The sequence below is a fragment of the Callithrix jacchus genome, chromosome 2 (assembly GCF_049354715.1).
Source record: "Callithrix jacchus isolate 240 chromosome 2, calJac240_pri, whole genome shotgun sequence".
Classification (NCBI taxonomy): Eukaryota; Metazoa; Chordata; class Mammalia; order Primates; family Cebidae; genus Callithrix; species Callithrix jacchus.
Genome location: NC_133503.1, coordinates 204,293,108 through 204,362,598, shown reverse-complemented (window position 1 = coordinate 204,362,598; position 69,491 = coordinate 204,293,108). Strand labels below are relative to the sequence as shown.

Here is a 69,491-nt window from a genome sequence, read left to right as displayed (position 1 = left end):
CTCCTGGAGCTTCTTTTATTTCTGACCGCTTCTAGATGCATTCAGGACAGGACACAGCAGGCAGTGGCAGCTATGAGGAGCCTCTGGGCTCATGAGCTCTCTCCTCCGGGACTGCCCTGAGGGGCAGTGGACACAGCCCAAGGTGATGCCGGGCTTGCTGAGCAGGGAGACTACAGACAGCAGCCTGGCGAGAGTGGGAGCAGGAGCTCCGCTGAGAAGAGCCATGCCCTCTCCATGGAAAGAGCACCTGTACCTCCCGTGTGCGTCCACTACGGTGGATGCCGCCAGCAGAGAGAGCGACACTGTGAACTGAGCCATATCCTCCAAATTCACAGGTGAGGCCCCAGCCCCCATGTGACTGTATCTGAAGCCAGGACCTTGAGGGAGGGAATTAAGGTGAAATGAGGTTGTGAGGAGGGCCCTGACCTGATAGGATGTGTCCTTGTAAGAAGCGGAAGCAACACGAGGGATGCGTGCATGGAAGAGCGGCCACAGGAGGACATGGGAGAAGCCACCACCTGACCCCCACGAAGAGGCCTCAGGAGAAACTGCCTAGCAGCCCCCTGGTCTTGGATTCCCAGCCCCCTGACGGCGAGGGAACAACTTCTGGTGTTGACATCCCGGCCCCTGGTGCTTTGTTACAATTGCCTGAGCCGACAAGGCTGGATGAAGGGGACGGACAGTAGTGTGCACAGTGTGTGGCCCTTGCGCAGCCGGGGGGGCCTGGTGTCAGGACACCCTGTCTCCAGCTGGACTGGGTAGTACTGGTGAGTCAGCTGACATCGGGGCTCTGTGTTCACTGTCTAAATGGTGGGCAGCAGATCAGATGACCCTCCTGCAGAAGCCCCCTGGGCCTCTGGTCACCCACGAGTCAGAACCAGGAGACTCAGACCTGCCATCCACACCTGCTGCCTGGCGAGACTGTGAAGCCAGGCAGAGACCCAGGGGCATCGGCCGTGGCAGCAGGATGCCCATCACGCAGTGTCTCTCAATCCCTGGGAACACTGGCAGAGGCTCAGGGAGCTGAAGCCTGGCATGAAGATGAGGGTTGGTCCAGGCTTTGCTTGTCTGAGCAGCCCCAGGTTTCCTGTGCCCTCTGGCAGAAAGCCGACTGCTTGCTGGGCATCCCAGGCTGCAACAGGCATGATGAGGGCAGCATGGCCAGCACTGGCTGTCCCACGCAGGCCCATTGTCTCAGAGCTCACCAGGTGCGTGTGTGTGCACGTGTCTCTGAGCATGCACCGTGTGTGTGTGTGCACCTGTCTCTGAGCGTGCAGGGTGTGTGTGTGTGCACATGTCTCTGAGCATGCATAGTGGGTATGTGTGCACGTGTCTCTGAGTGTGCACGGTGTGTGTGTGTGTGCATGTGTCTCTGAGCGTGAGGGGTGCGTGTGTGTGCACATGTCTCTGAGCATGTGGGATGCATGTGTGTGCACGTGTCTCTGAGCATGCCAGGTGCGTGTGTGTGCATGTGTCTCTAAATGTGTAGGGTGTATGTGTGTGCATGTGTCTGAGCATGCATGGTGGGTGTGTGTGCACGTGTCTCTGAGCATGTGGGATGCATGTGTGTGCACGTGTCTCTGAGCATGCCAGGTGCGTGTGTGTGCATGTGTCTCTAAATGTGTAGGGTGTGCACGCACGTGTCTCTGAGCTTGCCGGGTACGTGTATGTGCATGTGTCTCTGAGCATGCACGGTGGGTGTGCACGTGTCTCTGAGCGTGCCGGGTGCGTGTGTGTGCACGTGTCTCTAAATATGTAGGGTGTGTGTGTGTGCATGTGTCTCTGAGCATGCAGGGTGTGTGTGTGTGCACATGGGTTATGGGCATCTTCCCAGGAGGAAAGCCACATGCCAACTCCCACCACCCCAATCTGGGGACCAGTTTCTGCGTCTCAGCTTGGTTGGGGTGTGGGCCCCCTTGCCCTAACCCCCTGGAGAGTCCATTTTCCCAGACACAAGGACAAATCAGGCCGGCTCAGCTGGGGACAACCAATTTCCTGCATTTATTTGTTTCTCCGGAAAGAAGGCTTCAGTTTGGTTCCAATGAGTAGCTTTTCCTAAAGAGAAACAATAATAACAGCAAACCGTAAGTGGATTCTGTAAACTTGTAATCATACGTGTCAAACACAGCGTGGTATTTTCCCCCGTAAAATAGAAATGGTGGGAAATCATACAGAGTGCGTGCGGGAAACGGTGTTTTCTCTGACAGAAGTTAATTCTAAACTAAGTATTCCCTGAAAGCAAAGCAGGGAAACATTTTTACATGTCTATCATTTGTCCTTCGAGGACACAAAACAAATATGTTTTTTAACGCTTGACACCAGCATTATTCCGGGTGGCCTCGGGCTATATGCTGTTTTCCAGTTTGTAGAATTGGAGGAGAAGAAAACAGCTCTGCATTAAGAGGAACATATCGCACAGGTTAATCATCAGCACGCAGATATCAGAACGCTGTGGCCGGCAGGGCGGGGGGCCTGGGCGCCAGGAGTGGCGGGAAGGCGAGGAGGCGGGGGCGGCAGCAACCAGGGCCCGGACCAGGATCACCGCCCCAGAGGCAAATGCTTGCAGACCTGCCATGGGCTGGAGCTCTTTTGGGTCCCTCTCTACCAGGAGGCTGCCCTGCTGCCCTTCACAGGTCTCCCCACCATCCTTACAGGCGGAAGCTCCCTGGGAAGCAGAGGTTTATTTTATCAGTCCATTCCCAGGAAGTCCGGCCAAGAAGCCCCTGGGCAGTCAGGTCCTGAGGCGCAGGCATCATGGCCAAGGCCCGGGGCTGTCCCGGATCCTCCTGCAGATGTGGTAGGAATTAAGACTGCCCCCCACAAGTGAGCCCAGCCGCACTCATTGCATAAACATGTAGCAGCCACAGGGACGAGATCCCCGAGGGCACTTGCTGTTTCAGGGTGTGCGTGACCCCCTCGGAGCCTCTTCTCCAGCCTGGTCTGCAGGGACTCCTACCCCAGCCTCTCCCACTGGGAGGCAGGCCCACGTGCGCACTTCCCCCGGGGCAGGGAAGTCTTGCTTTGTGGGAGGCCCCCCTGCCTGGGAGCTCCACTTCCAGGCTCCCTCATCCCAGGGATTACGGGTGCTTCACTGCTCACCCTGGGACCACGCTTCTAAGCCCACAGCTCCCCATGAGAACCCAGCCCATGTGGCTGTTGCTGAGGGGGGATCCCAGAGCAGGGGCTCCTGGGGTCCCTGCCCTATGAGAGTTCAGCAAGAGGTCAAAGTGTGCAGCTACTGGTCCTGGTCCCCACAGCCTGCCAGCCTCCCTCGCACAGCCTGTCCTTCCAGGGGCTGCAGCAGGGCCAGCCAGGCACACACAGGCCTTCCTGGACACCCACAGGGGAGCCCTACCCCGTGCACCTGTCCTGTCCTGTCCTGAGGGCGATGTGAGGCTGAGGGGTCCCCGGCCAGGGGCAGGCTGCCTCCTGCCAGTGTGGCGTCCTGAGCACAGGCCCTCTGCAATCCTTCCAAAATTCTGGCAGCATCTGGAAGGGAGCTGGGATGGCAGCCCAGGGAGCTCCCCACAGAGTGCTCTAGTCCGCTGCCCGCCCCAGCTTCCCTTTTACTCCCAGAGGCATCCGGACACCCTGGCTCCTGTGGGGATGGTGTCTCTCCCTCTGTCTCGCCTCTCCATCCTGTCTCTGTGTCTCTGTCACACATTCATGCTGCACGATGGCCAATTTGGTTCAGCAAGAAGTGGCGCTGTGATCACTCCCCTCCAGAGCACGCCACTGCCACTGCCTGGGGTGGGGCGGGGGGGGGGCGAGGGACGCTCTGTTCTCAGTCCAGGAGGACCACACTGAACCCCAAGCGGGTCTGCAGGTGGCATTAGAGACGCTGTGGAGGGTCTTGGCTGGCAGCCGCTGGCTCAGGGCTCAGCACCCCTCCAGGGGGCTCCTGGGTGTCCTTTGCTGCAGTTTCAGCCTCAACACTTCCCTGAAGCCTTCAACATCCACGGCCTTGGGGGACAAAGCAGTTTCCCTTGATAAAAAAACAACAACAACAAACAAACAAACAAAAAAATCTCCAGCCCAGTTAAACGCAAAGATGTGTAATTGAGCGATGAATGATTGCGAATCGGGCGGCCTTTCCAGCCACAGCAGGCTCCGGCTCCAGCGCAGCCTCGGGTGGAAGAAGATTTAAGGACAGAAAAAGGAAGACGGAAGCGAGGCCCAGACACAGCCGCACCGGTTACAGGTTGGTGTCTGCCTCATTGAACACAGTTCAAACAGCTGGCTAGTGACCAGGCAAAACTCAGCGACGGGCACGGGTGTGTAGGATCCGGCCGTCTACACCTCTACTCATTACGGTGGACGATGGGCAGAAGAACCTTTAGGCCGAACCTGAAACACACAAGGAGGCAGCTTTAGGCTCGAGTTGAGAGCACCGTGCTTTGAAACTCTCGTTGGCGAGAATCACTTTTGTTTACCTTCCCCAAGACGTCTCCCATCTTCCGAGGGCGCCTTGCTGCCCTTCAGGATCTTTCTCCGGGAGCATCAAGCAGGCGACTGAACAGATGCTGCGTCCTCGGCCTCAGCTCAGCCCTTCCCTGTCGGAAGTGGGGAGGAGAGAGACACTGTTTCTGGAAGGTCCTTCTGTATCTGCTCTCCCACCCCCATCTCACCCTCACCCACACCCTGGGACCTGGTTTCATGAGGACCCTGCAGAGCAACCTTGGGACAGACCCCAGGTGCCGGAGAATGGTGCAGCTGCCTCCACCTCACCTCAGCCTCTGCCTCACCCTCAGCCTCCACCTTACCCCCAGCCTCAGCCTCAGCCTCAGCCTCCACCTTACCCCCAGCCTCAGCCTCAGCCTCAGCCTCACCCTCAGCCTCAGCCTCCGATTCACCCTCAGCCTCACCCTCAGCCACAGCCTCCACCTCACCCTCAGCCTCAGCCTCACCCTCAGCCTCAGCCTCACCCTCAGCCTCACCCTCCACCTCACCCTCAGCCTCAGCCTCACCCTCCACCTCACCCTCAGCCTCAGCCTCACCCTCCACCTCACCCTCAGCCTCACCCTCCACCTCACCCTCAGCCTCAGCCTCACCTTCAGCCTCACCCTCCACCTCACCCTCAGCCTCAGCCTCCGCCTCAGCCTCTGCCTCACCCTCAGCCTCAGCCTCCACCTCACCCTCACCCTCAGCCACAGCCTCCACCTCACCCTCAGCCTCAGCCTCTGCCTCACCCTCCATCTTACCCTCAGCCTCAGCCTGTCTCAGCCTCCACCTCACCCTCAGCCTCCACCTCACCCTCCACCTCACCCTCAGCCTCCACCTCACCCTGTGCCTCAGCCTCACCCACAACCTCAGCCTCCATCTCACCCTGCACCTCAGCCTCACCCTCAACCTCAGCCTCCACCTCACCCTGCACCTCAGCCTCACCCTGTGCCTCAGCTTCCACCTCACCCTATGCCTCAGCCTCCACCTCTGCCTCACCCTCAGCCTTGCTGGCTCCCCTCCGTAATACCACCAAGCCCCAGGACAGGGCTGAGTCATGCTCACTCTCCTCTCCTGGACCAGGCTGCAGACAGCACTGCCAAGCCATAATCTCAAACAGCAAAGCCTGCAAATGCTGGTGTGACTTTTTGGTCCCCAAAACTTTCTGGACTCGCACCTGAGAAGGCACTTCTGGTGGAGCAGGACTGCAGCTGCTGAGGCCAGGAGGGAAGCTCCGGGGCCTGGTCGCCCACCTGGTTCCCTGCTGAGGTGGCCTGTCACTGGGGCCATGTAGCTGTGGCGGGGCTGCTGAGCTGGCGTGAGACTGCCGTGGCCAAGTCCCCTGATCTCTGGGGCTGCATGTGGCTGTTCCTGATCCAGCCATCCCCTCCCCACATGTGGGGCCCGGGTGGGAACTGCAGGCACCCCTGCTCAGGAGCCTGGAGGGGGTCTCCATGCAGCTGCGGGTTCGTGCACCCACAGTGCTGTGTCTTAGCAGGAAATAAACTGTCACCCGACGTAGCCCTCAGAAGAACCCCGCATACCTCAGCTGGTCCACCCCCAGACCACACCTAAATAATGTCAGTCTCCTTGGCAAGGGTTCATAAGGCCTCTCACAGAACTTGGGGTGATCGCTTCAGAGCCTTTCAGCCTTGGAGCGATTCTGCCATTGCACCATTGCCCTTGGGTGCTGTGACCCATTTCCCGTGCAAGCACCAGTCTCGTCTCAGGAAACTCACGTTGATCATGGCCCACCGGTTCCGAATCAAATATGCGCTCAACCATAGAAGCAGAAGCCCCAGAAATGCTGCAGCCTTTTTTGTGCTTTCACTGTCCTAAGCATGAGGGATCCTCCAGTGTACATATGTGCACACACACACTCACGAACATGCCACACATGAACACACATGAACTGGATCCTCCAGTGTACATATGTGTGCACACACACACTCACGAACACGTCACACATAAACACACATGAACCGGATCCTCCAATGTACATATGTGTGCACACACACATGAACACACATGAACTGGATCCTCCAGTGTACACATGTGTGCACACACACTCACGAACATGCCACACATGAACACACATGAACAGAATCCTCCAGTGTACACATGTGTACACACATACACTCACGAACACGCCACACATGAACACACATGAACCAGATCCTCCAGTGTACATATGTGTGCACACACACTCATGAACATGCCACACATGAACACACATGAACCGGATCCTCCAGTGTACACATGTGTGCACACTCACACTCACGAACATGCCACACATGAACACACATGAACCAGATCCTCCAGTGTACATATGTGTGCACACACACACTCACGAACATGCCACACATGAACACACATGAACCGGATCCTCCAGTGTACACATGTGTGCACACTCACACGAACACGCCACACATGAACACACATGAACTGGATCCTCCAGTGTACATGTGTGCACACATACACTCATGAACACATCACACATGCAAACACAGAAACACACCAAATGTGAACACACATGAACTGCACACAAATCAACACGCCATGCACGTGTGCACATGCCATACACATGCATACACGTGTGCGCATACACCATCCATGTGTGCATGCTATGCACTCACACACATGCACAGCATGCAAACATGTCACACATGCAAACACTGTAACTCCACTTTAACACATATAAACTGTACATGCATTAACATGCCATGTGTTCACACACCACACACTCACATAAGTGCAAGCACACACCAACCCTGTGTGCACTCTGTGCACTCACACACATGCAAACACACCAGATGCACCACACATCTGAACACATACCACACATGCTCTGCCTTTCCACATGAGATCCACTTGTTCCTTGCAAGCTTTTCCCCTGGAGAGGGCCCTGTACCCAGAGATTCCTAAGAAACAGCCAGGCACGGTTTGTCCAAAACTGGACTCTGGACCCAGAGCTCCGGAGGCGTTCCCCTGCCCTTTGAAAAGGCCACGAGGACTCTCACCAGCTTGCAAGGACTTGTGTGTCCCAGTGTGGGTTTGAAACAAAGACGGGTCCCTCTGGTCTGTCAGCATCGCCCAGGTTGCCCCTCCTCCAGGCCCTGGAAGGGCCAGGCTCGGCAAGGCTGGATTACTTATCCACACGGGAATTTTCGGGCCTTTGAAGTGGCTTTGTCAGTCCGGAGGCTCTGAGTTTGGCCCGGCGCCTGCTCTAGGGGTTGACACACGCACCTATAAATAACGGCGGTGACAGGTCCCCTGTCAGCACCCACTGATGGACGGCCCCTTCTCCCGCCATTACAGCCTTGTGACTGTGGGAAAATTAATTTAAGTGGTAGTTAATTTCTAATGAATTCCACTCAAGCGGCTAATGTGGTCCCTTGGTGTTATGGTAACCTTCACGGATCATTGCATTATGTAAATAAATTCTACTTTATGCTGCTTTATTAAAAAAGAGTGAAGATTGGGAAGCCTGGTGAAATCTCTCAGATGCACACGACTAACAGACAGCGGGGAGACTTTAAGAAAGGGAAGCCACCCAGTGCACCGAGCTTTCCCGGAAGGCTGTGCTTCTCACCTCTACCTTTCCGGATGGACTACACCGCCCAGGTGTAGGGCTCTGCATACATGTGTATCTCCAAACCTCCAAACCCCTTCTTTTCTTTCTGAGATGGAGTCTCACTTTGTCACCTAGGTTGGAGAGCACTGGTGCGATCTTGGCTGACTGCAACCTCCGCCTCCTGGGTCAAGTGACTCTCCTGCCTCAGCCTCTGTTTTCGGGTCCTTCTGTTTTCAGATTAAAGGAGTGCGCCAACATCCCCGGCTGATTTCTTCTGTATTTTTAGTAGAGACGGGTTTTCATCATGTTGGCCAGGCTGGTCTCGAACTCCTGACCTCAGATGATCTGCCTGCCTCAGCCTCCTAAAGTACTGGGATGACAGGCGTGAGCCACCGTGCCTGGTCTCCATCCTTGTGTCATCATTGCATTCCAAATGGAAAGAGGGGCGTTCTGTCTTAAACCACGAGTGGTTCCTAACAGCCCCCAGAGACAAACCTTGGGAGGGTCCTGATCGAAAGCCTCAGTCTGAGGACAAGTGCAGGCCTCAGGGGCTGGGCGCGCTTCGGCTTCCCGGTCCAGCACAGAGAGGGAGGGACACACAGGCTCCCCATAAATTCTTCCATGTGACCGTGGGCAGCCCACCCTGTGGAGGTCCCTCCACGGCCCTCCCTCGCCCACTCCTGGTCACTCCAGGAAGTTGCTGCATCTGAACCCACCCTGCTCAGTCTCCTGGTGGCATTCGCTGAGCCAGGACCCCCTCCACCCTGCAACTCTTTCCAGGCTCGGCCCAAAGCCCTCTGTGCTCCCGATCTTCCTCCAGCACCTGGGCACCCTGCGTTTCCTCTGTTGTGGCGCCATCCTCTTCTACAGGGGAGCCCACAGGGCTGGAGCTGGGACCCCTTCTCTACCCACACATTCTCCTCGGGGACAGCTTCCGGCCCCTGGCTTTCACTTCGTTCCAGTTGTCTAACGCTGCATGCAGCCGCCTCGAGGCAGAGCTTAAAGTAGTTACGGCCTCTCGTGCTGTTCCCAGGTCGGGTTGACTGGGCTCAGCAGTGGCCAGATGGTGGCCGTGGCTGGAGTCGTCCCCTTCATCTCACCTGGCACCGGTCTCCTCCTAGCCCGCACTTGTCCTCAGACTGAGGCTCCCACACCTGGGCTCCTCCGGCACACTTCTGTCTAAATGGCCTCTCCCTGCAGCAGCCTCCGGGTCTGGCAAGGGCCCCAGGAGAAGCCCAGAGAGGCTGCACTTGCGTCCTAAGCTCACTTCTCATTGTATTGATGGAGATGGTTGCAGAAGCCCATCCAGGCAGGAGGCGTGGGGCAGAGACCTCACCCCCTCCTGGGAGAAGGGTCCGAGAATTCTGGGCCCATTGCGGACCTGCTGCCCACTGTTGCTGTGGCCTGGACACCTAGACCTTCACCTCCAGACTCACGTCCAGCCTCTGGTCCTCCTCTGTCTGGGGGGCTCACCTACATGGGCGGTTTGGGGGTGCTTCGCCTTCCCCCCACTCTGTTTCCCGCTCACTGCAGGTTTAGATGGCAGCAGGTGCTAGCAGACCAGAGAGACACTTTGGGAGGCCGAGGCGGAGGGGTCACTTGAAGTCAGAAGTTCAAGACCAGCCTGGCCAACATGATAAAACCCCATCTCTACTAAATATACAAAAATCAGCTGGGTGTGGTGGCACGTGCCTGTAATCCCAGGTACTCTGGAGGCTGAGGCAGAAGAATGGCTTGAAGTTGGGAGGTGGAGGTTGCAGTGAGCTAAGATCGCGCCACTGCACTCCAGCCTGGGCAATAGAGTGAGACTCAGTCTCAAAACAAAACAAAACAAAACAAAACAAACAGAAGCTGGCTGACGCTCACCTGAAACTGCTCAGCTTCCACGTGCCAGCTCTCTCCTGCCGGCCCCGCCCAACGCCATCTCTATATATCACAATGGGACCCAGGCTGAAGGCGCCATTTTTCCTTTCAAAGTCACCTCTTCCCAGTTCCCCACTTAGCAGAGGGAAGCGCCAACCACTCAGTCTCCCAGCCGGAAACGAAGAGGCCAGGTGCAAACTCTCCTGTTTCATCCCCACATGTCCAGTCCACATGCGTACAGTCTATACCCAGCTCTAGCCTGGGATCTACACCATGGTCTACACTGGGATCTACACCTGGCTCTACCCTGGGATCCACACCAGGGTCTACACTGGGGCCTACACCCAGCTCTAGTCTGGGATCCACACCAGGGTCTACACTGGGATCTACACCATGGTCTACACTGGGATCTACTCCCAGCTCTAACCTGGGATCTACACCAGGGTCTACACTGGGATCTACTCCCAGCTCTAGCCTGGGATCTACTCCAGGGTCTACACTGGGGTCTACACTTGGGTCTTGCCTCTGGTCCGGGGATTTCCCTCTCGTCTGCTGCCAGCCACGGCATCTTCTGCTTGGGCCCCCATGGCAACTCTGCCTGACTTCCTGCTGCAACCGTGGTTCCTGCCATCTGTTCCACACATGGGGCCGGATGACTTCTGGAAGCACCTGCAGGGCTTCCCGTCACCCTTGGGCTCACGGCCACCCATGTCCAGCCTCCAGGCCCTGCCCCATCTGACCCCCCAATCACACCCACCTATGCCCAACCTCCAGGCCCTGCCTCACCTGACCCCTCGATCACACCTGCCTATGCCCAGCCTCCAGACCCTGCTCTGCCCGACACCCCCGTCATGCCCACCCATGCCCAGCCTCCAGGCCCTGCCCTGCCCGACCCCCCCCGTCACGCCCACCCATGCCCAGCCTCCAGGCCCTGCTCTGCCCGACCCCCCCGTCACGCCCACCCATGCCCAGCCTCCAGGTCCTGCTCTGCCCGACTCCCCCGTCACACCCACCCATGCCCAGCCTCCAGGCCCTGCTCTGCCCAACTCCCCCGTCATGCCCACCTATGCCCAGCCTCCAGGCCCTGCTCTGCCCGACTCCCCCATCACGCCCACCCATGCCCAGCCTCCAGGCCCTGCTCTGCCCGACGCCCCCATCACGCCCATCCATGCCCAGCCTCCAGGCCCTGCCCTGCCCGACTCCCCCCGTCACGCCCACCAATGCCCAGCCTCCAGGCCCTGCTCTGCCCGACCCCCCCGTCACGCCCACTCATGCCCAGCCTCCAGACCCTGCCCTGCCCGACCCCCCCATCATGCCCACCAATGCTCAGCCTCCAGGCCCTGCCCCACCTGACCCCCCCCCGTTTGGGTGCCTGTCCTGCTCCACCTGCCACCTGGACCCACAAACAGGCCATCCCAGGTGAGCCCCCTGGGAAGGGACCCCTAGGGGAGCTGGGAGGGCGTGTGTAGGGGAGACCTCCCAGGACCAGCACAGAAAGAGGCAAGCCACACACAGGTCGGGCATCGAGAACATTCCAGAGAAGAAGGAAACATAGAAGACGAGGCTGGGGATTTGAAACGACTGTGCATTATATGCAATTAACTCAGTCTAAAAAAAAGGCACAGGAGCAACTCCCCTAAATCTGAAATCAAATCGTCATTTCCAGTGGCTCTTCCTACATGCCACTGACGGCTGTCCATCCTACAAATGACCGGCCGCTTGCCTTTATGCGTCCTGACAGGGCTGAGGGAAGGCAGCACCCCTCATGTGAGACTCTGTGCTGCGTTCTGGAGATTTCTGTGGCGAGTCAGAGGCAGGGGCCTCCAGCCGAGTCCTTGCAGAGGCATGAAGTGGGCAGCTGGGGGCACTGCTGTCTCCGCAGGGGCGTCTGTGTCCACCTGCAGTTCTGGCCTTCGTCCAGTTCTTCTGTCAGCATGGAGAGGTGCTGGCTTCAGGTGGGAGCCGTGGCCGCATGGCCCCATTTTCAGGCCACACCAGTGTCCACGTAGTGGGTCGCTGCATTCGATGGCTCTGCTCAACAGTGGGAGTGAAGAAAACCCACCAGGTCCCCATGGGGAGTGGGACCTGGGCCTGGCTGGTGTGATCAGTGCTCCTGAGGCCCGTGAGTCCCCAGGCTGTGTGAGTCCCAGGCTGTGTGAGTGAGTCCCAGGCTGTCTGAGTCCCAGGCTGTGTGAGTTCCCAGGCTGTGTGAGTTCCCAGGCTGTGTGAGTCCCCAGGCTGTGTGAGTCCCAGGCTGTGTGAGTTCCCAGGCTGTGTGAGTCCCAGGCTGTGTGAGTCCCAGGCTGTGTGAGTTCCCAGGCTGTGTGAGTCCCAGGCTGTGTGAGTGAGTCCCAGGCTGTCTGAGTCCCAGGCTGTGTGAGTCCCCAGGCTGTGTGAGTTCCCAGGCTGTGTGAGTCCCAGGCTGTGTGAGTGCCCAGGCTGTGTGAGTCCCAGGCTGTGTGAGTTCCCAGGCTGTGTGAGTGCCCAGGCTGTGTGAGTGCCCAGGCAGTGTGAGTCCCAGGCTGTGTGAGTCCCCAGGCTGTGTGAGTCCCAGGCTGTGTGAGTGCCCAGGCTGTGTGAGTCCCAGGCTGTGTGAGTTTCCAGGCTGTGTGAGTTCCCAGGCTGTGTGAGTGAGTCCCAGGCTGTGTGAGTCCCAGGCTGTGTGAGTCCCAGGCTGTGTGAGTCCCAGGCTGTGTGAGTTTCCAGGCTGTGTGAGTTCCCAGGCTGTGTGAGTGAGTCCCAGGCTGTGTGAGTGAGTCCCAGGCTGTGTGAGTCCCAGGCTGTGTGAGTTTCCAGGCTGTGTGAGTCCCAGGCTGTGTGAGTCCCAGGCTGTGTGAGTCCCAGGCTGTGTGAGTCCCAGGCTGTGTGAGTCCCAGGCTGTGTGAGTTTCCAGGCTGTGTGAGTTCCCAGGCTGTGTGAGTGAGTCCCAGGCTGTGTGAGTCCCAGGCTGTGTGAGTTCCCAGGCTGTGTGAGTCCCCAGGCTGTGTGAGTTCCCAGGCTGTGTGAGTGAGTCCCAGGCTGTGTGAGTCCCCAGGCTGTGTGAGTCCCCAGGCTGTGTGAGTTCCCAGGCTGTGTGAGTTCCCAGGCTGTGTGAGTTTCCAGGCTGTGTGAGTTCCCAGGCTGTGTGAGTGAATCCCAGGCTGTGTGAGTCCCCAGGCTGTGTGAGTGAGTCCCAGGCTGTGTGAGTCCCCAGGCTGTGTGAGTGAGTCCCAGACTGTGTGAGTCCCAGGCTGTGTGAGTGAGTCCCAGGCTGTGTGAGTGAGTCCCAGGCTGTGTGAGTGAGTCCCAGGCTGTGTGAGTCCCAGGCTGTGTGAGTGAGTCCCAGGCTGTGTGAGTGAGTCCCAGGCTGTGTGAGTCCCAGGCTGTGTGAGTGAGTCCCAGGCTGTGTGAGTCCCAGGCTGTGTGACTCCCCAGGCTGTGTGAGTGGCACGTGCTCCACGGACTCTCCAGGTGGGGCTTTGTCTCCAGCCACATGAGGCTGTCAGGAGTGTGAGCTGGGCCCGGATTTCCTAAGGAGGCCCTGGAGGAGAACATCCATGAAGCTGGAGCCTACAAAAGGTGCCTCCGAGGGGATCCTGCTCTGCAGGGAAGTGGCTCCTGGCAGACCTGGCAGGCCGGTCCTTTGCTTGTCCTTAGGTGAGCTTCCAGCAAGGCTGCAGCGTGGATTTCCAGATGCCTAGGCTGCTGGACAAGCCGGGGCTGGGGAAGGCAGTGCTCCTGGGTGGGTGGGTGAGTGTGAGCCGGGTGGTGCCTCGTGGCCAGGCCTGCTCTGCCTGCACCCCTACGCAGCCCATGGCTTTCCCCAGCTTCGCCATGCACTCTTCCATGGAGACCGCCTCTGGCCTGTCCCCGGCCACCTCCCATCCTCCACGTCCATATCCGGCCCCGTCTGTCCCCAGCATCTCCCCAGGCAGAGCCACCTGCCCTGGACCTCCCTTCCCATCTCCTCCCTCCCCTGCTGCCTGAAAGCTGCTGAGACAGCATCTGCCCTGCCCCCACTGGGCCCTGGGAGGGCAGAGCTGTGTGGGTCCCCCTCCCTCGAGCCGCCCCTGCCCCCTATCTGTCTAGGACTGGGGTGCTGGAGAGGAGAGGAGGGGCTGGAAACCAGTCTTCCCTCTCTCTTGTGGGCTCCTTGATTTTTTGAGACCCCAATTGCTGCAGGGCCCAGACCAGGAGAGGCACCTTCTGGTGGACCAGTGGCCTTTACCCACACGTCCAGATCTGAATCCGTGTCTCCCTGATACCCTGCAGCCCAGGAGCTGTGGCAACCTCGTCCTGTCTTCCCCCGCCCCTCCCGCTCTCTATCTCTTTCTGTCTCCTTTTCTATTTCTCTCTATCTGTTTCTCTGTCTCTAACTCGTTGTCTGTATCTGTATGTCTCTATGTCCATCTCTGTCTCTTTCTCTGCATCTCATCCTCCAGGGGTCCCCATCGGCTTACCAGGGGTGTCTACTCTCCATGCGCCCTGGAATTCGGGGGGGGGGTGCAACACAGTGGATTTGAGATGGCGGGGGCAGAGCCAATCCCTGGCTGGTGGGGGCTCCTCCACTTAGATGCGGGGTGACCTGGGGAAAATCACTTCACCGCCTTCATCTGTAAAGTGGGAGTAATAGTGAGTCACTTCGAGGACTGACTTGAACGCACACCGAGTGACGCCTGGGGAGTGGGCCCTGTGTAAATGCTGCTGTAACCATCACCCAGGCCCTGGAGGGCACCCAGGCATGTGTGGCTCCTGTGTGGTTCCTGTGGCTGAGACGTGGGAGACATAAAATGGTACTGGTAGCAAGACTGCCAGACTGTGAGCCGTTAGCATCTGACCACGACCTTCTCTGTGAGTAGAGCGGAGATTAAATTCTGCAGGAGGCGCAACTTCAGGCTGGCCTGGACGATCCCTGTGAACTCAGCAGCTACAGCAAGTACTAGAGCAAACAGCAAAATTTGCATTTCAAAATAGTAAAAGTTAAAAAAATCAAATTAAATTCTGATAGTGTTGAGAGCTGAAAGCCATTTATTAATAAAAGCCTTCCAGTGAAAAGTACTAGAGAACCTAACAACAACTATTGGAATCTTACCACGTGCAGTTCTTCCTAAGCAAGTTTTACTGAAAGTCCTGTGAGAAGGTTGAAAGGTTCTGGCCACAGAGCACCAGAATCAATGGGTCCAGCCACCGATAGCTAAGGGCGGCCGTTTCCTTTCCTCCAGCCGCCTCTGATGAAAGCAACGTCCAGGTGACCGGGAGAGCTGCATGGAAGGATGAGAAGAGCAGGGGCAGCGGGTGCTTTGTTTTCTTCCAGTGTTCCAGCCCTTCCCTGTCTGACGGCCTGGAGCATCGGAAGTAATCGCGAGAGCACTGGCCATCCTATCATGCCAGGAGTCTGTCATGAGGATGGAAAGCAAACACCAAGGTTGGCTGTGAGGGAGAAGGGAAGAAAGGGACTGGGAAGCCCAAACCCGGAGATGCCGCAGTAGCCCAGAGGGCCTTTGATGGCCTTCCTTGAGGTAGCAGACAACATGCATGTTTGGTTTAAATCATGGCTGAGGCAGGAGAATAGGGTCTGGAGCGGGAAACCTAAGGCTGATTCATGCTGACTTCTTAGAACTAAAGCAGAAGGAAAACCCCAACTTTCCATGCCCAAGTAACCAAAGGACCAGAGGCTGCTACTCCCTTTGCAACCCCTCCCTCTTTTCTGTGTGGCAGATGAAAAATGGAAAGTACCTCTGATTGGTCCCGTCCTGCAACCAATCAGCTCCTTGAGGGTCAAGTCTTCATTTGCATAGGAGTATAACCCTGTAACTTCACTTCAGCCTCTGATTGGTCACTTTCCACAATCAATCAGATGTTTGCATAGGGTGTAAGTTTGCAACTTTGCTTCAGCCTCTGATTGGTCCCCTCCCACAAGCAATCAGACCCACCATGGGCCACTACCTCATTTACATAGGGTGTACACCAAGTAACCAATGGGAAGCCACTAGAGGGTATTTAAACCCCAGAAAATTCTGCAACCGGACTCTTGAGCGTTTGCTCAGACCCCTTCCCACTCTCTGGAGCGCACTTTTCAATTTCAATAAATCTTTGTTTTTGTTGCTTCATTCTTCCCTTGTTTCGTTTGTACATTTTGTGTAATTCTTTAAGACACCAAGAACGTGGACACTCTCCAGCAGGAACGCTGCTATTTTCGTCCCTGCTGTTTTGAAGTGGACACAATTTATAACTAGCTATACATCTTTGGGTGATGAGGCAGGACTCTCCTAATGCGTGAATCTATATACGTGCATTTGGCACAGTGCGTGATTCAAGATAAGAGCTTAAGAAATACTTGGCTGGATAGGTAAATAGAGAATCAGAGTTCGAGTCACTGACCACAGGAAATGCCTTTATCCTGTCTCAAACAGCATTCTAATTAAACTGATAAAAATTATACATAAGGAATTGATGACCGTTTTGGAATAGGTGACTGCATTCTTAACCACTGAAAGAACCATTAGGCTTTCGTCGGAAACCTCAGGAGAATGCACACCTCTGGACCTCCTGAGAGACCGCAGACAGGCCGCCAGCATTTCTGGGTAGCAGTTCACCTTATGTTTCCTATAATAGCATTATTCTGTAAGGAAAAACATGCCTCGCTTTCTGGGAAAAAGACAATGACTTTTTAGTGGTTGCCAACCAGGAGAAGCAATTCTCAGCTCCATCCTGGGAAACTGCTTGGATGGGTCTGGAGACACCGGGGTTGGCTTCCTGACAGCCTGTTTCTGAACACTGACACAGCCAAAGTCAATTTCTCATGCAATGCAAAACAGCTTCCTTTGTTCCATGCATTTCTCATTTCTTCCATGCATTTTAAATAGGAAATGACTAGTGGGAACTGGGAGAAAAAATAATTAGCCTCTAATTGGGAATCACCACCACTAGTTATGAAATAGGGGGAAATGCTTTATAAGTCAAAAAGGGAAGCAAGAAAAGACAAAATTTTGTGCAAGTGCAGAAAAACACCATCAGTCATTATTTATGCTCACAGTCTCCTACACCACCTTGAGAAAATGAAGGGCCCAGTCACCCGGGGAAAGAATGGGGATGCCCGAGTCACCGGCAGGAGCCGCCATCCACATGCAGCCTCCGGTTGCAAGACGGTGCACAAGACAGGAAAGAAACAGCAATTGTAGGCGTTTGTTTAGAGACTCCCAGGATAGGGCCCAGCGGCCCTGCAGGAGCTAATCATCCCGCAGCTTCTAGGGAGGGGGTTATTCACTGTATACTCAAGTGCCTTTTGTATTTTGAACCATGTGAACACATGCTCTAGTAATATTCATTTAAATCAAAATTATTTTCAAAAACATTCTGAACCACTGTAGAGGGTTGAATAGCATCCCACCCAAAATTCCTAAACCCTCAAATCTGATCCTATTTGGAAATAGAGTCTTTGTAGGTGTAATTAAGTTCAGAATTTCCAGATGGAATAATCCTGGATTTGGGCGGACCCTAAAGCAATGACAGGTGTCCTTCTAGGAAGAGGAGAAGGCAAGGTTCACAGAACAGAGGTCTGACGAGGGCAGAGGCAAAGGCCGGAGCTCTGTGGTCAGAGCCCAGAATGGCCTGGGGCCACAGAAGCAGGAAGAGGCGGGAAAGAACCTCCCGTGGAGCCTTTGGAGGAGGCGCTGCCCGGACCACAGCTTGGTGTAGGACATAGGGCCTCCAGAGCTGTGAGAGAATACATTTCTTTTGTCGCAGTTTGTAGTAATTTTGTATGGCAGTCACAGCCAACTAACGAACCACTTCATTCCTTTTTTATTTTTTCTTATTTATTATTTATTTTTAAGTATTATTTTTTTAAAGACGGGGTTTCACCAGGTTGGTCAGGCTGGTCTTGAACTCCCGACCTCAGGTGATCCACCTGCCTTGGCCTCCAAAGTGCTTGGATTACAAGCGTGAGCCACCACGCCTGGCTCACTTCATTCCCTTTTAAATCATCTTACCCTCTAAAGAAGTGTATTTGAAGTGTAATTAACAAAATTAATTTTCTCCCACATTTTTCTCTTTTTTTTGGAGTTAGTTTCACTGTCCCCCAAGCTGGAGGGCACTGGCACAATCACGGCTCACTGCTCCCAGGCTCAGATGATCTTCCCAACTCAGCCTCCCAAGTAGCTAAGACTACAGGTGTGCACCACCATGCCCAGCTTATTTTGGTATTTTTCTAGAGAAAGGGTTTCACCATGTTGCTCAGGCTGGTCTTGAACACCTGGGCTCAAGCAATCCTCGTACCTCAGCCTCCCAAAGTACTGGGATTATAGACGAGCCACTGTGCCTGGCCTCTCCCCACTTTTTAATCTTAAATTTGTCTTCATCTGGGATGAACAAGAGAGGTGTCTTTCTAAAGCTGATAGGCATGTAATGCACACTAATAAAATATTATACAATTTGTTTCTCACCCAGCCACTTACTCAACAAAAGCCAAAGAGATCTGCTATATTTGGTGGAGGGTTTTTTTTTTTTTTAATAAAACAAAACAAAATATCTGTCACAGTTTTTTCCAAAGTACTTTTACATGAAAACGAGTTCATCGAGTTCTTAGGGCTTTACACTTTACATTTAGGGACAGCGCATTATTTCAAGATTTAAATTTTGCAAAAGTCAAAAATAATCTGAGTGATGAAGCAAAGGAGAGTGTCACTCCTGCCTGGGACTGCGTGCGGACAATTGAAGGGACGTGTGAAAGTGCATGCAACCGTGCAAGGTGTGACGCGATGGGAACACGTGAGTGATGCTCCTGGTAGTCAGACCGAGAGGAAAGCACACGCCACAGGGAGGAAGGAGAGACCTTCTCAAGATCTTCTTTATTTATACTTTTTTTTTGAGACCAAGTCTTGCTCTTTGGAACAGGCTGGAGTGCGGTGGTGTGATCTTGGCTCACTGCAACCTCCACCTCCCAGGTTCAGGCAAGTCTCCTACCTCAGCCTCATGAGTAGCTGGGATTACAGGTGCGCACCACAATGCCCAGCTGTTTTTTTGTTCTTTTGTATTTTTAGTAGAGACAGGGTTTCACCATGTTGGCCAGGCTGGTCTCAAACTCCTGACCTCAAGTGAACCACCTGCCTCAGCCTCCCAAAGTGCTGGGATTACAGGCATGTGCCACTGTGCCTAGACTATTTTTACTTTTTGACTTTTAAAAATGAGTAACGGCTGTTCAAAGGTGTTTAGAGCAGAAAGGAAAGTCTCAGGGCTCCCAAAAATCTCTGCCCACACGGCTTTCAGAAGAGAATTACCCTCGTGGGCACACAGCTGCACACACCATAGCGCTGATGGGCAGAAGCTGCACCTGCTGTGGTGAATGTTCTAGAATAGAACGGGTTGGCAAATGTTTTCTGCAAAGAGCCAGAGAGCAAAGCCTTTCTGTGCTCTGAGGCAACTACTCAACTCTCCTGTGGCCATGGAAACATGCACAGACCCTGGGATGCGTAAGTGAGCGAGGGGCCCTGTGCCAATAAAACTTTATCAACAAACGCAGGCAGTGGCCCCGCCACAAACTTCTGGAGGACACCATCACTGGATGCAGTTGGCCACGCTAAAGCTCGGACATGTACCACCACCGTACCGAGGCAGAGCCTAGAATGCATGTATCTTCTCCACTCCACCCTTTAAAAGACATGCTTAACCACAGGTGATACGAGTTCAGGTATTTACTGGGTTACGTGGCGGGTGATCTGGTAACCCTGCAGCCCTCAAAAGGGAAAAAAAGAGAATGAAAGCAGCAGGCAGCTGTGGAAGAAATGACCACGCAGTCACCTCAGGTGGGGAGAAATGACCACACACTCACCTCAGGTGGGGAGAAATGACCACGCACTCACCTCAGGTGGGGAGAAATGACCACGCACTCACCTCAGGTGGGGAGAAATGACCACGCAGTCACCTCAGGTGGGGAGAAATGACCACGCACTCACTCAGGTGGGGAGAAATGACCACGCAGTCACCTCAGGTGGGGAGAAATGACCATGCACTCATCTCAGGTGGGGAGAAATAACCACATGGTCACCTCAGGTGGGGCCGGAGGTTTCCCAGAGGAGCTGCCTCCTGGCAGCAAGAGCTGGAATCCAGCTCATGGAATTCCCGTGAACTCTGTAACACCAGGAAGGGGTGAGATGGAGGCAGCTGCAGCCCCAGGCGGACAGCAGGGCCCTGAGGCTAGGCTCTTCCTGGGACCTGCCCCTGCCCCTGCCCCTGCCCAGTGTTTCCCCCTGCAGGGCCCTCAGCTCTTCTCCAAGGCCTGGAAACAAGCCCCAGGGGCCTGAGAATCATCGGTGTGTGTGGGAGGCACACGATACATCTGAGTAAATGGAAGCCACGGTGTGATTGTAGAAAACCCACAGAAGAGACGCTTAGCCTGGCTGGCAAAGGGGAGGGCATGGTGTAGGGGGGAGGGCATGGAGTGGGGGGAAGCTTGGAGTGGGGGGAGGGGTTGGAGTGGGGGGGAACCTCACTCTTCCTTGATAGCTGTTTCATTGCTCAGATTATTTTGGAAAAGCACATTGTTCACCGATTTTTGTTTTTCTAGGTATCAACATAAAAGATATAAACACAATTCAACAAAATTCAAACCACAAAGAGTGAACCTCACGTTACACTCCCACCTGTCGATCCCCCCCCTTTGTGTTGCTCCAGAACTTTTCTTACAAAGTTCCCTAAATACCGTGGCTTCGAAAAACATGTGCTTATGTTTTCACTTAAATGAAAACATGCTTTGCCCCCTGCTATACAACTTTCTTTGCATATTTAATATTCAGAAATATGTCTTGGTGTGAGGTTCAAGTGGCTCGCAAGCGGCCAGCCACGCCATTTGTCACAGGGCCGAGCAGTTACCAGAGCCTGGTTTCACATCTGCCCGTTGCTGAACGTGCATTTCCAGAAAAGTCCAGTGTCAAACTTCTTGTCCCATACGCCAGTGCCAGAGGTGCTCAGGTTCTCTTGCGCAGGGCCGTTCAGCCAAGTCCACAGAGCAAAGTGTGGGTGTGGCCTTCAAAGGGGCGAGCGAGGCGGAGAGGGGCCTCTTCTCAGGAGCGGGCACGATGGGCAGGTTGGCCTCTGCTTGCCCAGTGCTCGCCTCAGGCCAGGTGATAGGAGATGCTACAGACAAGCGCGCTGGGGTGCAGGCTCGGCCTTCAGGCAGAGTGCTCCCCTGTTCAGGCTGCAGTGACAAAATTCCTCCGACGGCCTGGCCTACAGAGAAGAACCTGTTTCTCACAGCTCTGGAGGCTGAAGTCCAGCATCAAGACGCCGCAGCTTCCGTGTCTGCTGGGGCTTCCCGGCTCGTAGACAGGGCTTCTCCTCACATGGTGGCCGGGCGAGCTGGCTCTCTGGGGTCCCTTTCCAAGGCCCAGACCCCCTCATGAGGCCCTGGCGCAGGACTGAGTCACCTCCCAAAGGCCCCATTCCAAACACTCCTTCCGAGGATTAGGTTTCAACACCAGTATTTTTGGCGACACAGCCCCCAGCTCTCTGGGTTCCCAGAACCCTGCGGGAGGGCTGGGTAGTGCCTGCCCCTTTTCACCATGAGGCTTCCATGGAAGCTTCTTGCCCGAGGCAGGACGCTGAGGAATGGACAGGGTCACGTTCAGACCCGGGGGTTGTGCCCACCCCCATCGCTTTCTCCACATCCCTCTCACCGCTGTCACATGCTCACGCTGCGCCAGCAAACACATGCTCAAGCGCATTAACACAACGGGGTGTCCTGCTCACACAAGTCCACCTGGTGACCCACTGGCCATGGTGGCTGGATTCCCGGTGGGTGCTTTCACTCTTCTGTCCCCCGATCTCCTCCTCATTGCTTCAGGAAGAGTGAATGCACCGCGTGGTGAGCCCTGCTGCTGCAAAGCAGATGTCACGTCTGCTCAGCGACCCTGCGGGTGCCCTTCAGTCAGCCTCACAGGTCACAGCAGGTCTCACGGCTGGGCCCACTCGCAGGGAGGCAGGGAAGCCCCAGCCCCCACCTCAGTCTGGCAGAGGAAGGAGACCTGGACCCAGGAGCACCGGTCTCCCTCCCATTCTCCTGGGTGAGTGACGGCGATGCTTTGAGGCAGGTGGTCCACCAGGTAGACCTGGTCCATGAGTAGCCACGTGTCCCATAGAGCGTCTTGGCTCCTGCTCGGTGGCAGGCAACAATCTCCTTCTGGAGCCAGAGACAGCTCCATGTTCTTCTCTCCATCTGTGCGGCATTCGCTTTTCCTTTGCTTGCACTGCTGTCCCCAGGCGACCCTACTCTAAAAGTCCCTTGAGAGACTAACCCTATGACGTATACCTGAACAGCACTTCCGACTTCCCAAAGGTTCTTCAGTCCATCGGCACCGCACCTTCAGAGACAGGAAGGAGGTTGGCAAGACAGGGCTGGTGCCTGGCAGGGCCCTGGCCCACCAGCGGGTCACCCGAGTGCAGGGACAGCTCCTGACAGGACGACCTTGCCAGCCCACATGCCCACCCCTCCTCTCTCTGCAGTCATCTTTCTCTGTGCCCATGAGGACCTATCTGCTTGGCCTGCCTTCGGGTGGCTTGGAAGTGCCTGGGACTTAAGCCCTACATGGTGACTCTCATGAGTGACGAGCATTTGTACATAAACAGTCCCCTGTCCTCGTCCCCTGGGGGACACCAAGGCACATTCTGCGGGAGTGGAGCTCAGCAGGCACAGCAGGGTGGTGCCCGGTGCCCCTCTCGTTCTGTGCCCTGGAAGCTCCTCTCCCTCCCTGACTTGTGCCCCCACTCCCCACCCTGACTTCTGAGATCACCGCCCAAGGCACGTGCCTCCCAGCCCTTGTCATGCTGTGCCCATTAGGACAGCCAGCAGCAACCCTGGTTCACAGCTGAAGAAACATATTGCCCCCAGGGGAGTGCTTGGCAGCATCTGGGGCCCTTTGTTCGGCCCCGCTTGTGGGTGGGATGCCATGGCGTCTTGCGGTGGGGCCCAGGGCTGCTAAACACCTGGCATTGCCCAGAACGGGCCCAGAGCATGACCCAGCCCAGATGTCCAGCACTGAGGTCCAGGGCCTGGCCTGCTTCTGCAGAGCTCTTTTATTAATAGCTTGCTCTGGACTGAAGCCTGGGTGTTTAATTATCAGCCTTAGATTTCTACTCAAGCAAAATTAGCAGAATACCCCCCTTTCCCCATTGGACGGAGCATGCCGTGAAATCTGTGCCTTCTTTATTCCTTCCCGTTGGCCCCGATGCCAAGGTGCTCGCTGGGGATCTGTCTGTGCAGTCATCAAGAGGCCACGACTGTGCATGCCCACAGTTCCATGGCACACAAGCACATCACACCCAAACACAGGTGTGCAGCTGGCAGTCAGGCCTCTTGACAGAGCACCCTGTGCTGCAGAAGCACGCCTGGTAAAAACCAGGTCCACGCAGGATGGCTTGGGTGCCCCTTGCCTGTGCCCAGCCTCAGGCCCCTCCTAGAGTTGCCTCCCCTGCAACCTTAAAGTTTCAGCGTGGCCGTTACCCCCTCCAGGGAGCACGCTGACCTCTGCCTCGGAGGGGCTGGTACGCCTCATGCACAGCACTCACCAGCCTCCATTTTTGTTCCACACGCTCCTCGCGGAAAGGGTGAGGGCAGCAGCACCTCTTCTCCTCCACACCCAGGTCCCAGGCTAAGGGTGCTCAGGAAGCATCAGCTGGGGGCTGTCAGGCCCTCTGGTGCTCAAAACCACGTTACCGACCCCGTGAAAAATCAGAGACATGGTTGGCCCACTGGTGGGAGGTCGCAGTCTGCTGAGTCTCTACGGCAACTGCTGACTCATCACCCTCCCGCACTGTTCAGGTGGTATATGCAGACACGTGCATCTGTATGCGGACACATGCATGCACACATACACACACACACGCGCGCTTGAGGAAAGTCCCCTCTTGTGACTTCTTCTCGGACCCGGTGCACAGCAGGTCTCGTGGGGTCTGGCTTCTGACATTGTCAGGATCTCCTGGGACACACCCTCCAAAGCATCCACGTCACAATTAAGAACAGCTTGTGAGGGCTTCCCTTTCACTGCACAGAAGCAGGGTTTTCGCAGAGCTGCCTCCCTTCTCTTTCAGGGGACATGCCCTCCATGTTCTTCAACTGGGCCAGATGCCTGCGGGCTGCAACACTGTCAAGCCACTTGCAGAGGCCCTTCCTGTCCCCGCTCCTGTCGTGAGAGTGAACAGGCACAGCATGGTGTTCATGGCAACCCACACTGGCGTCTGCTCCCTCTGAAGTCATGTGGGTGTTGGGGCTGGGCTTTGGCCTGATGTGGCCATGGTGTCCCTCTGCTGCCCCACCAGGCCTTTCTAGGTGACCTTGCTGCCCTCTGCTGCTGATCTGGATGGGGAGGGGGGGCGCTCCCCCGGGGCTAGGCTCCTTGCACGGTCTCCTGTTTCAAGAATTTCTGGGAGAAGGGGAGGTGTCCCTGGCCATGAGGAAAGGAGGCCGCAGGAAGGCCGTCCCAACATCTCAGCACCTGCTCTGGGTCGGACTGTGCTCCCCACCCCCAAATTTGTATGTTGACATCCTGATCCCAGGACCTCCAGTGATTATATTTGGAGACAATTAAAATATAAAAATTAAATAGAGGTTGTTGAGGGGGCCCTTATCCAACAGGACTGGTATGTCCTGTAAGAGGTGAGGACAGATGCAGAGACCCCCATGCAAGAACGCAGGGAGAAGACCCCTCTACATGCTAAGGAGGCCTCAGGAGGAACCAACTCTGCTCTCACCTCCATCTCATATGTCCAGCTCCGGAACTGAGAACACACTTGCTGATACATCCCCTCTGAAGATACTGTGTTGTGGCAGCCTGAGCTGACAGCGCTCACCAAGTTTGCGCCTCACTCAACTCCAAGTCCTGGTGAGCAGGCCAGGACCGGCCCACTCCAGCCCTCCAAGTCCTTGCCAGCTTCGAGGTGTGGCCACCTCTAGCAAGGGAGCTCCTCACCTGCCCGTGAATCTGGACTCACCCCAGGGAATTGCTGAACCAAGAGTGCAGCACAAATGCCACGACGGAATTTGAGGCTGGGTCACTGGAAGCCTCCTAGCGTCCGGTGGGTCTCTCGAGACACTCAATCTCTGGAAGCCACGCCGAGCCCTGCCTGAGGAGGTGCCACGTGCAGTTTGAGGGGCACTGAGGCCCCAGACAGGAGTGCTGGTCTCTGTGAGTTCCTCACAAATTGCGAGCAACGTAAAATGGCTGATTGAAGCCACTAAGCTCCGTTTGTGCAACGACAGGTGACCAAACACTGACTTCCAAGAGGCCCTAAGCAGCCTCACACCCGGAACCACCCATCCCTACTGCAGCCCGAGTTCAGGGAGAACGAATGAACTAAGCTATTCACAGTCCATCCAAATAGGAAAATACCTTTAATTGGAGCGTTTTAGAACGTTTAGAATGTTTAGAAACGAGATGACGCAATGTCTTCTGTAGTTCCTCATCTGAACTGAAAAGTGACAGGTAACCTTTAGGGCGTTTGCCTCCAGTCACTCTCCTGACTCCTTGATGTGATAATTCCGTAAGATACAACCACTCACCATGACGAGAATGTGCGGGACTCTGGAGGGAAAGGGACTATCTACATCTGTCTCTGCTTGTGCCTCGGGTGGGTTTTACAATAGATGTACCACCGGCCCCGCCTCTTCACCCGGTAACAGTCCTTGCAGCGCTTCTTCAGGACACCCTTGGTTTTGAACCCCAGCGCAGGCAGCAGGTGAGGCAGAAGGCCGGGTGAGAGAAAGGACCGCACTCCTGCCCCGGGTTCCACAGCCACGGGGGCAGCACCTCCAAGGGATCCCAACAGAAACGTGGAGAGGGCTGGAGGCTTCAGTGTGTGACGACTGAGATACAGCAGAGGGTTCACCATTTTCCTTATTAAAAGAGTTGCCATGTCGTGGCGAATCTATGGGAGAGAGAACACGAGGTGTTACAGCTTCTCCTGTGTTTCCACCTGCTATTTGAGGCTTCCTTTCCCGCTTCACCGAGGCTTGGGAAGGCAGCGACTACGGGGTCAGAGGGCGTTTCCACACCAGCTGCAGCCCCGACCACAGATTCAACTGCCTTAATGGGCCGTGTGTGCGGGGAGAACAAGGGGCACTGGACGGTGGCTTCCTTCCCTTTCCCGCCTGCTGCAGGTGTAGGCGAGGGCGCAGGGCCCCGCGAGGCTGACGAGCGGCCGACTTGGCCGGGAGGGAGCTCACACTGAGACCGCATCGCTTTCCAAGTCACACCAGGTCAAGGGGTTCAGCTGACGAGCGCCTCCTTCCCACTTTCCCCAGTCCCAGGGGCCCTCCCTCGGGCCAGTTTCAGGACAAAACCCCGAGACCGCAACCCCTGGCCTCCGCTCGGAGCCCTGGCAGCCCGGCCGCCCGCCCCTGCTTCCCCACGCGCCCGGGGCCCCGGCTGGGAGGAGCTGGGTCTGCAGCGCCCGGAGGACACCGCGGCACCGGGGCAGGCTCCGCCCGCTGGCTGTGGGGTCGCGCTCGGAAGCCGCGGGGTCCCCGCCCCGGGGTCGCTCGACACCCCCTCCCGCCGTCCAGGTCGGGCGTCCAGGTCGGATCCGTCCCCCACCCTGACCCTCCGACACCGCCAGGCCCGGGCCCGCGCTTCTCCGACCGCGGCCCACTCGGGGAGACAGGCCTAGGGGCCCAAGATGGCCGGCCCCACCCTCTCGAACCCGGGACCCCGGACCTGAGAACACAGCGCCGGCACCTAGCCCCGCGCCCTCAGCCCGCGCCTGCACTGCCGTGTGCCCGCCGGGACGCTGACGCCGCTGCCAGGAAGGAAAATGGCGGCGGGAGTCACGTGGCGTGCCCACGTCCAGCGTCGGGCGCAGAGACGCAGCCGCGAGTGCGCAGGCGCTGGAGACCGAGGCTCGCAGACGGCGCGCTCCCTGCGGGCCAGGGGCGCTCTCGGCAAAAAAGGCGAGAAACAGGAAGGAAAATGGATATTCGGAACAAAAACAGAAATGACAACCAATTAGACCTTAGGAAAAGCTGACAAGTACCAATGTCAAAACAAACTGAGAAAGAGGACATGTTTATAAGGGGACATCCCGGTAGAAATGTAAACAGGCTCCGGGAACCGAGTGGAGGCCGGAAGTGGTTCCAGCTGGGTACGGTATGGAACACTCCAGGCATACAGAAAAACGGGAAGAACTTGACAGTGAGCACCCGCATACTGCCACCTAGATTCTACAGTTGGCTCGCTTATCCCTGCCTTTTCAGGGATCTACCCGTGACTCCAGCCGCCTTCCTCTGTGTGCGTCTAGGTGAGCTGCAGAGGTGGCTGCATCCAGCCCGCGCTCCGTGCAGGCCCCAACGCTTCAGGCGCATCGCAGCGCCCACTTTTCGCACCTGACTTGGCGAACAGGGGGCGGGCATGTGGAGTTTATCAGCTCCAGGACAAATCTGCGCCGACCACCACGTTTATTGGGACAGCTTTCCCAATTTTCAGGAGGGTTTCCTGTGCATCCTTGTTTCTCACCGCCTTTCCCCCTCTTCATCTCCCCGGCCTCTCATCCATCTCTAGTGTTTTGTTCTTGGAGTCACCTGGTCCTCAGGCTCTGACCACAGCAAATAAAAGCTGGATGCTGGAGCGTTAAGCTGGGATTTATAGCCAACAAAATGGGTCTTTTTAGAGGCCGTGTTTGCATGCTGGATAAAGTGAATCGGCGTACTGGGCTCTGCTGCAGAAATCTCCCAGATATACTCTTCCTCCGCGGTTCCCCATGACCTCTCACGGGAATGCTGGCCTGGAACCAGGAGAATGCACTTCCGGTCTCTTCTGCTAAGCAGTCGACTCCTTCACCCAATAGAAGTTTTTGATATTTAAACGTCTCATGGTTATCGGTTACCATACGAACATAAACAATGTATTTTCAGTTTACAGCCTCCCCTGCCGGTTCCCTAAATAAGAACTACTGGGCACTCCTGAGAGCTGAAGATTGCGCACACCGCTGCCTGCCGCATCCGGGACCTAGCTCCAGCCGGAGGCTGCACCTGCCTAGCGCATGCGCAACCTCCGCCCCGACCCGCGCGCGCTCCCCAGGGCGAAATAAGTCCCGGGAGTACGGGCGCCAACAGAAGCCGTGCGCATGCGACGGCTCTAAGAGCGACGTTGCGCCGGGTCAAATGTCAGCCGTTCAAGATGGCGGCAACGGTGACCTTCTGCCGGCTGTTGTGCCGGTCCGGCGCGGCTGCGCGGAGCCTGCCCCTGGGCGCCAGGTGTTTCGGGGTGCAGATTTCGCCGACCGGGGAGAAGATCACACACACTGGCCAGGTAACGGTCGCTGGGTACAAAACTCTTCCTCCGGCCGCGCCTCTGGCGGCTGGTGGCGGTGGGCTCGCCGGCCATCCGCGGCTCTGGTTCTGCGCTACCGGCTGCGCAGGTAGTGGTAAGGCTGTGCTTGTGTCGCTCGCGCGCCGGGAAGGAGGCCTGCCTGCGTGTCGGGACGGTGGCGGCGGCCGGCAGCGGTGGGTCTCGTCCTCCCAGGGCCTGCGGGCTCTGCCCCGGGGGGCAGGCTTTGCTGTGGGGTGACTGCCCACAGGCGGTCTATAGCCGCTGATTTTCTGGGTCAGCGTTTAGAATTTGTGTAATATACAATTATAAGCTTTAGTAACCTGAGAAGTCGATTGTAGTCCAGGGCACAAAAATGTTGTAAGCCAAAATGAAGAATAAAGGCAAATGTGCCCTGGGAGATTTAAGGGGGGATATATAAAGCCATCTGGCCATATGCGAAGGAAGGTTGGGGCGGTTCTCCTCGGGGAGGATTTGTCTCTCCTCCTCAGCTTCAGCTTCCCGACCTACCTCTCTGTGCTGCTCTCTGATTCAGGTGCTCACGCGTTTTGATCCCAGGTATCTTGCCAAAAATGCTCCTGATTAACCGTGTACTGTGCCACTCACTTGTTTGACTTTTCATCAATGGCCTGAAAGTTAAGAAAAACACTCACCTGAAATATTTATGATTGATATGAAGTGACTTTTTTCAGAATTAGGCTGTGAAAGTCACACCTGGTCTTTTTGGGGTTTTTCAGGTTTATGATGAAAAAGACTACAGGAGACTCCGGTTTGTAGGTCGTCAGAAAGAGGTGAGTAAAAGTTATGATGAAGAGTTAAGCTGTCATCCAACTTTTATGTAACCAACAAGAAATAAAAATTAAGATAGGAGACTTAAATAAATTATCCCCCTATTGCAAGGACCCTAACAGTTCTGGATGAGATTCTACCTTCTAATATTAATTGTGTCTATTTGTGTCTTGTTTCCCCCTGAAATAAATCACATAACATTGCAACTGTAGTTCTGGTTTATGTATAAGTGGAAGTGATCTTTTTTTAAATTCTCATGCCTTATTGTCTTGAGACTCTCAGATTAAAGTAAATCTTACCAACTTTAAAGAAGTACTCTTTTTAACAACCTGGAGGTGTGTTTTTCATAGTTTTCACCAAATAGCATGTGTTTTTACAGGGACTTACATTGACAAGCTGAAAATCCACATGAGTTTTTCTTCCCTTAGTGGGTCTGTTAGCTCTATACATTGTGAAGGAAGATCAGTTTAGGTCATCTCTGAATAACCACTGGAGAAGGAATGTTGAAATTAGAATCCTTCTGCCTAAATCAGCTGGTTTTTGTTTTTGTTTTTTACCTGATGAGCTATCGCTCATGTCTGTAAGCTCCTGAATTCTTCATTAGCTCAGGCATGCTTCCATGTTTCCTAAATTTTTTTTTTGTTCATTCTTTTTTCCCACTTTGGTTAGCCTGGTGATTCTTCTTCTTAACACCTTAACAATCCCTAAATCGTATATTTTCCCTTCTCCCTTAATCTTGGTTATGTTATCCATTCCCAGTGTGTAGTTTTTCTACTTCTCTTCCGGAGCTACAGGGCGTTCTGGAGAAGCTCACGATCATGAATTGAATATAAACTCACATTCTCAAAATTCATTTGGTTCACTGTTGTGTGGTTTGATGAGTGGGTGGGTGTCAGAGAAGTTTGTATTATGGTGGTTGATTATTTGACAATGCTCTTAAATGTTGGGTTGAGAAAGATCTTGAGGCTTGATCCACATTCAGTGAAAGAGTATGTCATGATTGATTATTGATGTCTGCCAGGATCATGGTGGTGGAGAGGGGTTGTGTCTAGTGGGTTTGCCTGTTGGAATAGAAGCAGTGTGGACTTGCAGTCTAATAATTGTGAGGTTGAATCACAGCACAGGTTCAGTTTTCTCATTTGTACAATGGAAACCCTGTGAATGTTTTCGGTAGAATCGTAAGTCTCCAGTGAGATCACATGTAAATTGTCCAGTAAGTGGTGGCATATGGTGAGTCCTGCTCCTCTCCATCCTCAGAAAGCCTTTTTGTTTATTTGAATTGTTAGTGTATTCTCAGTAGAAGCATCTGTTTCATATGCTGCCTTCTCCAGTGCTATAGCCCAGTGATTGACACAAAGGAGCTCATGGCATTGGGAATGGGACCTTTCTTCTGTATGGAGGCTGTCCTGGTCCTCCTTGTTAGGTACATGAACTTGACGTTTGGAAGGTGGAAACCGATGGATATGGAGAGGATTCACAGGCCCTTCGGTTTCTTTTGGCAGTGATGGTGGAGAAGGGGAGGTTTCTCCCAGTGTGATGAGGTGCCCGTTCTCAGGTTTCCTGGGCGTCGATGGGTGGTTGTTACTGAGGCAGTGGCTGGACTCTACATCTCTGCTTTGTGGGTGTCGTGGCAGGGTCATGGGGACAAGGTAGGAGCCCCAGATAGAGCATTTCGGGAGCAGATTGGTCCTGAAACCGTTGGGCTCATTCATGCAGTCTGGCCCCCAGCCCAGCTCCCTAACTCAGTTCTTGCTGTGATGTAACAAATAGGTGTGTTCCAGTCACAAACACCTCTCTGCTGAACATTCTTTGTGTAGCTTCTGATTTCTGGTTGGCGTACCACAGGGTAGCATAGATACAACTTAAAAGAAACCAAACGGAATCAGGATTGGTGAAGCCAGTAAGGGTGGGTGCAGGGGACTGTGGTAGTCGTGCCTGTGACGGCAGCTCACCCAGGCTGTCCTGGCTGTGACCTCAGTGCTCCAGCCAGCCCAGCCTCTCCAGTGCCTTCCCCCGATTCAGCATCTCGAGTGTCCAGGGCACGCCTTGGCATCACACCTTGGAGGTTCGTGGCGTGTTTATGACATGAGTGGGCATCCGCCAAGCTCTCCTTTCAGCACAAATTGTGTTTAGTACTATTTTTAATAGTAGTTTTTTGGCTTCTGAGAGACTTAATTATTTTGGAACACTTTTAGATTTCCCGAAAAACTGAAGAAAGTAGAGTTTTCACAGCACCGCCCTCCCCTCAGGTTCTGCTGTTCACCCCATCTCTCATTTGTGTGTTGCCTGTATCACAGCTGATGAGTTGTTACTGATACATTATGATTAACTCAAGTCCAAAGGTTCACTCCTTATGTTGTATATTCTCGGGTTTGGGCAGATGTGTGATGATGTGTCCACCATGACAGTGTTGTACAGAGTTCACTGCCCGGAAAATCCTCTGTGCTCTACCTGTTCATCCCTCTTAACACCTGGCAGCCCCGATCTCACTGTCCCTCTAGTTTTGTCAGGTAATACTTTAAAAAATAAACTGGGCCAGGCACAATAGGCTCATGCCTGTCTTCCCAGCACTTTGGGAGGCCTAGGTGGGGTGATTGCTTGAGCCCAGTTGTTCAAGACCAGCCTGAGCAACATAGTGAAACCCTGTGTCTACAGAAAATATAAAAATGAGCCCAGCATGCTGGCACATGCCTGTAGTCTGAACTACGTGGGAGGCTGAGGTGGAAGGATCATTGAGTCTGGGAGGTTAGGGCTGCAGGGAGCCGAGATCATGCCACTGTACCCCAGCCTGGGAAGCAGAGCAATGCCCTATCTCCAAAAAAAAAAAAAAAACAGAAAAAAATAAACTGAAACTAAACTTCACTTGTAGAATAAGGATAGCAGGGGAAGAGATTGATCCAAGATGGCCGACCACTAACAGCTCAGGACTGTAGCTCCCAGTGAAAGCCCAGAGAACGAGACGATGCCACACTTTTAGAAAAATTTTCGTCACTCACCTATCAGCCGATTCCCAGTGGAGGAGCCCCACGGGTCGCCAGCGCGACTCTTGTGGCCGCCGCAGCGGTTTTGCTGTCTAGGCGCAGCAGCTCTTCATGCAGAGCCAACGGGACTGCTTCCCCTACTGACCGGAGTTTGGAGCTCCGGGAAGTCAGAGCCGCTTGTTGCGGACTCAAGAGGGAAGCCAGACCAGAGATTCCCGGGCAGAAGAGCACCATCAGTCTTATCGCTGCTATTTAGGCCGCCACAGTGGGTTGCTCGGATCCCAGCACTGGGAATCAATAAGTCGGACGTCGACTCAGAAAACTAATTAGAAAGGAGGTTCATCTACAATGAAGGGAAAAAAACAGACTAAGAAGGCCGAGTATACTCAAAATCAGAACCCATCAGCAACAGAACAAGCCCTGATGGAAAAGGACTCATCAGCAACAGAACAAGCCCTGATGGAAAAGGACTCATCAGCAACCGAACAAGCCCTGATGGAAAAGGACTCATCAGTAATGGAACAAGCCCTGATGGAAAAGGACTGTGTTCCATTATCTGAAGTTGGCTTTAAAAGGTGGATGATAAGAAACTTCTGGGAGTTAAAGGAACTTGTTCTAACCCAATGTAAAGAAACTAAGAACTTGGAAAAAAGGTTCGATGAAATGTTGAAAAGAATAGACAATATAGAGAGGAATACAAATGAACTTATGGAGTTGAAAAATACAACACGAGAACTTAGTGAAATATGTACAAGCTTAAACAGCCGAATGGATCAAGCAGAAGAAAGGGTATCAGAGGCCGAAGATCAACTTAATAAAACAAAACAACAAGACAAGAATAGAGAAAAAAGGATAAAAAGGAATGAGCAAAGTCTCCAAGAAATATGGGACTATGTGAAAAGACCTAATATACGCTTGATTGGTGTACCTGAATGTGACGGAGAGAATGAAGTCAAGCTGGAAAATACTCTCCAGGACATTATCCAGGAAAATTTTCCTAATTTAGCAAAGCAGGACACTATTCAACCCCAGGCAATACAGAGAACACCACAAAGATATTCCTCAAGAAGACCAACCCCAAGGCACATAATCGTTAGATTCACCAAGATCGAAACGAAGGAGAAAATATTAAGGGCAGCCAGAGAGAAAGATCAAATTACCCATAAAGGTAAGCCTGTTAGGCTTACAGCAGATCTCTCAACGGAAACCCTACAAGCTAGAAGAGAGTGGGGGCCAATATTCAATATACTTAATCAACAGAACTTTCATCCCAGAATATCATATCCTGCCAATTTAAGCTTTACATTTGAAGGAAAAATAAAATCTTTCAGGAACAAGCAAGTACTCAGAGATTTTATTACCACCAGGCCTGCTTTACAAGAACTTCTAAAAGAAGCATTATACACAGAAAGGAACAACCAGTATGACCCTTTCTAAAAATACACCAAAAAGTAAAGAGCATTAACATAAAGAAGAATTTTCATCAACGAAAGGACAAAATAGCCAGTTAATATCAAATGGCAGCAACCCTAAATTTAAATTGACCAAATCTCCCAATTAAAAGATACAGACAAAATCTAACGGTATATCCAAAGATATACATAGACTCAAAATAAAGGGTTGGAAAAAAAAATGTACCAACCAAATGGAGAGCAAAAATAAATAAATAAAAAGCAGGAGTTGCAATTTTCACATTTGACAAAATAGATTTCAAAGCTACAAGGATACAAGGGTAAAAGGATTAATGTAATAATAAGAGATCTTAACACCCAGATACATAAGACCCATAATGAGATTTACATTCAACGAGACAGAAAATTGATAACGATATCCGGGACTGGAACTAAGATCCAGAACAAATAAACTCAATAGAGCTCTCCATTTTAAACACACAAAATATATATTATCCACAAAATCTAACGATATATCTTTTTTTTTTTTTTTTTTTAGTAGAGACAGGGTTTCACCATTTTGGCCAGGATGGTCTCGATCTCTTGACCTCGTGATCCACCCGCCTAGGCCTGAAATCGGTCTGTTTTTAAACTACCATTTACCCTAAAGCCCAGCTGTGGGGTGCTTGGATTCCTCAGGGTCAGATCTGATTCAGATTCCGGCTGTGTCACTTTCTTTTTTTTTTTTTTTTTTTTTTTATGAGAGGGAAATGTAGGATATTTGCAACTTTCCTTTTAAGTGTAATGAGCTAATCTTATATTTTATGCCATTTGACTTACATTATATTATGTTAACTTGGCTTACTATTCTGAACCTCTCAAGACAAGAGAAAAAGAAGGGGAAAAAAAGAAAAAGAGGGAAAAAGGAATATTACTTCATTCCTAAAATGGGTTTCAATAATGGCCGATCAATATTTTGAGTGTTTAAAGTGGTTAATGCATATTTTATGTGTTTAAAATGGAGACCTCTATTGTGTTTATTTGTTCTGGCTCTGAGTTCAAATCCTGGATATCGTTATCAATTTGTTGTCTCGTTGAATCTAAATCTCACTATGTGTCTTATGTATCTGGGTATTAAGATCTCTTATTGTTACATTAATCCTTTTACCCTTGTATCCTTGTAGCTTTGAAATCTATTTTGTCAAATGTGAAAATTGCAACTCCTGCTTTTTATTTATTTATTTTTGCTCTCCATTTGGTTGGTACGTTTTTTTTTTCCAACTCTTTATTTTGAGTCTATGTATATCTTTGGATATACCGTTGGATTTTGTCTGTATCTTTTGATTGGGAGATTTGGTTGATTTAACTTTAGGGTTGCTGCCATTTGATATTAACTGGCTATTTTGTCCTTTTGTTGATAAAAATTCTTCTTTATGTTAATGCTCTTTACTTTTTGGTGTATTTTTAGAAAGGATCATACTGGTTGTTCCTTTCTGTGTATAATGCTTCTTTTAGAAGTTCTTGTAAAGCAGGCCTGGTGGTAATAAAATCTCTGAGTACTTGCTTGTTCCTAAAAGATTTTATTTTTCCTTCAAATGTAAAGCTTAAATTGGCAGGATATGAAATTCTGGGCTGAAAGTTTTGTTCTTTAAGTATATTGAATATTGGCCCCCACTCTCTTCTAGCTTGTAGGGTTTCCGTTGAGAGATCTGCTGTAAGCCTAATAGGCTTACCTTTATAGGTAACTTGATCTTTCTCTCTGGCTGCCCTTAATATTTTCTCCTTCGTTTCGATCTTGGTGAATCTAACGATTATGTGCCTTGGGGTTGGTCTACTTGAGGAATATCTTTGTGGTGTTCTCTGTATTGCCTGGGGTTGAATAGTGTCCTGCTTTGCTAAATTAGGAAAATTTTCCTGGATAATGTCCTGGAGAGTATTTTCCAGCTTGACTTCATTCTCTCCGTCACATTCAGGTACACCAATCAAGCGTATATTAGGTCTTTTCACATAGTCCCATATTTGTGTATCTAAAGATATACAAAGACTCAAAACAAGGGGATGGAAAAAAAACTCACCAACCAAATGAAGAGCAAAAATAAATAAATAAAAAGCAGGAGTTGCAATTCTCACATTTAATAAAATAGATTTCAAAGCTACAAGGATGCAAGGGTAAAAGGATTAATGCAACAATAAGAGATCTTAACACCCAGATACATAAGACACATAAAGAGATTTAGAGTCAATGAGACAACAAATTGATAATGATATCCAGGACTTGAACTCAGAGCCAGAACAAATGAACACAATAGAGGTCTCCATTTTAAACACATAAAATATGCATTAACCACTTTAAACACTCAAAATATTGATCGGCCATTATTGAAACCCATTTTAGGAATGAAGTAATATTCCTTTTTCCGTCTTTTTCTTTTTTTTCCCTTCTTAAAAAAAAAAAAAAAAAAAAAGAATAAGGATAGCAGGAAGCTGGATAATTGAACTGGTCCTTGCAGGAAACAGTGGAAAGTATCTCTCTGTGGCTCCTGCCCAGTTTTGACCAGGGGTGCCTGCAAAGGAAGCCATGGCCCCCAGGCCTGGCTGGAGAATGTGCCACCCACCCCAACCCTGAAGGAAGGGACCAGAAGTCAGGCCTCACACAGTCCTGCAGTAGGTAGCACCCTGGGTCACACGAGTGAGGTGGAGGGCTGGAATGGACTTGGAGGTGACCAGGTATCTATCTTCATTGCTTGATAGTCATACATATAAAATTAAAAGCAGGTGTGACCTGTCCTGTAATAGAAGAGGTGATTGGGTGCGGTCTACAGTCAGGTGTAGTAGTGATGATAGTGATGCAGCAGCCCCACAGCCAGGCGCCACGTGACAATAGCAGTGCAGCCGCCCCGCAGCCAGGTGCAACGGTGACGCGGTAGTGATAATGCAATACAGCCGCCTTGTAGCCAGGTGCAGTAGTGACAACAGTGATACAGTAGCCCCGTAGCCAGGTGTAGCAGTGACAATGGCGATGCAGCCGCCCCGCAGCCAGGCGCAGTGGTGACGCAGTAGTGATAATGCAATACAGCAGCCTCGTAGCCGGGTGTAGTAGTGATCATAGTGACACAGCAGCCTCGTAGCCGGGTGTAGTAGTGATAATGGTGACACAGCAGCCTCGTAGCCGGGTGTAGTAGTGATAATGGTGACACAGCAGCCTCGTAGCCGGGTGTAGTAGTGATCATAGTGATACAGCAGCCTCGTAGCCGGGTGTAGTAGTGATAATGGTGACACAGCAGCCTCGTAGCCGGGTGCAGTAGTGATAATGGTGACACAGCAGCCTCGTAGCCGGGTGTAGTAGTGATCATAGTGATACAGCAGCCTCGTAGCCGGGTGCAGTAGTGATAATGGTGACACAGCAGCCTCGTAGCCGGGTGTAGTAGTGATAATGGTGACACAGCAGCCTCGTAGCCGGGTGTAGTAGTGATAATGGTGACACAGCAGCCTCGTAGCCGGGTGTAGTAGTGATAATGCAATACAGCAGCCTCGTAGCCGGGTGCAGTAGTGATAATGGTGACACAGCAGCCTCGTAGCCGGGTGTAGTAGTGATAATGGTGACACAGCAGCCTCGTAGCTGGGTGTAGTAGTGATAATGGTGACACAGCAGCCTCGTAGCCGGGTGCAGTAGTGATAATGGTGACACGGCAGCCTCATAGCCGGGTGCAGTAGTGATAATGGTGACACAGCAGCCTCGTAGCCGGGTGTAGTAGTGATAATGGTGACACAGCAGCCTCGTAGCCGGGTGTAGTAGTGATAATGGTGACACAGCAGCCTCGTAGCCGGGTGCAGTAGTGATAATGCTGACACAGCAGCCTCGTAGCCGGGTACTTGATGATGCCATCCACTTATTTGGTCAGAAGCTGGAGCTGCCCTGCCTGGGCGCATCTGGATTCAGACTCCTGTGCTGATGGGTTTATGAGGGCTGTGTGCTTTAGTGACTTACCGTCAGTACGTGGGCATTGAGTCCCTGTAGATGAGGAATTAAATGCTGAATTCAAATGTTTGTGTCCATACACAAGGTTTTTTCTTTCATATTTTGAAAAGGCATTAGGCAGCAAACCCAGAACATCAGGAGACTGGGATCCCTTGCATGCAGCTCTGTGCAGCCCTCTCCCCGCCGTGTTTCAGAATCACCAAACAGCTGGGGCTTTAGCCTGTGCCTTCGTCTGCCTGCCAGTGGGACAGATTCTCTCTCCAGGTGTTCGGCAGTGCTGAGTCACTCCCCCACCTGCACAGCCCACAGCTGGGCGTTCAGGGCAGAGCAAGATTCTGGACGTTTTCTTTGATACCTGGCTGGTAGGGTGAGCCCGTTTGTGTCCGTGATCTCACCTGCCTGGCTCTCTTCCTCGGTAGCAGGCTCTAAGGTGCGTGGTGCCTCCGGGTTTAGGAGCAGCTGCCCACGGTGCTCGTGTCTACTTGGTTGGCATACTGTTTTGTTGTGATGATGTGAAGTCTGATCCTTCTGAGAAGAGTCTGTGCAGATTTCATTAATGGAAATAATTGAGTACTGCTTGAGAGAGAGGAAAACCAGGTAGTTTTCAGTGTCTTCAGATCCTCAAAACAGAACACGCGTGGGTGACGATGTGAAGAAATTGGAACTTTGTGCCTTGCTGCTGGGAATGTAAAATGACGCAGCCACGAAGGAAAACAGCCTGTGGGCTCCTCAGACAGCTGAACCTAGGACTTCCATCCAGTCCAGCGGGTCCACTTCTGAGTGTGTGCCCAAAAGAATTGAAAGCAGGGTCTGGGGTCCACGTGGGTTCATCCCAGCATTGTTCACTATAACTAAAACCTGGAAGCAGCCCGGGGGTCCGTTGTCAGCTGAACGGATAAGCAGAATGTGATCTGTCCATAGACAGTGGAATATTGTTATGCCTTAAGCAGGAAGAACACTGGACACGCCACAACATGGATGAACCTGGAGGACGTTGCCCTCAGTGAAATGAGCCAGTCATGGACGCGTCCCACATGATTCCTCTTATGTGAGGGACCAAAAGAATCAGCTCTTAGAGGTAACAGTAGCTGGTGGTTGCCAGGGGCGGGGCGAATTTGGAGGTAGGGTTGAATGGTGACAGGGATTCAGTTTAGGAGGTGGAAGGTTCTGGAGATGTGTGTGGTGGTGGTGGTGGCTGCGCGGTAATGTGATACACACAATGCCCTTAGAAATGCTAAAGGTGGCACATCTATTTTACGTGTATTTACTGCAGTTTATAAACAAAAACTTGGGGGGGAGTGGCTTTAGGCCCATGCAGGGAATCGACCAGAGGTTCTTTCCGTGGCTGGCATCACTCATTCTTGTTTCTCCCAGGAGGCTGGCAGGGCAGGGTCCCCTCAGGTGGGGAAGCGAGTGAGCCTGAGGCTGGGCCCACGTGGCACCTCGGGAGGCTCTGCACACCCGCAGTGGTAACTCGTGTTATCACCCAGGACTATAGCACACCTCGGATCAGCAGTGAAGACTTGTGACATCTTTCACCCACACTGAGCAGTCTCTTGAGGCCAACACGACACCACCCAAACCATGTTGGCCCTTATACGTGCACACTGCTGGCTGCAGGAGGAATGCCAGAGAGCTGAGAGGGAGTGCTGAGGTGACCAGGGGTCTGCAGCTGCAAGAGCTGAGATGGAGTGCGGAGGCACCCAGGGGTCTGCAAGAGCTGAGACGGAGTGTGGAGGTACCCAGGGGTCTGCAAGAGCTGAGACGGAGTGCGGAGGCACCCAGGGGTCTGCAAGAGCTGAGACGGAGTGCGGAGGCACCCAGGGGTCTGCAAGAGCTGAGACGGAGTGCGGAGGCACCCAGGGGTCTGCAGCTGCAAGAAGCAGCCACTATTCGTAGGACCGGGGCCAGGGGAATAGGTGGCGTCACCAGGAGGAAGCTGTCAAAGTTCCCGTGTGGTGGGTGCACTGACCCTCTGGTGCCGCTGGAGCCCCAGGTGGGAGGAAGGACTGGGAATCAGGGATGAGGGCTAGGGTGAGGCTCCCAGCCGGATGGCAGTGGCTAAGAAGGTCACACAGGCGAGAGGAAGATTGAATTCCACCCTTCTCCTTTGCAGATATCTGGCTGGTGACACAGGCAGAGCTCTGTGCTGTGTTCAGGCCCATCTTTGGAGGGTTTAAGGGGGAGGTTTGCCTGAGCCTGTCTCTTGTCTTGAAGCAGCCTGGGCGTCCTTTAGGGAGGGTTTGAGGCGCAGGCATTTTGGTGTGCACCGGGGCTGCTCTCCAGAGCTCTTCTGTGGCTTCTGCTCCTCTGTGCTCCTCCTCCCAACTTCCCTCCCAAATATGCCATCTTTACAGTGGGGCAACGGCAGTCGGATTTGAAAAGAAATCTTTTGGATTCATAAGAACCGTGCGTCTTTGCTTCCTTTAGAAAGCCTTGGGCTGTCAGAAATAATGGTTATAAAGTGATGTTTATTTATCCCAGGACCCAGAGGAAAATAACTGCAACTATGAACTCATGAGCCCCACGTTCACCTGCTGGTGGCTTCGTGGGTGAACCGGCAAGAGGGGCCTTCGTCTTCTCCCTCACCCGGCTCCGGGGCTTCCTCTTTGCTTCTCCATTGTGTCTTTGTGTCTGGTGATTCTTTCTCTTCCGAGGCATTGGCAAGATTAGTCACTGGACTCCACCGTCCTCAAGCAAGTTTGAACATGTACAGACAGCTCAAAATGGTGGTTTTAGAGCGTTTTCTATGAAGTACTTAGTTTAAAAATTAATTTGAACGAAAACTTTGGTTTTTCCTGTGATTTAAGAATTATATACTTACATGGACATATATACACATGTATGTTTAGCTAAATATAGTTATTGGCATTAATGTTAAAAACGTCCAGTGTTCTAAATCTATAAGTTTGCATTCATGGGGTGGGTATTCTGCAGAACATCGTTAATTCAGCTGGGTGATTATTTCCCTTTTGCATTGGTTTGGATGCTGTGTCACAGAATCATATATTTTATATTTTATCTTTAATAATTATAATCCGAGTTTGATATAATAGGACTTTCACTCCTAAAGATTTAAACCTAAATGTTTTTATGCCCAGTCAGTTGATTATCAAGAGGTCACTGGAAAGAGAGTTTCCTCTTTTTACATGAGTGACGTGCAGAGGACGCGTTTTACAGTGGTTGGACAGTTCACTGTGTGGTGTGCAGAGGACGCTTTACAGTGGTTGGACAGTTCACTGTGAGGTGTGCAGAGGACGTTTTACAGTGGTCGGACAGTTCACTGTGTGGTGTGCAGAGGACGCGCTTTACAGTGGTTGGACAGTTCACTGTGTGGTGTGCAGAGGACGCTTTACAGTGGTCGGACAGTTCACTGTGTGGTGTGCAGAGGACACTTTACAGTGGTCGGACAGTTCACTGTGTGGTGTGCAGAGGACGTTTTACAGTGGTTGGACAGTTCACTGTGTGGTGTGCAGAGGACGCGCTTTACAGTGGTTGGACAGTTCACTGTGTGGTGTGCAGAGGACGCTTTACAGTGGTTGGACAGTTCACTGTGAGGTGTGCAGAGGACGCGCTTTACAGTGGTTGGACAGTTCACTGTGTGGTGTGCAGAGGACACTTTACAGTGGTTGGACAGTTCACTGTGTGGTGTGCAGAGGACGCTTTACAGTGGTTGGACAGTTCACTGTGAGGTGTGCAGAGGACGTTTTACAGTGGTCGGACAGTTCACTGTGTGGTGTGCAGAGGACGCGCTTTACAGTGGTTGGACAGTTCACTGTGTGGTGTGCAGAGGACGCTTTACAGTGGTTGGACAGTTCACTGTGGTGTGCAGAGGACGTTTTACAGTGGTTGCACAGTTCACTGTGTGGTGTGCAGAGGACGCTTTACAGTGGTTGGACAGTTCACTGTGAGGTGTGCAGAGGACACTTTACAGTGGTTGGACAGTTCACTGTGTGGTGTGCAGAGGACGCTTTACAGTGGTTGGACAGTTCACTGTGAGGTGTGCAGAGGACGCTTTACAGTGGTCGGACAGTTCACTGTGAGGTGTGCAGAGGACGTTTTACAGTGGTCGGACAGTTCACTGTGTGGTGTGCAGAGGACGTTTTACAGTGGTTGGACAGTTCACTGTGTGGTGTGCAGAGGACGCTTTACAGTGGTCGGACAGTTCACTGTGTGGTGTGCAGAGGACGCGTTTTACAGTGGTTGGACAGTTCACTGTGTGGTGTGCAGAGGACGCTTTACAGTGGTCGGACAGTTCACTGTGTGGTGTGCAGAGGACGCTTTACAGTGGTCGGACAGTTCACTGTGTGGTGTGCAGAGGACGCTTTACAGTGGTTGGACAGTTCACTGTGTGGTGTGCAGAGGACGCGCTTTACAGTGGTCGGACAGTTCACTGTGTGGTGTGCAGAGGACGCTTTACAGTGGTCGGACAGTTCACTGTGTGGTGTGCAGAGGACGCTTTACATTGGTCGGACAGTTCACTGTGAGGTGTGCAGAGGACGCTTTACAGTGGTCGGACAGTTCACTGTGTGGTGTGCAGAGGACGCTTTACAGTGGTTGGACAGTTCACTGTGAGGTGTGCAGAGGACGTTTTACAGTGGTCGGACAGTTCACTGTGTGGTGTGCAGAGGACGCTTTACAGTGGTTGGACAGTTCACTGTGAGGTGTGCAGAGGACACTTTACAGTGGTCGGACAGTTCACTGTGTGGTGTGCAGAGGACGCTTTACAGTGGTTGGACAGTTCACTGTGAGGTGTGCAGAGGACGTTTTACAGTGGTCGGACAGTTCACTGTGAGGTGTGCAGAGGACGCGTTTTACAGTGGTTGGACAGTTCACTGTGTGGTGTGCAGAGGACGCTTTACAGTGGTCGGACAGTTCACTGTGTGGTGTGCAGAGGACGCTTTACAGTGGTTGGACAGTTCACTGTGTGGTGTGCAGAGGATGCTTTACAGTGGTTGGACAGTTCACTGTGTGGTGTGCAGAGGACGCTTTACAGTGGTTGGACAGTTCACTGTGAGGTGTGCAGAGGACGTTTTACAGTGGTTGGACAGTTCACTGTGAGGTGTGCAGAGGACGCGTTTTACAGTGGTTGGACAGTTCACTGTGTGGTGTGCAGAGGACGCTTTACAGTGGTCGGACAGTTCACTGTGTGGTGTGCAGAGGACGCTTTACAGTGGTTGGACAGTTCACTGTGTGGTGTGCAGAGGACGCTTTACAGTGGTTGGACAGTTCACTGTGTGGTGTGCAGAGGACGCTTTACAGTGGTCGGACAGTTCACTGTGTGGTGTGCAGAGGACGCTTTACAGTGGTTGGACAGTTCACTGTGTGGTGTGCAGAGGATGCTTTACAGTGGTTGGACAGTTCACTGTGTGGTGTGCAGAGGACGTTTTACAGTGGTTGGACAGTTCACTGTGTGGTGTGCAGAGGACGCTTTACAGTGGTTGGACAGTTCACTGTGTGGTGTGCAGAGGACGCTTTACAGTGGTTGGACAGTTCACTGTATGGTGCGCCACGTGCTTAACGAGAGATGGCGTGCAGGCTGCCGTGGCAGTTCTCCCGGGATTCCCTTGTGAAATGCAGCAGTGCTCCTCAGTCTTTCTTACCTTTCCCCAGGTGAAAGCCGGTGAGAATGGAGTCTTGAGAACCTAGAGCATCCAGTGAGATGGAGCCTTGGGTTTGAACCTGGAGCGAGGCTCTTAGTTGTGGCTGGGTGTGTTCGCTGCTGGTTCTTTGTATTCCTGCGGCTGCGCCGAGCTCCTGGAGCCAGACATTTGCTCATGATGGGCCGTCAGGGTCACCCTTGAGCTGCGCACGCTAAATGACGGGAGGGCAGCCCACGTCAGTCACCAGTGTCGAGGCGTCAGCTGCCCTCCCTGCGGGGAGGTGGCCGGTCTCTCTGTCACGATCAGGGCCTGGCAGTTTGTCACTTAGGCAGACACCACATTATTTACACGATGAGGCTTCATTTGTATGGTTAGCTGCCTCGCCTGTGGCAGGGGTGAGCAGAACATCGCTCACTTCAGAGGCTGCTGTGAGGCTCTGGTATGAGGCGAGCTGCCGGGCTGGCAGCAGAGACCTGTGTCGCAGGAGTGTGTGAAACAACCTGGCAGCACCGCCCCGCTCAGGGCTCCTGCTTTAATGTGGCTTCATTTTCCACTAGCTTCCTTCTGTGTTTCTGGAAATCGATCTTCAAGGAAAACTTTACAGAATGGTCATCTGTAACTGACAGAACTTCTTGAAAAATAAACCTTTCCAAAATGTATCTGTAAGGGAAACAGTGGCGCCTGCCTCCTCCACTGTGTGTTCTCTGTGACTGTGTGTGGTGTTGAATGAGTCTCTGGCCTCCAGAAGTGGGTGACTTGGTGAGGAGCCCACTCTGAGGCCGGGACTGTAGGAGAAATGCAAGGTTCCAGGCTGTGCTGTGAAGCTGGGGAACCCCGAGCAGCGGTGGAGGCAGAGGGAGGGTTGTGTCATGCTCGGTGGAGCTGGCCGTCCAGGAGGGGACATGCTGGTAGACCTCCGTCCGAACCTCAGGGCCTGCTGGGGTGTAGAGTTGGGTTCCTTCCCTGTACGTGCACAGACACCAGCGCTCCACTTCCCGTGGCTTCCTGGTGCTTTGTGCCTTGTCTTCCTGGCACTTACTCACTGATTATTCCCAGGGGCAGCTGACAGGGGCTGGCTCATTACAGAGTCAGAGGAAATCATGGCATGTCCCCTTTCTGGGTTCCCACAATTGCCATTATGAGCATCATAAAATACATTACTTGCCAAGCCAGGACATTTTATTGCTTTTTTAAAAAGCATAAGCTATGAAGTGGAGGGGTGGTCTAAGGCTTCCCTTTCGCATGTACCCAGGTAGTCAGTTTGTCAACCAAGAGAGGTGTCAGAATGGCCAGTCTGACTTGCGCTCTGCTCTGCCTCCACCTGGCCCCACCAGCCTCTAGTAAGTTCCAAGTGGATCTTTGGCATCATGTTTATCGAGTCAGAGTTCATCTGTGTATAAGTTGACCCTTGAACAACATAGGTTTGGACTGTGAGTCCACGTAATAAGTGGCTTTTCTTTTGCCTCTGCATACCCCCAACCCCCTACCCCGAGACAGCAGGACTAACCCCTCCCTTCCTCCTCGTCAGCCTGCTCGATGTGAAGGTGAGGTGAAGACCTGTGTGGTGATCCACTTTCACCTGGTGACAGCCGATGTAGTTTCTCTTCCTTGCAATTTCCTTAATTGCATTTTGTTCCTCCAGCTGACTTTTATTCTAAGAATTCCATATTTGATACTTGCAACATACAAAATATGTGTTAGTCGACTGTTGTTGTTATTGGTAAAGACTCTGGTCAGCATCAGGCTGTGAGTAGCTCAGTTGTGGGGAGTCAAAAGTTATGCAGATTTTCAGCTGCACTGGGGGTGGTTCAAGGATTATACAGTCAAAAGATATTAACATTTGGATTTTACAGGGAAGTAAAAAAAATAATAAAATATATTAACATGACAACAGTATTACACCTTAAAGTTACAATAATTCCTTTAAACTAAATATCTAAGCAGTGTAAACGTCCTTGGTCATGCGTGCTTTTAAACGTGACCGTGCGACTCCGCGCACAGGTGCCTCCTGCATGGCAGTTGTTGGTGTCTCTTAAGTCTCTTAATCTCTAGGTTCCCGTGGACCTCCCGCTCTGTCTCTCTTTCTCATTGGAAAATGTATTCGTGAGAGCGCCCAGGTCCTTTCCTCTGTCAAGTCCCCGCGGCTGGAGCCTCCTCACCGCGTCGCCGCCGTGCTGGTGAACTCGCTCCTGTCTCACCGCGTCGCCGCCGTGCTGGTGAACCTGCTCCTGTCTCACCGCGTCGCCGCTGTGCTGGTGACTTGCTCCTGTCTCACCGCATCGGCGCTGTGCTGGTGACTTGCTCCTGTCTCACCGCATCGGCGCTGTGCTGGTGAACTCGCTCCTGTCTCACCGCGTCACCGCCGTGCTGGTGAACCTGCTCCTGTCTCACCGCGTCGCCGCTGTGCTGGTGACTTGCTCCTGTCTCACCGCGTCACCGCCGTGCTGGTGAACCTGCTCCTGTCTCACCGCGTCGCCGCTGTGCTGGTGACTTGCTCCTGTCTCACCGCGTCGCCGCTGTGCTGGTGACTTGCTCCTGTCTCACCGCATCGGCGCTGTGCTGGTGAACTCGCTCCTGTCTCACCGCGTCGCCGCTGTGCTGGTGAACCTGCTCCTGTCTCACCGCATCGGCGCTGTGCTGGTGACTTGCTCCTGTCTCACCGCATCGGCGCTGTGCTGGTGACTTGCTCCTGTCTCACCGTGTCGCCGCTGTGCTGGTGACTTGCTCCTGTCTCACCGTGTCGCCGCTGTGCTGGTGAACCTGCTCCTGTCTCACCGCATCGGCGCTGTGCTGGTGAACTCGCTCCTGTCTCACCGCGTCGCCGCTGTGCTGGTGAACCTGCTCCTGTCTCACCGCATCGGCGCTGTGCTGGTGACTTGCTCCTGTCTCACCGCATCGGCGCTGTGCTGGTGACTTGCTCCTGTCTCACCGTGTCGCCGCTGTGCTGGTGACTTGCTCCTGTCTCACCGTGTCGCCGCTGTGCTGGTGAACCTGCTCCTGTCTCACCGCATCGGCGCTGTGCTGGTGAACTCGCTCCTGTCTCACCGCGTCGCCGCTGTGCTGGTGAACCTGCTCCTGTCTCACCGCATCGGCGCTGTGCTGGTGACTTGCTCCTGTCTCACCGCATCGGCGCTGTGCTGGTGACTTGCTCCTGTCTCACCGTGTCGCCGCTGTGCTGGTGAACCTGCTCCTGTCTCACCGCATCGGCGCTGTGCTGGTGAACCTGCTCCTGTCTCACCGCATCGGCGCTGTGCTGGTGACTTGCTCCTGTCTCACCGCGTCGCCGCTGTGCTGGTGACTTGCTCCTGTCTCACCGCGTCGCCGCTGTGCTGGTGAACCTGCTCCTGTCTCACCGCATCGGCGCTGTGCTGGTGAACTCGCTCCTGTCTCACCGCGTCGCCGCTGTGCTGGTGACTTGCTCCTGTCTCACCGTGTCGCCGCTGTGCTGGTGAACCTGCTCCTGTCTCACCGCATCGGCGCTGTGCTGGTGAACTCGCTCCTGTCTCACCGCGTCGCCGCTGTGCTGGTGACTTGCTCCTGTCTCACCGTGTCACCGCTGTGCTGGTGAACCTGCTCCTGTCTCACCGCATCGGCGCTGTGCTGGTGACTTGCTCCTGTCTCACCGCATCGGCGCTGTGCTGGTGACTTGCTCCTGTCTCACCGTGTCGCCGCTGTGCTGGTGAACCTGCTCCTGTCTCACCGCATCGGCGCTGTGCTGGTGAACCTGCTCCTGTCTCACCGCATCGGCGCTGTGCTGGTGACTTGCTCCTGTCTCACCGTGTCGCCGCTGTGCTGGTGAACCTGCTCCTGTCTCACCGCATCGGCGCTGTGCTGGTGACTTGCTCCTGTCTCACCGCATCGGCGCTGTGCTGGTGACTTGCTCCTGTCTCACCGTGTCGCCGCTGTGCTGGTGAACCTGCTCCTGTCTCACCGCATCGGCGCTGTGCTGGTGAACCTGCTCCTGTCTCACCGCATCGGCGCTGTGCTGGTGACTTGCTCCTGTCTCACCGCGTCGCCGCTGTGCTGGTGACTTGCTCCTGTCTCACCGCGTCGCCGCTGTGCTGGTGAACCTGCTCCTGTCTCACCGCATCGGCGCTGTGCTGGTGAACTCGCTCCTGTCTCACCGCGTCGCCGCTGTGCTGGTGACTTGCTCCTGTCTCACCGTGTCGCCGCTGTGCTGGTGAACCTGCTCCTGTCTCACCGCATCGGCGCTGTGCTGGTGAACTCGCTCCTGTCTCACCGCGTCACCGCTGTGCTGGTGACTTGCTCCTGTCTCACCGTGTCGCCGCTGTGCTGGTGAACCTGCTCCTGTCTCACCGCATCGGCGCTGTGCTGGTGAACCTGCTCCTGTCTCACCGCGTCGCCGCTGTGCTGGTGAACCTGCTCCTGTCTCACCGCATCGGCGCTGTGCTGGTGAACCTGCTCCCGTCTCACCGCGTCGGCGCCGTGCTGGTGACCTGCTCCCGTCTCACCGCGTCGCCGCCGTGCTGGTGAACTCGCTCCCGTCTCACCGCGTCGGCGCCGTGCTGGTGACTTGCTCCTGTCTCACCGCGTCGCCGCTGTGCTGGTGAACCTGCTCCTGTCTCACCGCATCGGCGCCGTGCTGGTGAACCTGCTCCTGTCTCACCGCATCGCCGCCGTGCTGGTGAACTCGCTCATGTCTCACCGCGTCGCCGCCGTGCTGGTGACTTGCTCCTGTCTCACCGCGTCGCCGCTGTGCTGGTGACTTGCTCTTGTCTCTGCATGTTTTGTGAATTGGTTGGATCTTGAGGTTTGGTCAGATTGAGGGTCGGTGTTTTGTCTTTTCCATCAGGAGCCACGTAGTACGTAACCGGTTCTGGTTGTAGGAAGAGACTTTGATCATTATCTCCTACATCTGTGATTTCATGAGGGGTTGTAAAATGATGATATTATCTGTCTTACTAGGTTGAATACTTATATCAAAAGAAAGTTTGGTCCTGAGGTAACGTTTCTGTAGGAAAATCAGAAGAAATGCTTGATTCTTTCTCTTTATTATTTACTAGCCTTTAATGAGTTGATTCGCTCGTGTCTGTTTTGTGTTGCTATAACAGATTGCCTCTGAGACTGGATAATTCATAAAGAACAGAGATTTGTTTCTTACAGTCTGGCGGCTGGGAGGTGCACAGTTGAGGCCTTGTGTGGTGAGGGTGGAAGGTGGAAGGCATGGAGAGTGTGCATGAAGGCAGACTGAACTCATCCTTCCACCAGGAGCCCAGCCACTACCTGTGAGGGCAGCCAGAATCCCTCATGAGGTAGAGCCCTCGAGACCTCAGCACTTCGAAAGGCCCCGTCTCTCAACACTGTTGCATTGAGGATTAAGTTTCCAATGCAGGAGCTTTGGGGGAGCACATGCAAACCACACTGCCTAGTAAGGTGATTGATCAGTTTTTAAAACATGTTTATGTTTTAAACATCTTTGTGTTTCTGTCCTTTGCAGTTCCAATCCCCTTGTCCTTCCAATTTCCATATCCCAGATCATCCCGTGTGGCAGGTTTCCGCAGGTTGACTCCTCTTTTGACAAAACCTTAGTTGCCTTTAAAACTTCCTTGACTTGTGCCACAGTACAGTGTCTGCAGTTCATCCTGTACCATTTCCTGCCCTGGACCCAGAATCAGGCATTTTTGAAACAACCCAGTCCCTTCCCTTTGCTGTGAAAGGGTGTTTAGAGACCACCGTGTGGGGGTGCTCATTGCCACTGGGTTCATCGTGGTCCTGGGGATGGAGCTAGGAGGGGTGTGTGTGGTCATCAGATGCGGGGTGAGTTACACGGACCCTTCCACACTCAGTTCAGGGTCATGAGGCTTCTTTCTGCCGGACCAGTGAGCTGACATCTCTAGTTCCTGCCCCACGCTGAAAGTCCCGATCTTTCACTCGTGATTTCATTTCCCTTGGAAGTGGTTTTATTCTTAAGGTGTGTCTTGTTAGAAATGTTCCTGTTACTGTCTCGGAATTCCTTAGGTTCATTTGTCTCCTTTTTGTCATTTTAAGTTTAGTTTTATGACTTTGAAAAATGTAAAACATGATTTCAGAGGCAAACTTAGAAAACTTCAAAGAAAGCCTAACCGTCATTCTGATGTCCTTCTCACAGTAGTAGCTGTTCGGTGGTTTCTCCTTTCGGTGTTGTATAAATAAAGCAACTGCGTAGGCTGACCCCTCATCTTCCCCACGCCAGTGACTGGGAGTCTTCTGTCCGCTTACCAACTGTGGCATTTCCACAGTCCTGTGTCCTCCTTCACCCCACGGCTGTATGGAGACATCTTTTTCATTCCATTTTGATTGTAACTCAAAAGCATCAGCACACAAGCAGGAGGTGAAATTACCAGAGTCTTTCCCGCAAGTCATAAATGACCAGGTAGAAGACACAGTGGATGAGGAGCCCCAGTGTATGGTGGCAGCGAACAGGAGAAGACACAGGAATGGCCTGAGCAGTGTTCAGAACTGGGAAAGCCGGAGGGACGTGGTGGTCTCGTGGATTGCAGTGCGGGTGGCGTTTCGGCATTTTAGATAAACATGTTCCATCCGTATTCCGTTTACTGAGGGGGATGACTGCATGGAGGCTCGTGAGAGAATGTTCTTATGACACGCACACTGGAGCCTGTGGGGAAAGGCTCTCGGGTGGGATGGGGCAGTGTGGTGGGGAGAGGAGGGCACGCCAGAGCCCACAGGCGCCTGTCAGCCAGCGTGTGCCCAGTCAGATGGGGACTGAGGGAAAGCCTCTGTGCTGCTCTGCCCCCTGCAGAACTTACTTTTCCAGTGAAAACTCAATGTGTCGTAGACCCTAAACTTAACTACCTGTGAGGCATGAAGGTCTATGATGATAGTTACGTGAAGCACGCACCACAGATCCATGCTGATGGTTCATGGGTTTGTGGGGGCTTGAACTGTGTGAAGTAAGCAAGTTTGGGTATTTGTTGATGTAAGTTTTTCTTCTTGTTCCAGGTGAATGAAAACTTTGGCATTGATTTGATAGCAGAGCAGCCGGTGAGCGAGGTGGAGGCTCGGGTGATCTCGTGCGATGGCGGCGGGGGCGCGCTGGGCCACCCGAAAGTGTACATCAACTTGGTGCGTAGCCGGCCACCTGCACACACGCTAGCGCGGCCTGCTGCTCCTCACGCTCCCCTTCACTCCTGGTGCCTGTTCTTTCCGCCCCCTTCTCTATCTGTTCCCGGGGCGGCCCTTACGGGGTTCGCACTGCTTGCAATTCGTGGCCCCGCAGTACAGGGCCTAGCCACAGCGCCATGTCCGAGAACCCCTTCCAGCTGTGAAGCGGTGGACGGCGGGTTTCGTTGGGTCAGCCTTGATGTCCACCTTCCTCTTCTCAGACACTCAGGCGTCTGTGTCCTCTCTGGCTCTTCTCGGTTTGGTCACCTTAGCTCAGGCTGCCACGCACAGCACCACAGGCCGGGGCCGGAAACAACAGACACGTGTTTCCCACGGCACTGGGCGCCGCAGTCCAAGGCCATGGTGCCACTCGTTTGGTTCTTCCGTGGGGCCTCCGGGACTTGCGGATGAGGGTTCCTCTCTGTGTCTTCACAGGACTGTGCCTTCGTGGGTGTCTGTCCTCTCCTCAGAGGACACCCGGCTGATGGGATCAGGGCCCTTGTATGACCTCATTTCACCTTAATCACCTCTTTAAAGGCCCCAGCTGCAAATGCAGTCACCTCAGGGCTAGGACTTTGGGGACACACAGCTTATGTTGTAACAGTCCCCGTGTAATCCTTTATGCCTGTTGATGAGTGTCATATACAAGACCAGAGAGGGAGGCCGTGGCTGAAGCTGGGATATGGACCTGGGGTGCAGGGAGCGGGGACACCGCAGAGCACCCAGGGACTCGGGCAGCTGCTGGGCTTGGTGTTCCTCTTACAGGACTTGAACTTCCTTAGAGCTGACTTTCATTAAAAATTGTCATTATCTTGGTGCCTGTCCTGAAAGGGGACAGTGTAACAGGCATAAACGGTCAAGCAGCCTAGGGCAGGACTGGGCACCCAGCTGCCCTCTCCTGGGCCCCAGCCCTGTGGGCCTCGCCTGGGTGCACCTCACGGTCCTGTCCAGCACCCACTGCATCCCCAGGAAGGTGAGGTGTGGGTGGTGCATGGGTCATAGCTGCAGCTGATGGCGACGTCCCTGGGGGTCCGGTGGGATGGCTGTCTAGCCCGGGTGGGAGTCTGAGGCCGGGGACTGAAGTTGTGGGGAAGCGAGATTGACAGTCTCTGTCCTTACTTCAGTACTGACTATTTTTATGTGTTTCTGACAGTCTGTTTTAAGTTTTACACATACATTTTCGATGCGTGATATCTAGATTTGAAGTAGAATGTGGAAACACGACATTCCTTTTGACTTTTTTCAGGACAAAGAGACAAAAACGGGCACGTGTGGTTACTGTGGGCTGCAGTTCAGACAGCACCACCGCTAGAGCCATGACACGTGGGGGTCCCGCAGCGTCCACGTGAGCGTTTCCATGAGAAGACGAGCACGGGAGGCTCGCCGATCATGTGTGAAGGGTATTCCGGGTGCTGAATAAAGGTATTCCATGTTGCTGTCATGGCTGAAATGTGTATGTTTGTGTCTTTCATGGGCTGGGCTTTGGGGGTGAAAATCCACATGGAAATGAGAAGACATGAGGGAGGAAGCAGTGTCCGCTCCTGAGTTAGCCTCCTGCGGCCTCCGCCAGTGAGCCCCAGCTGCCTCCTGTGGCCTCCACCAGTGAGCCCCAGCCGCCTCCTGCGGCCTCCGCCAGTGAGCACCAGCCGCCTCCTGCGGCCTCCGCCAGTGAGCCCCAGCCGCCTCCTGCGGCCTCCGCCAGTGAGCACCAGCCGCCTCCTGCGGCCTCCGCCAGTGAGCCCCAGCCGCCTCCTGCAGGCCGCCATGTGCCCTCCCGGCTGCTTCTGCTTTCTCTTACCCTTGGGACCACGTGGGGTGCAAGAACGGGCAGGGGCGGGCAGGGAGAAGAAGTGCTCTTGCTTTGCAGATGCAGCTGTGCTTCAGGGAGCCAAGCCGAAGTGGCTTCTGAGTGGTGAGTGCAGGAGGAGCCGCGGGCCTCAGCTGGTCCGATGGGAAGGCCAGTCTCTCCCGTGGCCGCCTGCAGAGCTGGACTCTCTCTCCATCCTAGTCCTTACTGACAGCTCCAGTCTTAAAAGCCAAGAATTGAACCACTGATTCGATGGTTCTGAAATCACATCCTGGCCAAATTAAGGACAGTATGTTTTTAAAAGGGGTTTATAATATAATGTAACACAAAAATAAAGGTAGAAGTTTTGAGAGGGAAAGGAGCCTTGCTAGAATGATCCAGGAACCCGGCGTGTGAGGAATGGGAATTCCAGAGGAGAAAATGCCACAGGGGAGGGAAGGTGAGGTGGGAACAGCAGAAACAGATTTCCCGAGCAGAGGAAACCGCAGATCACGGGGCTCCCCGAGCTCCTCACAGAATCGGTGAGAAAAGACAACCAGGCAGATGCTGGTTTAAAAGAGAATAAGCCCTAAACTTCAGAGTCTAGAGAAAAGAAAACCTTTTAAGCTTATGGATGAAAAAGAAATTACAGTGGAAAGTGATCAGCAATCGGGCCTCCAGCTTTTGTCTTCGACGCTGGAGGCCGGAAGAGTGAAACGGTGTCCACAGTCTCCTGGAATCCCACGTATAACCAAAGTTATATTCCTTATCCTGAGAGGAGGCCGTTCTTGGATGTGGGAGAGCTCAGTGGGCGACCCCACTGGGGAAAATACCTTGAGGAGAGGGCCTTACCCAGCAGACCTGGTTTCCTCAGTACGGGGAGGGAGGCCGAGGCAGGAGCAGCTGGCAGTGGGAACCGGTTCATTCCGGTGGCAGGCTACCCAGGCCTGCATGGGAGGCTGCGTTCCCCGGCCGCAAGCACAGTTCGATCATGTCGCCCTCGGTGCTGAGTTGGCAGGTCTGGGAGGTGGGGAGAGAGAAGAAGGGGTGCAGGGATCCTGGAGGTCTCTGGGTGGGGTCGGTGGAGGTGGAAGGAGGCTGAAGCTGCCTCTTGGAGTAGTGTGAAAACAAAACGGAGACAGATGTGGTGGAGTAAATTGATGCCACCTGGATTCTAAAGAACCGTGGAGACATCTGTGAGCTGCTTCCACGAGGGCCCAGACAGGGAACAGCACCCAGGCCAGGAAATGAAAACTGGGGATGCAGAGTAACCAGGGATGGAGAGAGGTGAAGGGGTGGGGCCACTGGGAGGGGGAGAGAAGGGAGGAGGAGGACTCAGCCAGGAGCCAGGCCAGCCCCTGGGGAGCCGCTGGGGGCAGATGAGGCCCCAAAGCTCCACCCGGGCTACAGAGGTGCCCTCCTACCCTCCGTCTCTAATGTGCCCGTTGCTTTTTCCTCGTGTGTTAGGCTACCATGCTGCTTTTGCAAACATGTGGATGTGTGAATGACGTTTCTCAGTCAGAACCCTGTCTTCCGAGGTGGATCTCAGTGTAGGAAAAGGCTTGGTTTGAATTCCCCTTTAAATACTGCCCTTCTGGGGTCTTCCTGTCAGGGTGTGCTCACTGAGAGTTGGGAAACTGCCCACATTTTCTGTTCTCTGGAAGAGAAGGCGTGGGATTGGGATTCCTGTTTCTTGCCTGGGGAACCTTGCAGGGAAGTCTCCTGGGCCCGGGTTTGTTTCGGGAAAGTGGGGAGCCGAGGTTTCAGAGCCAGTGTCTGGGTTGTGTTTTTGCTAAAATTTGGACTGCCTTGCCGAGACCTTCAGAGTTACTGGCCTGGAGATGTGGCTCGGGTAATTCCAGGTTTTTCGGTATCTGGGGTTCACAGTGACGCCCTCTCAGCTGATGGTCAGATGCGCCTTTTGTTTTTTCCTGACTGAGCCTCACAGAGGTATTTTGTATTTCTGAGTGACCTGCGGCTTGGTGGGCCACTCTGGTGTCTTTTTGGTTTCTACTTAATTTCTGCTCACCATTTTCAATTTCTGCATTCTTGCTGTTAATTTTACTGTTCTGTTTGTAACTTCTGGGGTGGATTACTTTCTTCTCAGCTTTTTTCTTTTCATGTATATTTAATGCTGTAAAGTTCTCTGATCTCTGTTTCAGCTGCATTCCCTATTTTTGGTAGGTTATATTTTCATTTCCATTCCTTTTTAAATATTTTACAAAAGTATGTTTATTAAAACAAACTGTATGGGGTTTGCAGTTTGCTGCTGAGTTGTGCTGTGGTCTGAGCATGTCCTCAGGTGCGTTCATTTGTGGGAAGTCTGTGGAGACTCGCTCCGTGGCCCACCACGTGTGTTTCTAGAAACGTCTTGCCTCTGCTCAGCGTGTGAGTTCAAACAGTTTCAGTGCAGGCTGGCCAGGCACTTGGCGAGACCCCCACAGCGGGCTCCCAGGGTTCCTCCCAGAGTTCCCACTCTTCTTCTGTGTTTAAGTAACTACCTTTGAGGCTCTGCACGTAGTGTCTCTCATCTTAAAATGGCTTCACCTTTTCACTGAATTGAATCTTTTTAACAACTTGCTTTCAAATCTGTTTGGCCAGCATTGACCCGGGCTCTGCTGGCCTGGTCTGGTTCCCTTCGCATGCTGCTTGTTGAGTCCTTTTATCTGCATCTTAATGTAGGCTTCTGTTTCTTTTGCATCTCCTGTGAAAATAGAGCTGAAGATTTGCCACCCAGTTTAAAACGCTTCGTCTCTTACCCTGAGATTTCAGTGCGTTTCTGTCTAGTGCAATTGCTGGCCTGCTGGCAGTTTGAAGCTGCCCTCTGTCCCGGCTCTCCACGCTCCTCTGTCCCCTTTGCTTGGCAGAATTATTTTATCACTCCCTTTCCCCCTAATACTTCACAAGTTATTTTTTTCTTCAAAACAGAAAAGCCACACACAAACTGGAGAAATTGTTGACAACTTAAATAATTAAAAAAAAAACTCTAATGTATCAAAATATAGGTCATGACATGTATTAATCAACATAAAAAAGACAACCACCTTTGAGGGAAATGAGTAAAGTCATAAGGGTAATTTATGAGAGAAGAAACGCAAAGGCCAGTGCTTGTGCGTAAGTGGAGCAGGAGCAGCCGCAAAGAAACCTGTCCACACCGGGCAGGGAAGGAAGCGGCCATCGTATTTGCCGGGAGCTGCGGCAGGCGTAGGCGCCTCAACCACCGAGCTCCAGACAAAGAAAAGCCTGGCCCTTTTAGAGGCTTACAGTCCAGGAGGTGCACATGCGAGAGGGTCCAGAGCATGGGGGACGGACTAGGTGGGGGTCTGAGCAGTTGAGCAAGAACAGTGCCTTCTGGGGAAAGTTCCTCCGTACCGGGCCGTGATCTAAAGACGGATTGTGAGTAGGAGTGGGGGGCTTAATCCTCAACCTTTAGACCTGGCCTGTGAGCCAACCGCTCCTTCCACCAACTTCCTCTGGCTGACTTTTAACTTTTCCTTTTGAAATGCAATGTAGAGGCCGGATGCGGTGGCTCACACCTGTAATCCCAGCACTTTGGGAGGCCGAGGCGGGTGGATCATGAGTTCAACAGATCGAGACCATCCTGGTCAACATGGGGAAACCCCGTCTCTACTAAAAATACAAAAAATTAGCTGGGCATGGTGGCGCGTGCCTGTAATCCCAGCTACTCAGGAGGCTGAGGCAGGAGAATTGCCTGAACCCAGGAGGCGGAGGTTGCGGTGAGCCGAGATCGCGCCATTGCACTCCAGCCTGGGTAACGAGAGCGAAACTCTGTCTCAAAAAATAAAAAAAATGCAATGTAGAAGGCTAGGGGGAAGTGGTCTTAGATTAACTTAAGAGGAGGGGTCTCCTTCCTCATAAGGGGAGGTGTGGCATTTCCGCGATGAACTGACTAGCCGAAGGGTGTGTACGGAGCAGCACCTGGGGTGGAGGGCAGCTGGGCATCCCGAGGTGGAGGGAGCGTCTCAGTATCTTAGCAAGAGGAGTTTGTCCTAAGGAGTTGGCCGTCAGGTGTGAAAGTTACGCACCAGGTGTCCTCCAAGGACTGCGTGTGGTAGGCAGGACACAGAAAGAGGCCTGAGGAAATCGGTTTCTGTTTCTTGTGCTTCCTTCAGTGAGGCAGTATGAATTCACAGGAGATAATGGTGTGGACCGATGTTTACCGACATGGAGGACGTACATTACATACAGCTGCATTTAGAAAGCAGGTAGCACAAGAGGTCTTGGAATGCCCACTGGATGCAGCCGTAGCTGTGACTCGTTTGAGATTCTTGTAGAAGGTTCACCACAACAGACCAAGTGATTCTGGGAATGAGATCGGGGTGCTTTTTACTAGCCTTTCTGTACTTGGTGAGGTTACTGTCATAAACGTGTCACAATAAATATGTTTTCCATGGAGAAGTAATATTCTTATCAACGTAATGGACTGAGAATTTCAGAGAAGGAAAGATCTAATGTTACTCATGAAGCAAGCCAGTTTCAGCTTCTGTTTTTATAAACCGAGAGCAGCTGTGTTCACATGACAGCATCCAAAAGTTGCCATTCTCGTCTCCGTCCTTAGATCTGTTCACAGAAATGCTGTGTTCCGGGTGCAGTCCCCGAAGTGGATGCGCAGGGCGGTGGCTCACTCTCAGCCCGTTACCCTGATTGGGTTTCTGCAGTGCCCTGAGAAGCAGCTGAGTCAGCAGCCCAGCTTCCTCTTGCAGAGCGTCTGTACTCGCCCTGGGTCCCGGAGGTAGAGAGCGGGTAAGCCCTTGGTTTTCAAGGGTGGTGCTTATCGTTCCTGCACGAAATAGGGCACTGGCTGCGCCAGGGAGGGCGGCTGCTTCTGTGCCAGCTCGAGGGCCCCGTCTCTTCCCCACTCAGCCTGCCTTTATCTGCCCATGCCAGTTTCACCACCACACATGCCCTCTGCATGGCTCATGTAGGTATTACAGAGTCTTGTCCCAGACAGGCCTCTTAGAAACACTCCCGACTGAGCCAGTGTTAGGAAGTTAAAACGAGGTTCCCATGGAACCCACATCCCAGCTCTTGCTTGGACCGAGGTGACCAGGAAGCTGGAGAGAGACTCTGGGGCTAGAGGGAAAGCCCTCACCACAGCTGCTCACCCTCCATTCGTCCGGCGCTGTAATAAACGTTCAGCTGACCGCTTGACTCCCACGTAGACCTGCGGAGCCGTGCTCTGAGCTGACTGGAAGTGTGGGGGCTCATAACTGTCAGCCCTGCAGGTGGAGTTTAGGCACAGGTGGCCACTGCATTCTGAGGAAGTGTCAGTGTTTCAGCTCAGGACAGACCCCCGTGGTTAGCCTGGCAGGGAGGCTGCGATGGGACATGAAGCTCCCTGAGCCCCACCTGCTTCTTCATCTCTCTGGCCCTGAGGGTCGGGGCAGTCGCCACTAGTCCTAGAGACATGCGGCTAGGGCGCCTCTCGTTTTGGGTTTTTACTTGCTTTGTATGTGTGCACCAATCTTTGTGGAAAAATTACATACATCTCTCCTATAGTAAGGCTGAGGTGGGCGTGGGTATTACAGTCTGGTAGTGTAGGCATAAAATGAGTTTGGAAGGTATGTGCTGATTTCCTAGGGCTGCCTCACCAGGGCAAACTGGGTGCTTCACACAACAAATCCACTCTCTCACCCCTAAAATCTGAGACCAAGATACTGACAGTGCCATGCCCCCACGGAAGGCTGCAAGCAGGTCATTCCACGCCTCTCTTCCAGTTTCCAGTGGATGCTGGCAACCTGCATTGTCGCTGGCCTTCCTTGGCCTTCTTCATGGTTCTTTGTTCCCGTTTCACCTTGCTTGGCCTTCCTTATCCTTTCATGGCCTTCCTTAGTTATCTGTGGCCTTCCTTAGTTATACGAGGCCTTCCTTATCCTTCCTTAGTTATCCGTGGCCTTCCTTGTCCTTCCTTAGTTATCCGTGGCCTGCCTTATCCTTCCTTAGTTATCAGTGGCCTTCCTTGTCCTTCCTTAGTTATCCGTGGCCTTCCTTGTCCTTCCTTAGTTATCCGTGGCCTTCCGTATCCTTTCTTAGTTATCTGTGGCCTTCCTTATCCTTTATTAGTTATCTGTGGCCTTCCTTAGTTATCTGTGGCCTTCCTTATCCTTTATTAGTTATCCGTGGCCTTCCTTATCCTTTATTAGTTATCCGTGGCCTTCCTTATCCTTTATTAGTTATCTGTGGCCTTCCTTGTCTTTCCTTAGTTATCCGTGGCCTTCCCTATCCTTTATTAGTTATCCATGGCCTTCCTTCATTATCCGTGGCCTTCCTTATCCTTCCTTCGTTATCCGTGGCCTTCCTTGTCCTTCCTTAGTTATCCGTGGCCTTCCTTATCCTTTATTAGTTATCTGTGGCCTTCCTTGTCTTTCCTTAGTTATCCGTGGCCTTCCCTATCCTTTATTAGTTATCCATGGCCTTCCTTCATTATCCGTGGCCTTCCTTATCCTTCCTTCGTTATCCGTGGCCTTCCTTGTCCTTCCTTAGTTATCCGTGGCCTTCCTTATCCTTTATTAGTTATCTGTGGCCTTTCTTGTCTTTCCTTAGTTATCTGTGGCCTTCCTTATCCTTTATTAGTTATCTGTGGCCTTCCTTAGTTATCTGTGGCCTTCCTTGTCTTTCCTTAGTTATCCGTGGCCTTCCTTGTTCTTCCTTAGTTATCTGTAACCTTCCTTATCCTTCCTTAGTTATCCGTGGTCTTCCTTATCCTTTATTAGTTATCTGTGGTCTTCCTTAGTTATCTGTGGCCTTCCTTGTCTTTCCTTAGTTATCTGTGGCCTTCCTTATCCTTTATTAGTTATCCATGGCCTTCCTTCATTATCCGTGGCCTTCCTTATCCTTCCTTCGTTATCCGTGGCCTTCCTTGTCCTTCCTTAGTTATCCGTGGCCTTCCTTATCCTTTATTAGTTATCTGTGGCCTTTCTTGTCTTTCCTTAGTTATCTGTGGCCTTCCTTATCCTTTATTAGTTATCCGTGGCCTTCCTTGTTCTTCCTTAGTTATCCGTGGCCTTCCTTATCCTTTATTAGTTATCTGTGGCCTTCCTTGTCTTTCCTTAGTTATCCGTGGCCTTCCTTATCCTTTATTAGTTATCCGTGGCCTTCCTTATCCTTCCTTCGTTATCCGTGGCCTTCCTTGTCCTTCCTTAGTTATCCGTGGCCTTCCTTATCCTTTATTAGTTATCTGTGGCCTTCCTTAGTTATCTGTGGCCTTCCTTGTCTTTCCTTAGTTATCTGTGGCCTTCCTTATCCTTTATTAGTTATCCGTGGCCTTCCTTGTTCTTCCTTAGTTATCCGTGGCCTTCCTTATCCTTCCTTAGTTATCTGTGGCCTTCCTTGGTGTTGTTTGGCTTGTGTCTCCATCGTTTCATCCTCTGCATTCGTCTTTATGTGGCCTTCTCCCTGTGTGTGTCTGTCTCCATATGGCTTCATAGTAGACACCAGTCATTGGATTTACGGCCGTCCCTAACCCAGTGTGACCTCATCTTAACTAAATCTACAAAGACCTGATTTCCAGACAACATCACATTCTGTGGTTCTGAGCAGACGTGAACTTTGGTGGGCTGCACTTAGCCCTGTGTGGGAGGCCAGGGTGCATATCTTAACCCTTCTCACTATAACACTAACAAGACCCCCAGTTTGCAGGTGTCAGACATTCACAGACCTGGAGCCTGTGGAGGAAGGAGGACTGGAAGTCTGGGTTACCTTGAGGAAGGACCCTGTGGAGCCACCGACCTGTTTAAGGGACTTTTAACGGCTTTCCAGAGTAATGGTGACCTGGAAAGGAGAATAATTAGACTTCTGTGACTGCTGAATGTTAGGTCTGGGCTGGCTGTGATGCCAGGGGACCCAGAACACCACTGTGGCCTCTGCTCCTGTCCCTGGTCATGTTCTTTGCACTGGAGCTTATGCCATCTGATTTGGAGGACAGTGGCTCCTGCTTTCTTCACTTAATGCCTGCCTGATATGTTATTTTCCACCTTTGTCCTCTGGGCCTGCAGATATCCTCATATTTGAAGTGTTTCTTGCACGTGGCACAAGTTTTTCTAATCTATTTTATCTGTCCTTTTAATTGATGTCTTTGTACTGTTTACACTGAATGCACGTATTGATATGTTAGGACTTAATCTACTTTTCTGTTTTTGTTCTGTGCATACTGTTTCTTTTAATTAATTAATGGACAAAAAATAATGGTAAATATTCATGGGGTACTCTGTACACGTGTGCATATACGGCTGTGTTCTGTCTGTGTGGGCAGCTCTGGGAGTGACCTTACACGTGTGCATATACGGCTGTGTTCTGAGTGTGTGTGTGTGTGTGTGGGCAGCTCTGGGAGTGACCTTACACATGTGCATATATGGCTGTGTTCTGAGTGTGTGGGGGGGGCAGCTCTGGGAGTGACCTTATACGTGTGCTTATACGGCTGTGTTCTGAGTGTGTGTGTGTGTGGGCAGCTCTGGGAGTGACCTTACATGTGTGCATATATGGCTGTGTTCTGAGTGTCTCTGTGTGGGCAGCTCTGGGAGTGACCTTACACATGTGCATATACGGCTGTGTTCTCAGTGTCTGTGTGTGGGCAGCTCTGGGAGTGACCTTACACGTGTGCATATATGGCTGTGTTCTGAGTGTCTCTGTGTGGGCAGCTCTGGGAGTGACCTTACATGTGTGCATATATGGCTGTGTTCTGAGTGTCTCTGTGTGGGCAGCTCTGGGAGTGACCTTACATGTGTGCATATATGGCTGTGTTCTGAGTGTCTCTGTGTGGGCAGCTCTGGGAGTGACCTTACACGTGTGCATATATGGCTGTGTTCTGAGTGTCTCTGTGTGGGCAGCTCTGGGAGTGACCTTACACGTGTGCATATATGGCTGTTTTCTGAGTGTCTCTGTGTGGGCAGCTCTGGGAGTGACCTTACACGTGTGCATATTCGTATATGCACCTTGGTAGGATTTGGGGTGCATCCTTGCAGCCTGGCAGAGGTGGAGTCCAGCCTCCCCACCTGGCCTGTGCTAGCGTGGGTGGAGGTGCAGTGTAGCCCCTGGTGACTGGCTGGATGGAGCAGTTCCTATCTAGACATTTCTTGTCCTGTTATACTGCGCCTTCCCTGGGTCTCTGGCCGGAGACGCAGGCTTTTGCGGGGACTTTTTTCGTAGGGGGCAGCACGGTCTTTCATCCCTTGTCTTTCTATGTTGCCAGCTTCTTCATCTGTCAGGGATTTATGAGGAAAGAGCGAGCCCGGGGCTCCCCGGAATGCCATTCCCCAGGTTCCGAGCCCAGCGGGCCGCCTTTTCCCCGCCTCTTCGAGTGTCTGTCTTGTGCGTGTTTTGTGTGCCAGGTCCAGGGTTCACACTTGCACTTAGCCAGAGCCTCCACACTGTGGGCAGAAGACCTGGGCATTCACCTTTTTGTTGGTTTGTTTGTTGAGACACAGGCTGTCAATTGAGGACAAGATTTTGGGTGGGGAAAAAAAGAGAGACAGGCTGGAGTGCAGTGGTGCAACCTTGGCTCACGGCAGCCTCCACCTCCCAGGCTCAAGCGATTTTCGTGCCTCAGCCTCCTGAGTAGCTGGGGTTCCAGGCACACACCACCACACCTGGCCAAGTTTAGTATTTTTAGTAGAGATGGGGTTTTGCCATGTCGGCCAGGCCTGTCTTGAACTCCTGACCTCAAGTGATTTGCCTGCCTCAACCTCCTAAAGTGCGGGCAGTGCAGGCATGAGCTGCCATGCCCGACCATTCACTTTTAAAGGAGGGAGGCATAGGTTTTGCTGTGCCTGGAGTTGGTGGGGCTGATGGAGGGCGGCTGGCAGGTCAGGGTGGCAGAGGCAAGCGTGGCTGTCCCGGGAGAAGGTCTGAGAGATGTCGTGTGCAGGCAGGTGTGGAGCGTGTGTGCCAGCTGCTGAGAGGACACTTGGGACCAACTGGGAGGTGTTGTCCAGAGTGGGCTCTGGCCCCTAGGCCTGTACTGTGGAGGCCCCCCTACCCAGGGGTCACTGAGGCAGGGGAGCAAGTTACGTGTGTCCTGATGGAGGCTTCCTTCCTGACCTGACCAAGCCGAGCTGCGCTGTGGGTCCCAGTGCACCCCCAGGACCCTCAGCACCTGAGGACCCACAGAAGCCTCACCTGTCTGCACAGACCGCATAACATTGCCACAGTCCAGGGCCCTGTTTCAAGGTGACATGCACACTCTGCAGAAGCGTGGCCCTGCGGTGTCCCCTCCCAGAGGCAGGCGGGGTAACAAAGGCTGGGTTGAGGTGTCTCCACCCCAGACAGTGGCACTGAGTCACCAAACGTTGGATTCAAGGGCCCGAGAGTGGGAGGGAAGCAGGACTTTCCCATCTCACTGTCCTCTAGGGACACACTTGGAGTTTGTGCTTCCCATTTCTGCAGCCTCAGCTGCTGGGCCCCACATCTGTGTCTGCCCCTCCCCCCCCGTGCTGCAGTGAGGCTGCCATGGAGATGGCAGTTGCAGGGGCCACCTGGCCACTTTGAGTCCCTTGTGCTGGTGGGCAGCAGGCAAAGGAGAGAGCTGCTCAGGTAGTGGGGGGCAGTGACAGAGGGTCCCATGAGGACCCGGGCCTGCCAGTAAGGGGGTGCCTGGAGCCCAGCACGTGTCTCTGCTGCCACAGTAAGGATCATGGGTACCCAGGGACCAATGAGGCCCAGCAACCTTGACTCTCAGCGGTGAAGCTGGTTCCCCCGCCTGGCAGGCAATTTCTCCAGCTGAGACTGGCTGTGGTGGATGAGGCAGGCCGTTCACACACATGGTCACCTGCAGGTGCGTGGACTGGGTGGCCCTGCAAGGCCTCTCCTAGCTCTCCACGGCGCCATGACCTGGGAGGGGCTCTGGGCAGAGCAGGGTTAATGACAGCCCAGAGGAAGCAAGCCAGGGCAGCGTGGACTCCAGCGGCCACAGCTCCCTCCCGGGCCACCGCTTGGTAAGGGGGGCTGCCCTGGTCTTTGCCAGTTGTCCCCAGGCAGTGCGTCCGACTCTACCCTGCCAGTGCTGGGTGCTGTGGCTCCTGGCTCCGGGCTTTGCAAGGTCTGGGCCCAAGACACCCATGGGTACCCACAGCACTGGCTCGCTTACCACCCGCCCATGTGTGGCTGGGAAGTGTGTGTGACCATCTTGGCAGTGGCATTTTCTCTGTCTCGGCATGGTTTGGTTCTGCAGTGAATTTTGTAAGGGTCCTTCAGGGTCCACCTGGGCAGTGGCCAGGTGAGAGGGTGTCTCCTGCACTCTCCTCTGCTCCTGGGTGTTCAGGGCTTTTTGGGGACACGCGCCTCTGCCCGGCTCTCCTTGTGGTAAGCCGCACTGAGGCACCAGCACTGCCCATCGTGAATTCTGGCAGCTCCTGGTAAGTTCTCAACAAGTGGGTGTAGCCCAAAGCAGGCATTCCTGTTCTCAGATTGAAAGTTGTCTTTTCTAAAAAGCCAGTGACAATTTAGAAATGGAGAAAGTGACCTTGCTCTCCAAGAAGCAGGCAAAGATCATGGGAGCAGCGTCCTTGCTGGCCGTGGAGGGCAGTGCATGACTGTGTCTTCCCGTGCTTTCAGTGGTCACCACAGCTTTAAAAAGGCAAACCTCAGGAGAGCTAACCTGACCCAGCTGATGATGTGGAAGCATCTTTTTTTTTTTAATATCAAGTTCTTTTAGCAAATTGAATCTATCTCCCCCCTAATTATGATTTATTCCAAGAAATCAATCATCTACACCGGATGAGCTGAGTGGGGGAGTTTGTTCCAGAGTCAGTTCACTGATCAATGTCATCGTTTTCCGTTTTGTGTCAAGACCCAGACACTGGTGGTTCTAGACTTGGGTTTCAGAGGTCAGCAGAAGGCAGTCGGGAAGCAGGTTTCCTCCTGTCCTGCCTCTGTGGCCAGGCCAGGGCGGGCGTCCATCTGGCATTCTCAGCCTGTCACACAAGCATGGCGTGCGAGCGCCAGCAGGCAGGGACGCCTTGCTTCAGAATGGCAGTGAGTGCTTTTCAGGGAAGGACCCTTGGCAGTCCTGTGCCAACCTTGGTCACCGTGTGTCTCTGGTTCTGCCGGCAGCAGCATTCAGGAGAGGGTGGGGCCCTTACAACCACTACCCCATCCAGCAAACCAGGCCACAAGGACAGCCTTGCTGCATCGGCCCAGCGGCTCTGGGGCTGCCTCCACCACGGGCCAGTGTCCACCGTGTCCCCTGACCAGGGGAGTGGCGCAGCTCGGCCTGGCCTAGAAAACACCTTTCCTGGCCGGACCCCCGCCTCAAGGGTGACCTCCTGCGTGGGGAGGAAGCATGCGGGGGCACCCCCAGTGCAGCATGTGAGACTGTTCAGTCTTTCTCCCGAGACGAAGCCACCCAAGCTTTAGTGTGCTGGCTGCCAGGTGCGGAGGCCCGGCCCCTGGGGAAGCGATGGCTCTCCCAGCCCAGCCTCGGGACCCTCCCGTCAGCCCTTTCCAGCTGTGCTAAACCGCGCCTTCCGCAGAGGCTGGTATCACCATTACGGCACTCATTTATTAGACACGGGGAGATTTTAAGTTTCATTTTTGTGCAGTTATTTAAAATTTAAAACGGTAGTGTCTAACCCAATTAAATTCCAGTTGATCATTCTTTAAATGCACGAAGTCTAATAAAATATGAATGAGTCACAAGAACTCCAAGAGCAGCTTCATCCCCGTGTAGGTGATTGGCTTTCAGGCTGGTCTTGTCGGGAACAGACAGTGAGAAATAAAGATACAAACCAGGCAGATCCAGGGTTGGAAAATGACCCGGCTTCAACTTCCTGGACTGTTGCTTATCTACCTAAATTTCTTCTCATGTCTTGAAATAATTGTTTCTTTTTGACCTTTCTTTTTGGGGATTTCTGGCACTTTCATAATTTAGAGGCTCTGGTGGAAGAGCCTGCTGTTCACCACCGTGGAGAGGACTCTGAAGGCACCGGGCCACCCCGTCACGGGCCTCGCGTGGACCTCCGTTCTGCAGCCTGGCTTTGTGCACAGACAAACTGGCCAGTAGGACGGTGTGACTTGACTCTGCATAGGTGAACCAGCTGGCAGCACAGCACAGTTCCTCTTCTGGAAACATGCTCCCAGCACAGCTGCTGGCTCCATGGCCTGTGGAGCCGCCTTCCGGGCATGCTCACATCCTCTGGCCAGGTCAGCTCAGCAATGTCATTTAACAGCCGGGACTGCTATGGTCTGCATGGCTGTCTCCCAGCTCTGAGTGTTGAAACCCACCCTCGGCAGGGTTAGGAGGAAGAGCGACCCTCAGGAATGGGATTCATGCACTTATGAAAGAGAATCCAGAGAGCTCCCTGCCCCTTCCCGAGTGAGGACTCAGCAGAAGGGGCCGTCCAGGGGACACGGGATCTGCCGGATGGTGCGTGCCCTGGGGCTCTCTGCAGGAGTTTCCTATGCATGGAGGGGTGCAGCTGCAGTGGCAGCCACAGCCGGAGCAGGCGGTGTGCAGGAGCGAGGGGCAGGACAGCCCGGTTCACGTCTGCGCCACTGGATGCAGCGTGGGCCCAGCTGTGGGTTCTCGTTCTGATCGGGCATTGGCCTTGGTGTTCATCCTTTTCACTGGGGAGTCCTGGTGGACAGAGGTCTGGGCCCCCGTTTAGGAATGCGGAGGTGGGAGCAGGTTACTCCTGTGCTGGCTCCCAGGTGGTCCTGGGATTCTTCTGAGGTGGCGCCCCGGGGCCATGGCTGCCCCCCGCCGCCCGCTTTCTCTCTGGAGCACCCTTTTCCCTGTGAAGAAGGAGCCGCTGTGGTCACTGCGTTGTCGTCGGCCATTACTGAAACCGGATGAAGTGAGCTCACTCCTTCAGGGACACCAGTCAGCTCTACTTGTTGTCAGCACATCTGAGCATGCAAACAAATGCTAGAACTTGGGGAATGAGTGTCCCCACTGTGAGTTCAGCCTGTCCCCAGCACGTACAGACTCCCAAGGCGCTCGGTGAGAACGAGGATGAATGCGACCTGCTCACCTTCATCTACATTCATGAAGCAGAATGTGCCGACTCAGGGAATCTGCTTAGCTAAGTGACCCAGGATGTGCCAATGACTGCTGCAAGCCGTTACAAAATCACGCATGGTTAAAAGGGTCGAAGTGCACTAGAGGGCTGGGTGTGGCGGCTCACACCTGTAACCCTAATACTTTGGGAAGCTGAGGTGGGCAGATCACCTGAGGTCAGGAGTTCGACACCATCCTGGCCAACATGGTGAAACCTTGTCTCTACTAAAATACAAAAATTAGCTGGGTGTGGAGGCAAACGTCTGTAATCCCAGCTACTCAGGAGGCTGAGGCAGGAGAATCACTTAAACCTGGGAGGTGGAGGTTGCAGTGACCTGAGATCGCACCACTGCACTCCAGCCTGGGCAACAAGAGCGAAACTCCATCTGAAAAATAAAGTGCGCTATAGGCCAGCGGAGTTCAGCGCGAGGGAATATGATGTTACCCATCTGTTTCAGAGTTTATTTTTGGGGCCAAGCTTTAGGAAATTGTAATTTGTTGAGTTTTAGTGTAATATCAAAGAGGAATCCAAGTTCTCAGAAAATACTATAAAATAGACATTTCTTTTCCAACTAGAGATCCGTGTGAGGCTGGATTTTCTGTTCTACTCCGACCAAGCAGCACATCTCGGCAGCCTGGATGCAGAAGCGTCCGTGGGCCGCACTGTCTCCTGCTGAGCCAGACGCTGCAGAGACGGCGCTGTGTCACCGCCATTCTTAACATTCTTCTGAACATTTTTTTAAAATTTGCTATTTCGCACATAATAGTTTGTTATTTCAAAATGAATTAATAAATATTTTAAACGATCAGTCTTCATTCTACTGAGGTTCGTATCAATGCACGTTGCCCACATAAACAAAAGCTCTTTGGGGTCCTCAGTAACGTTTCTGACTGCAGGGAGTGCTGAGACCGGAACTTCAGAAGTGAAGCTTTGAAGGTGTGTTTGTTCCCTCAGGGGGTTTTACTTCGTTCACTCAGGAGCAGTTTTCCTTCTCAATTACATACGGGAGTGAAATCTACAAAGCACATGCAAGAGCCCTTGGCCGGGTGAGCGAAATGTGAGCGCGTGCTAAGCAGCAAACAAACCTCAAAACCTGCAGGAACGTCTTGGTGTCGCATGGTTTCCTTGAAGAAGACGTTGATTGTCCTCTGAACTCGGTGTAAGGGGATTTCTCTGTGCTTCGTGGGAAATGCCTTTTCATTAAATGGAGCTCTCTAAAAACCAACACATGAAGCACACTGACAGCGTCCGTGTTGTTGACAGATAAAAGGGAAATTCTACACACTGTCCATTTAAACCGGGGAAGGGCTGTTGAGTGACTCGTTGACCAGCGTCTTCAGCCAAATGCATTCCACCAAGTCTCTACAGTCTCATTCAGGTTCCTGCCTGGTTAACAATTAGCAATGCATTCACTTACTTCATGTAAATGTTCAAAATAAAGATCATAGCTTATTTCCCCCAAAACATGTTAGCCATGATTTCACGGTCTGGCACATGGTCCTGAGTCACTCTTGACTTGCTCCTATGGCCACTGTTGGCATTCCTCTGATACCTGCACAGAGCTTTACAGAGAAAACCAAGTTCACGCTCAAGGTGGGGATTCACCAGAAGAAACTGCCACACACTCCGGAAGTGGTCCCCATGGCCTTGGCCTTCCCTCCCTATCACTCCTCTCACTTCCCCCTCCTCCCCCTCCCCTTCCTCTTTTCTTCCTCCTCTTCCTCCTCCCCCCTCCACTTTTCCTCCCTCCTCTTCCCCCTCCTCCCCCTCCTCTTCCTTTTTCCTCCCTCTTCCTCCTTTGCCCCTCCTCTTCCTCTTCCTCCCCCTCCTCTGCTTCCTCCTCCCCCTCCTCTTCCTCATTCCTCCCTCCTCTTCTCCCCCTCCTCCACTTTTCCTCCCTCCTCTTCCTCCTCCTCCCCCTCCTCTGCTCCCTCCTCCCCCTCCTCTTCCTCATTCCTCCCTCCTCTTCTCCTCCCCCTCCTCTGCCCTCGTCCCTCTGTCTCCTCCTCCCCAGTGCCGGCAGAGGCAGCTACAGCCCTCTCCTTCCCTCCCACTCTCTGTAGCCATCTCTGCTTCCCTCTCCATCTCAGTGTCTTCTTTCTGATGAGCGTGGCCCTGACTTCAGGAAGCTGATGGAAGCTCTGAGTGGATGCACCAGAACAAAACCCGGACACACTGTCCCTTTAAAGCAGAGTGCGCCATTTTCGTGGAATCTGGACTCCCAGGAAGGCGGCCCTTTCCCTGTGCTGGGCGACACGCCTGCTCCCTCTCTTGTGGTCCCTTCTTGGGACTTGTGCTTCAAGTTGGACAAGTTGGAAACATGTCCAACACCGTCACGGTGGAGCCCGGGGTTATCATTTCTCGCCTTCGTTTTCCTGGGCGGCTCGTGGTCCGACTGAGGGTACTTGGGGGCCATTGGTCGTGGTGCTGCTTGCAGGCTGGTGAGTTTCAGTGTTTCCCAGCCTCTCCCCTGAGCACTTAATTAGTGCCACTGATTTTGCTAATGCTTCTGTTAATGTTATCATATAAGATTGAGAATGGCTTTCCTCTGCAAACACATTGGCATGCTCCAAGTGAGTCGCTGCGCCCTCGTTCCTGGACGGAGCTTGTTCCGTGGAGGGATGGGCATGGTGCTCTCTGGAGGCACCCGCCTGCGATGGGTCCCTTCCAAAGTTGTGTTTGCTTGTGCCGGTGCTTTCCACTCCCTGGGTGTTTTCTAATAGGAAAAGAAAAAGATGTCACTTACTGTGAGTGCAGTTCCCTCCAGGCCCAGGTGAACACTCCAGAAAGGCATCTTCCCTGGTGCTGCTGGGGCAGGGGAGATGGAAGGAGGTCCCCAGAGGGGGCCTGGGGCCTGGCGCTGTGGACGAGGGACACTCTGGGTTTGACTACGCTGAGGTGGCAGGAGCAGGTGGGTCCGGAAAGGGCTTTGGAGAGGACGGCCTCTTCATCCTCTCTGCACCCCTCCCTGTCCCCAGCCCCCACCTCCCCGCTCCTGCCAGCTCCTTGTTGGGCGGACCCTTCCCAGCCATTGGCCTCTGGAGAAAGTCCCATCCTTCCAGCTCCCTGGAATGCGTTGGGCAGCTCTGGGTATTGGTGTCTCCTCTCTGTCTGGTCAGGGGACCTTGAGGGTTTGTCCCTGAGCCCCTCAGGGCCACTGGGGAGCCTCCTTCCCAAGAGAGCGCCTTCTCCCTCTAGAGTGGCTCAGTGCTGCCACTCCTGTTTCCTCAGGAGTCCCCCAGACCAGCGGCTTAGGAGGGAGGCTGCTCCTCATCCTGGAGCCATCACCAGCTCCGCGGCAGGAGAGGATGGCACCTCTGTGTGCGCACCATCACCAGCCCAGGGGTTCTGGGAAGAGACATCCCAAGGGAAACGTCATGCTGTTTTCCTTCCTTCTCACTTCAAAGGCACCTCCTGTTGTGAGAGCCCAAACTCACTCCAGGGGTGAGTTTCTAACCAAACTGTGGTGTCTGAATCATCAGATTAGTTATTTCTGTAAAACACCAGTCTTCCAAAAGCTATGCTTAGAAATGCTTAAAGTACATCCCGATGAGAACAACAGGGAACAGGGTAGCGTGTTTGTTTAGTAAGTAGCCCTCATCCCACCTGACTGGGTCCAGCCTCCTGGCTCCATCCTCGTGCTGTCTGTTTATGTGATGAG

The 69,491-nt window shown here is 53.1% G+C and overlaps 2 protein-coding genes across 9 annotated transcripts; one reads left to right on the top strand and one right to left on the bottom strand.

The window, feature by feature from the left end:
- Positions 1-18,340: 18,340 nt before the first annotated feature.
- MRPL36 (mitochondrial ribosomal protein L36) lies at positions 18,341-30,675 on the bottom strand. 7 transcript variants are annotated; one of them, XR_013532714.1, is made up of 4 exons: positions 27,225-27,848; positions 24,599-25,771; positions 23,417-24,030; positions 18,341-22,212 (listed from the first exon to the last, which is right to left on the bottom strand). XR_013532714.1 is itself a non-coding variant. In XM_035291804.3 (3 exons), exon 3 carries the CDS (start codon positions 25,757-25,759, stop codon positions 25,448-25,450), a length of 312 nt encoding a protein of 103 aa, XP_035147695.1. In that variant the 5' UTR covers positions 25,760-25,771; positions 28,678-28,796; positions 29,344-30,675; the 3' UTR covers positions 18,341-25,447. The 7 variants fall into 7 exon arrangements, 4 of the variants coding, with proteins under 4 accessions (XP_035147695.1, XP_035147694.1, XP_035147696.1 ...); XR_013532713.1 differs by having other exon boundaries at positions 23,417-25,771; XR_013532712.1 differs by having other exon boundaries at positions 18,341-24,030.
- NDUFS6 (NADH:ubiquinone oxidoreductase subunit S6) lies at positions 28,007-51,482 on the top strand. 2 transcript variants are annotated; one of them, XM_017970007.4, is made up of 4 exons: positions 28,007-28,149; positions 28,905-28,958; positions 49,871-49,993; positions 51,279-51,482. In XM_017970007.4, the coding sequence occupies exons 1-4, from the start codon at positions 28,018-28,020 to the stop codon at positions 51,342-51,344; spliced, it is 375 nt and encodes a 124-aa protein (XP_017825496.2). In that variant the 5' UTR covers positions 28,007-28,017; the 3' UTR covers positions 51,345-51,482. The 2 variants fall into 2 exon arrangements, with proteins under 2 accessions (XP_017825496.2, XP_078222071.1); XM_078365945.1 differs by lacking the exons at positions 49,871-49,993; positions 51,279-51,482 and adding an exon at positions 44,963-45,759.
- The last annotated feature ends 18,009 nt before the right edge of the window (positions 51,483-69,491 follow it).

What these genes read in the sequence shown, in the direction of transcription:
- NDUFS6 (XM_017970007.4), top strand. Translation starts at nt 28,018, where the DNA reads ATGGCGGCAACGGTGACCTTCTGCCGGCTGTTGTGCCGGTCCGGCGCG. An exon ending in TTGTAGGTCGTCAGAAAGAG is followed by an intron (nt 28,959 to 49,870) that starts GTGAGTAAAAGT and finishes TTCTTGTTCCAG; the next exon opens with GTGAATGAAAACTTTGGCAT. An exon ending in CGAAAGTGTACATCAACTTG is followed by an intron (nt 49,994 to 51,278) that starts GTGCGTAGCCGG and finishes GACTTTTTTCAG; the next exon opens with GACAAAGAGACAAAAACGGG.
- MRPL36 (XM_035291803.3), bottom strand. Translation starts at nt 27,251, where the DNA reads ATGCCCGCCCCCTGTTCGCCAAGTCAG. An exon ending in CCCCCTGTTCGCCAAGTCAG is followed by an intron (nt 25,772 to 27,224) that starts GTGCGAAAAGTG and finishes TCTCTCCCATAG; the next exon opens with ATTCGCCACGACATGGCAAC.